The sequence below is a fragment of the Schistocerca cancellata genome, chromosome 4, assembly GCF_023864275.1.
Source record: "Schistocerca cancellata isolate TAMUIC-IGC-003103 chromosome 4, iqSchCanc2.1, whole genome shotgun sequence".
Lineage (NCBI taxonomy): Eukaryota > Metazoa > Arthropoda > Insecta > Orthoptera > Acrididae > Schistocerca > Schistocerca cancellata.
In genome coordinates, this window is record NC_064629.1 from 142,479,818 (window position 1) to 142,551,906 (window position 72,089).

General features: G+C 39.6%; 1 long non-coding RNA gene across 1 annotated transcript; it reads left to right on the forward strand.

The window, feature by feature from the left end:
- Nucleotides 1-33,830: 33,830 nt before the first annotated feature.
- On the forward strand, nucleotides 33,831-57,650 carry LOC126183214 (uncharacterized). Its single transcript, XR_007536706.1, has 3 exons — nucleotides 33,831-34,036; nucleotides 42,358-42,393; nucleotides 57,550-57,650. It is a non-coding gene; the product is annotated as an uncharacterized LOC126183214 (long non-coding RNA).
- Nucleotides 57,651-72,089: the final 14,439 nt, after the last annotated feature.

The window sequence follows — 72,089 nt, forward strand, 5'->3', positions numbered from 1 at the left end:
ATAATGACTTGCATAAGTGCCAGAGGTGGACCAACATGTTATTGACTTACTCAATTCATGAAGAAGCTCTGTTTTCTGATTAAATCATCTAATCTTCCTGAAACTGAAATCTATGTTTGTGTGTACATCTACATCACATCTACTTATTTCTGTCCCATACAGATCATTCCTGTGTGGTGCATCATCTTTTTGTGTATTAGAGCATATTATGTAAATGATTTAGAAGTAAAGGTAACCCCTCATGAAATAGTACAAGCAAAGAATTATTGATAGGCGCATAAACAAGGCTGAGAACCTTACTAGCTTTTGGACAAATCATTTTTAAGCCAGAGTTCTCTCTCTCTCTCTCTCTCTCTCTCTCTCTCTCTCTCTCTCTCTCTCTCTCTCTCTCTCTCTCTCTCTCTCTCTCCCTTCCTCTCCATGATGTGAAATTAGAGGATTATTTACAGTTAACAATCTTATAGGTGAAATAAACAATTCTGGAATCAATTTTTGTGAATTGCGATTTATTAGTCTTTTAGTGTACATAATACCCTTTGCTCAAATGATCATTTCATTCTCTATGAATTCTTCTATTGAATAGTAGCATTTCTCCCACACAATCTGCTGTAGCATTGTTTTTAAAATCTCTAGCTTCATGTTAAATATGACCATTAACTTGTTATATATTGCCATCCCCATATGTTGTGGTCTTTTTGCACATAATTTCAATTGCTGTATGGGTAGCATGAAATTATTTTTATTTCTCATAATATATGTTTGGTAAAGACAAGTCTCCTCAAATAATTTTTGTCTGCTATATAGAAAGATTGTAATTTCATAAATGTCTATGAAGGGAACAGATAGGAATTGTACTTTCCACAATAATGGGCAAGAAGACTCTGTCTCCAACACAATACATGTTTATCTGACAATTTTCTTTTGTACTCCAATTCCATTCCAAGTGTCCTTCATACTTTCATTTAAGTGCATCCCTGTAACCAACAAAGGGCTTCCCTTTTCCTGATTTCCAAGTCCAGTGGTCATATTTCTAGAATATGGGACTGCTGTTAACCCCACAACAAATATGTCTGTGTTTGCAGTGCTGATATCATGGAAGCATAGATTACTGATTAATAGCATCATATCATACTCAGTGATGAATCTTTGTTCTGTGCTACCCTGGAAGACTATTGAGTATGATGACAACCTGGGGATGGGTCCCATTCTTCAAGCATTTCTTTAGAGAGACACATGATATCACTCCCAGCTTCATGCTATCATGAGCACTCAGGTATGACCTCAGGTCATGTTGTTAGAGATTGAGGGACTCAGATGGTGCAAGGGAATGCCACGCATATACCACATCCGTTCCATCCTCTCATGGAAAAAAAAAGTGGTGCCCTTTTTCAACTGGACAGTGCTAAACCACACGCAGCACGCATGTCTATGAACTGTCTGCATGATGTCCTTGATAGAATATGCGTGAGACCACCTTCTTAATTAATTAGGTTAGTCACATGTTCTGTGGATCATTTGCATGGTAAATTGTAATGATGTGGAACAAATCACTTTACATTCACATCACAATTTAATTTGTAAATATGGATATATGCTGAACACATATAACTTTTTCTAAATATACACTGAAGATCCAAAACCTTATGACCACTGCCCATTGTGAGGTCACAGGCTTCCTGGTGGTGTTGAAGGTACATGGTGTGGTAAGAGAAGTATGCGAGCAGAGCAGAGATGAATGGAGAATCATTCTAGTGCTGATAGGTGGCACAAATGCCGAAATCCTCTGACTTAAGTGACTTTGACAAAAGCCAGATTGTTGTGGCTCAGTGGCTGAGAGAGAACATCTCAGAATGGCAAAGCTGGATGGCTGTTAATGTGCTACTGTCATCAGTATCTATGGAAAGTGGTTGAAGAATGCTGAAACCATGAGTAGGCGACAAGAAGTTGGACATCCATACCTCATGACAGAACATTGGGATTGGAGGCTTGCCTGATCTCTAAAGCAGGATAGGCAGTGACCTGAGGCATATCTGGTGACAGAGTACAGTGCTGGTGCAGGCATAAGTGTTTTGGAGCATACTGTTCAGTGCACAGTGTTAAACACACTGGCCCAACAACATTTTCAATTATGATTATAGTGGGCATATGATCATCAAGATTGGACCACAGATCAGTGGAACATGTTGTATAGTTGCATGAATACTGTTTATTTTTAAACCAATTTGATGCTCGTGTCCAGATACTCTGTCATCCAGGCGAATGGAAGCTCAAAACACAGTGCACCACAGGCGCAGGCCAGTAGAAACAGTATTATGTTATGGGGGATAGTAATCTGGGCTTCTATGAGACCTTTGGTAGTAATTAAAGGCACCATGGTAGCTATGGTTCACATGAACATTATTGGGGACCACCTGTAACCCCTTATGCTTGATGCCTTCTCCAACAGCGATGGTATTACAACAGCATAACTGTCCAAGTCAAAAGGCCAGAATCGTGCTACAATAGTTTGAATGGCATGATTGTGAACTCAAATTGCTCTCTTGGTCATCAAATGTGACTTATCTGAATCCAATGAAACCCAACTGGGACACTATAGCTCACCAGCTCCACACCCACAAAACAACCGCCTGTAAATTACGGCAAGTGTGTGAGCTGTACATAGGCATCTGGTGCCACAAACCACTGGAAACCTATTAAGCACTTGCTGAATCCATGGCACACACAGTCACTGCTACACTGCATTCCAGAGGTGGGCTAACATGCTTTTATGTAGACGGTAATAATGTTTTGGTTCATCAGCATACAGATGTGAATTAGTAATTCATGCTCACCAACTTTTACATGTTATAACAATAGAAATTTTTCCATAGAAGAGTAGGAGTGGTCATGGAGAAAATTTTCCAGTTCATTTTCAAATTTTACTTTGCTGTCTGCTGGACGTTTTATATTAGTGAGTAAGTGCTCAAAAATTATAGTTACATTACTGGGCCCCCACTTTTTGTGCTGAAGACAGCTTTAATGTAGAGTAATGAATGTTATTTTTCTGCTGGTGTTGTAATTATATATATCATTGTACTTTTGACCTGCAGTGGATTATTTACAACAAACTGTGAAGCAGTAGTCAAAGTGCTCAACTCCGTCTGTTGCTGTGTTTATGCCTGGATTGATTAAGAACTAATTCTGTTACTTACTTAGTTACATGTTCCATAGATCATTTGAATAATTCTGTTATCAATGTGATGTGGAACAAGTCAGTTTACAGGCTATGTATAGAGAATTAGTGTTAACATTAATGAAAAGTTCTTCATTTTATTCCTACTCATGCAACTATACTTACAAACAAGTTGTAAAAAAAATTATTTATTGGTTACCAGTTTTTAAGTAGAAATTCCTCAGTGGAATAGAAAGAGTTGTCCAGGAGAAATGATTTGAAATTAGATTTAAAACATGCTTCACCAGCTGTCAGATGTCTCATATTATTGGGAAAATTATCATAAATTTTTATTGCTCCATATTGAACTGCTCTCTGAGCCACTGATAGCTTTAACAGTAGGTAGTAAAGGTCATTTTCCCTCTAGTGTTGTAGGTATGTCAGAGTTCTCAAATTGTGAAGGATTATGTATGATGAATTTCATTAGCAAAAATATGTACTGCGATAGTGCTATTAAAATGCATAGCTCCTTGAAGAGGTGCCTATATGATTTCCATGGGTGTACAACATTATTCCATATGACATCACTGAGTGGAAGTGAAAAAAAAAAAATGTCAGGAGACTGATACAATTGTTTCCAAGATTAGAAACTCTACAAAGTGCAAAAGTAGCTGAACTTGATGGTTTGAGAATCTCAATGACATGCTTCTTCCATTTAAAGTTTTGTCAACACCTAAACTAAAACTTTAGGAGCATTCTACCCTACTTACTGACTACTGCTCATGTTCTACATCAGTTGTTGGCGTGATTATTTTTGTTGTATAGAACTGAATGCAGTGTGTTTGTTAAAGTGCCTCATCCACGATAAGGTGTTAATTTAGGGTGAGTCAGTTATTAGAGAACCACTTAATAATTCTTTAGAAAACATTGATTATTAACTCCTCTGTTGCTTTCCCTCTAACACAAATTATTATAACACTAGTATCATTGACAAAAACCACCAATTGTGCTTATTGAATTTTGCTTGTTGAATGTTAAATGGAAGATCTTTTTCACAGATAAGTAATAGGAGTGGACACAAAACTGACCTCTGTGGGAATCCCTTTGTGATTTTTACACCAGTCATTAAAATTTTCTACCCTTCCAAGAGTGTCTGAATTATTCAGTACGACCTTCTGCATTCTGTCTGTCAAGTATGATTCAAACGATTTCTATATAAAGCCATCAGTTCCATAAAACTTGAGTTTTTCTGTGAGAGTATCATATCCAACCACCCTCCCCATTAACCATGGACCTTGCCATTGGTGGGAAGGCTTGCGTGCCTCAACGATACAGATAGCTGTACCGTAGATGCAACCACAACAGAGGGGTAACTTTTGAGAGGCCAGACAAACATGTGGTTCCTGAAGAGGGACACCAGCCTTTTCAATAGTTGCAGGGGCAACAGTTTGGATGATTGACTGATCTGGCCTTGTAACAATAACCAAAACGGCCTTGCTGTGCTGGTACTGTGTGCGGCTGAAAGCAAGGGAAACTACAGCCATAATTTTTCCCGAGGGCATGCAGCTTTACTGTATGGTTAAATGATGATGGCGTCCTCTTGGGTAAAATATTCTGGAGGTAAAATAGTCCCCCATTCGGATCTCCGGGCAGGGACTACTCAAGAGGATGTCGTTATCAGGAGAAAGAAAACTGGTATTCTACGGATTGGAGCGTGGAATGTCAGATCCCTTAATCGGGCAGGTAGGTTAGAAAATTTAAAATGGGAAATGGATAGGTTAAAGTTAGATATAGTAGGAATTAGTGAAGTTCGGTGGCAGGAGGAACAAGACTTCTGGTCAGTTGAATACAGGATTATAAATACAAAATCAATTAGGGGTAATGCAGGAGTAGGTTTAATAATGAATAAAAAAATAGGAGTGCGGGTAAGCTACTACAAACAGCATTGTGAACGTATTATAGTGGCCAAGATAGACATGAAGCCCATGCCTACTACACTAGACAAAGTTTATATGCCAACTAGATCTGCAGATTACGAAGAAATTGAAGAAATTTATGATGAGATAAAAGAAATTATTCAGGTAGTGAAGGGTGACGAAAATTTAATAGTCATGGGTGACTGGAATTCATGTGTAGGAAAAGGGAGATAAGGAAACATAGTAGGTGAATACGGATTGGGGGTAAGAAATGAAAGAGGAAGCCGCCTGGTAGAATTTTGCACAGAGCATAACTTAATCATAGCTAACACTTGGTTCGAGAATTATAAAAGAAGGTTGTATACATGGAAGAATCCTGGAGATACTAAAAGGTATCAGACAGATTAAATAATAGTAAGACAGAGATTTAGGAACCAGGTTTTAAATTGTAAGACATTTCCAGGGGCAGATGTGCACTCTGACGACAATCTATTGGTTATGAAATGTAGATTAAAACTGAAGAAATTGCATAAAGGTGGGAATTTAAGGAGATTGGACCAGGATAAACTGACTAAACCAGAGGTTGTAGAGAGTTTCAGAGAGAGCATAAGGGAACAATTGACAAGAATGTGGGAAAGAAATACAGTAGAAGAAAAATGGGTAGCTCTGAGGGATGAAGTAGTGAAGGCAGCAGAGGATCATCCAGGTAAAAAGATGAGGACTAGTAGAAATCCTTGGGTAACAGAAGAAATGTTGAATTTAATTGATGAAAGGAGAAAATATAAAAGTGCAGTGTATGAAGCAGGCAAAAAGGAATACAAACGTCTCAAAAATGAGATCGACAGGAAGTGCAAAATGGCCAAGCAGGCATGGCTACAGGACAAATGTAAGGAAGTAAAGGCTTATCTCACTAGGGGTAAGATAGATACAGCCTACAGGAAAATTAAAGAAACCTTTGGAGAAAAGAGAACCACTTGTATGAATATCAAGAGGCTCAGATGGAAACCGAGTTCTTTGCAAAGAAGGGAAAGCATTAAGATGGAAGGAGTATATAGAGGGTCTATACAAGGGCTATGTACTTGAGGACAATATTATGGAAATGGAAGAGGATGTAGATGACGATGAAATGGGAGATACGATACTGCGTGAAGAGTTTGATAGAGCACTGAAAGACCTGAGTCGAAACAAGGCCCCAGGAGTAGACAACATTCCATTAGAACTACTGACGGCATTGGGAGAGCCAGTCTTGACAAAACCCTACCATTTGGTGAGCAAGATGTATGAGACAAGCGAAATACCCTCAGACTTCAAGAAGAATATAATAATTCGAATCCCAAAGAAAGCAGGTGTTGACAGATGTGAAAATTACCAAACTATCAGTTTAATAAGTCACAGCTGCAAAATACTAACACGAATTCTTTACAGACAAATGGAAAAACTGGTAGAAGCCGACCTCGGGGAAGATCAGTTTGGATTCTGTAGTAATGTTGGAACACGTGAGGCAATACTGACCTTACAACTTATCTTAGAAGAAAGATTAAGGAAAGGCAAACCTACGTTTCTAGCATTTGTAGACTTAGAGAAAGCATTTGACAATGTTGATTGGAATACTCTCTTTCAAATTCTGAAGGTGGCAGGGGTAAAATACAGGGAGCGAAAAGCTATTTACAATTTGTACAGAAACCAGATGGCAGTTATAAGAGTCAAGGGACATCAAAGGGAAGCAGTGGTTGGGAATGGAGTGAGGCAGTGTTGTAGCCTCTCCCCGATGTTATTCAGTCTGTATATTGAGCAAGCAGTAAAGGAAACAAAAGAAAAATTTGGAGTAGGTATTAAAATCCATGGAGAAGAAATAAAAACTTTGAGGTTCGCCAATGACATTGTAATTCTGTCAGAGACAGCAAATTACTTGGAAGAGCAGTTGAATGGAATGGATTGTGTCTTGAAAGGATGGTATAAGATGAACATCAACAAAAGCAAAACGTGGATAATGGAATGTAGTCGAATTAAGTCGGGTGATGCTGAGGGAATTAGATTCCGTGCACTAAGTATCGACTGCCGGAAACAGAACCTTGGAAGACACCAGATGTACACTGTCGTCGATGGCGAAGCCAAAGGCATCCAACCAAAAGAGGTCTGTGGTGGCTGCATTGTTAACCATAAGGAAGGTAATTTCCTGGCAAACCGATTAATACAGGACGGAAGCCGTGAACTGACCAAAGACAGCGATTGCTTGCTTATTATAAGTAAGGAGGCGCCGAGGTGTGGGCGGCAGGTTGGGCGCCCCAGTCTTCGCATAAGAGGAATAGTTGATCAGTGAGACCACTGCTCCAGTATCCACCTTCATCTGGAGTGGCCGACTGTTGACCTGAACGTTAATCATCAGCTTGGAAGAGCCCGAAGACTGCACGTGATTGACGTCCATGGGTAGCGGCCCCCGACAGTCATTGCCCAGAGGAGGAGGATGCTGCCGAGAGTGGCAGACCATACCGACTTGTCTGTTACGGGTACACATTGTACAATACGCCCACCTGTCAGGGCAGTCTTCCCGTGCATGTTCCTGAAAGCATCCTGGGCAGGACAGCAGCCGGAGGAGCTGGTGGTTCTGGCAAAGGCGCGGGGGCCTCTGTGTACCAATGGTCCACACCAGATCCGCGGAGCCAGCCGAGGGTGCGCAGTCCTGGATGGATGGCTGCCCTGCCAACACTGTGCTGAACCTGGAGGCCGGTGCCTGTCATCCGAACGGACGGCGGCAACGTCTTCGACCTCCGCCAGCGGTGCGACGAGCTCCGAGGCGTCATGGTCTAAGAGGGACACCACTTCCACCCGGGATTGTTCGCTGCTGTAGAGACTTCGTACTTGAATGCCAAATCAATGATCTGGTCCAGAGTAGGATCGTCGAGTCTGAGGGCGTCGCGACAGGGGCGGCCTGGATGAGGTGGTCGCGGACCATCTCGTCTGCATGGGACTCTTTGGAGACCCGTGTGGTGAACTGACACTTCTGGCTGAGACCTTGCAGTTCCGCTGCCCACTGGCGATAAGATTGTCCTGCTTTCTTGCGACACTGGTAGAATTCGACGTGGGCAGCCAACATGTGGAACCCTCGTCGGTAGAAAGCCGAGAGAACCACACAAATCTGTGAGAAAGTCAAAGAATCCGGAGGTCGAGGTTGTAGTTTCGTCAAGAGAACATACACTTTGGACTGGTTCCAGGACAAACAGTAGGAACTACGAGCAGCCTCTTGTACAACCTGGTGGATGTGAAAATGCTGCAGGAACCGCTTCTCGTATGTTTCCCAGTCTTCAGTATCCTCGTTGAAAGCGGGAAACAGAGGGGGAGGTGCAACTGGTTGGTTTTTCAAGAGATCCTTAAAGGAACGTTCCTGTGTATCCTGAGATTTCTGGCAAAACTGTTGAAAACCTTGTAGTAAGTCGTGCACACTTTGGATCAGCTGCTGAAGCAGTATTTCCTCCATGATGAAGACACATACACGCACGAACTCGTCGCCACTTGTGTTGTAACTGACAATTTGAAAATTCTTACAACACAACTTTTATTTACGTGAGTCTACATGGAAATGACTGAATAAAAACGAAAAGTCACTATCAGAAATCCAGTAAGAATTTCCTACTAGAGGTAACAAAAGATAACTTCTAAGTTTCCCACAAGAGTCCTATTCCGATGGCGAGACGTCCTTGAGGTCGGTACCGGTGTGAACTGACGTCCGGCGCTTGATCTACCCTTTAAATAGTATTGGCCATCCAATCAGATTTTGGTGTAGTAATACTTCCTTCAGGCCATCTAGAACTCCCTCTGCAGGATGTAGGACGCGGAATGTCTGTTTCCAAAACAGCTGAGGTTTACCATTGCCCACACCTTGGGCATAGACAACCTAGGTCCTGTGTGGTGTTAGATGTGTTTCCGGCGACGGCGACGGCGTAACACAGACCTTATAGTCGTAACTTCCCATTGAAGTAGCTCCTAATAATAATATTGGCGAGTGACGAGGGCCTCCCGTCGGTAGACCGCTCGCCTGGTGCAAGTCTTTCGATTTGACGCCACTTCGGCGACTCGCGCACTGATGGGGATGAAATGATGATGATTAGGACAACACAACACCCAGTCCATTAGCTAAGAAAATCTCCCACCTAGCCGGGAATCGAACCTGGGCCCTTAGGATTGACAGCCTGTCACACTCCCCACTCAGCTACCGGGGGCGGGCGAAGTAGCTCCTGAATTGGTATTACATCAGTGTGTACCCCATACCAGTTCCCCTACCGAGGAACTGAACCCGGGTCCACAACATGGCAGACACATAAGCTCATTGATGTGGTTACTTTCCTCCGTACTTGTCGAGCAGAGCCGGAAAAGGAGTTCCTGAAATCATCAGTGCCAAGGGTTATCCTGCCATCAGGTACACAGCAGTTCTGTGCTGTGAGATGACACCCCTCCACCAGCCCCCCCCACCCCCCCCCCCCCACCCCATGTCCCCCAAAAAAGTACTACAAAGAAAAGGATTAACGAAAACTGGGGGAAAACATTTAATACACATTTGTGAACGTGTCTCAGTAGATATCTTTAGGAATTTATGGTCGATTTTGGTTCTTTCAACACAGATTTTGAAAACACACCAAGTTTCAGGTAAATTCGACGAAAAAGATCTAAAAATTCATCAAAAAACATGATTTTGTCAAATGTCAGATTTTAGTAACAAAAAAAGTTAAATCGACATGAATGAATAACAATCGTTGTTGTAAAGCATTTTTAAAGTTTTTTTGAACATTATCACTGTTTTCTAATGCATTTTCATTTCTTTTTCGAGTATTTATTGTATGTGTATGTGAAAAAATATTTCTGAATATTATTATAAGAATACTTTAAAACGAAATTAAAGTAATGAAAATTCGAAGATATTGGTAGTTCATATACTGAAGTTGAAGAAATGACATCATTAACATTTGAAGAAGAATCAAGACATAAAAAATAAGTTCATTATGTATAAGTCATTATTCACAATAAAACAAAAAGTTCATCCTCACCATCATTTAACTGGAAAGTATATATATATGTATTATCTAATAATTGTGATTAACAACTGAAACATCTATGTGCACCAGCTCAGCTTATTTACATAACCTCTCGAGGTATGATACTCATTTGTTCATAAAAGAACTCAGTTATGCGGAAAAAGAAATAGATTTGATATGTAACAATGAAGGTAGATACATTAGTTTTGATAAAAAGAGAGTAAATTTGAAAATGAGGTTATGATATATATAAATTTAAGGCTTCTTCAAATGATAAATTATCATCAAATTTGAGAAAGGTCATACAAAAAAAGTTACAAAACTTTTACAAAAGACCTACTAAAGTTCGTAATTAAAATTGTGTTTATGCTCATAACTGTATGGATAGTTAAAAAATTTAAAGAAAGACTTCTTCCATGAAAACAAACATTCTATTATAAGTTAAATGAATGTGCTATTAGTGATGAAGATTACATGTGTGCAGAATTAGTTTGGGAAAAATTTAATACAAAGAATCCTGCTGAAAATATATATATATATTAAAAGTAGTGTTTTGTTTTTGTCTGACATTTTTCAAAAATTTTATGAAAATTTGTATAAAGCTTATGATTTGAATCCATCCTTATGTTTTACAGCGTTAGGTTTAAATTGGAATTCGATTTTAATATGGTATGACAAAAATTAATTACAATTCTTAGCTGATTATGACATGATACTAATGGTTTGAAAAAGGTATTAGAGGCGGTATACCTCACAACAGAAGTGAGAAATAAAGCAACTAATGATACTAAAAACGATAACGATTTTTTCGACCTCATGAATAACTCAGTATTTGGAAAATCGATTGAAAATATTAGAAACAGGATACATATAAAATTAATTTCTAACAAAACCGAGTTTCACAGGATGAACAATATTTTGCTATGTCCTGAGAGGGAGTAAGAGCGACATTCGCTGTGTGAGACAGAGGAACTTAACCTCAGTCGGCGATTCCGATGAGACATTCGTTGTGATACGCCTACTGTAGCCGCAACCTTCGCTGGAAAATAGACTATTAACTAGGGTAGAGTGTGGAACTGGGTAAGAATCTGGTCAGTTAGCGGTTGCAAGTCGTCTACTCGTAGACAAGTAGTTATTTCCCAGGAAGTACCTCCCTGGCACATTCTGTAACTATACACAAGTTAGTATGTACAGGTATCATAAGTATGAGTCGTTAACATCCCGACTGCTGCACAGAGGCGAAAGGAGTTTTACTAAGTACGAGGGTTGAATGAAAAGTAATGCCATCCACTTTGTTAATTAGGTTTGGATGGGAATAGTATAGTAATCCAAACGCAGAAATAATCCTTAGAATGTGATCTTTAATTACCAATGGTCCACTTTTCCACATAATCACCAGCCAATTGGATACATTTCTGACAACAATGAACAAGTCTGTTGAAGCATTCATGGAAGAAGTCGACACTCTGTTTCTGGAACCACTGTCTCACAGTTCTCTCAAGGTCTTCATCAGAAGCATCTCCTGTCACAATTGTATGGAGAAAGGTATCACCTTCATTCTTGTAATGCAAGAGGAGTTCCTGGCAATTTTCAACTCTGGGCGCTTTCATTTCAGGAGTGAGCAGGTACCCGTTGTACACAGATCTTCCGACAGACAAGAAAAGCAATAATGTGACCCACACGTTCTTACAGTTTCACTCTGAGTGGTACAACGATCGTCCTGAATCAATCTGTCAACATTTTGCTTGTGAAACTCGGTGGTTTCTGTGACAGTACGTCCAACACTTTGTTTGTCATGCAGGTCAGATGTTCCCACCTCAACATCTTTAAACTTACTCGCCGAACGACTCACATTACACAATCACCCTATTCTGCTTTCATTCTCTGACGAATTTCCTTTGGGGTGACACCTTCTGCTGTCAAGAATTCAATGACTGCACGCTGCTTAAATAGCATTGACCGACCGTCTGCGCAGGGTTCCGCACTTGACACTGTAACAATACAACCGTTCAATCCTAAGGCTTCTCGCCATCTGACGCTGTAGAGAAGAGGCTAAGGAGCAAGCCAGTACTTGCCGCGTACCAATGCTGCCAACTGTCGAAGAGTTACGAAGGTGGAGGCATTACTTTTCAGTCAACTCTCTACTTTCTACTACGGATTATGACAACCTGCTCCTGATCTCGAGTGACACAAAGGTAGCGTCCCTAAAGTGTACTCATCTATGTTCCCCCTCCAGTCGACGGGTCGCCTATTTATAAGGGGTGGCTGCAATCGATACCACCCTTCTGTAACGTTCCATGAAGGCTGTTTCATTCGTGACCATCATGAGGCTAACGCATCACTTCTTGCTGCTAGCACTTAATATTGCTCAAAGTCTCCTGTAATTGTTCCCCTTGTGCCGTCCAAGTGTCAGGCGGCTGTGTTTGCTACAAACCTCGTGATGCTCCAGGGTCCGGTCTTGCTAGCAGAACTAGCTTTGCATAGAGGCTTCCTGCGTGTCAGACAAATATTTCACAGGCCTCTCGCTCCGAATCGGTTTCTAAACTTTCATTGTGGCTAAATCTGAATACTTATCACTTAATTATTTTACTATTCTTACGACTGAATATTTTACCATACACGACACCTCCCATCTCCCAGGGGAAATTTTGTAAGCTCGGACCTCAGAGGTTGCAAAATTTTCGTCAACTGATACCGTGTGCCAGTGAACATTGTCAGCTTTTATTGTCAACTTTGTCTTCGCACATCATAAATGTTAAAGATTCTTTATTGCATGACATATCCTGTGAGAGTACTTGGTTCATTAACAGAATTTGCGTTTTCAGTTGTCACATAAGTTACGATTTCATAAAAATCCGTTATTCGAGGTCACATACCTCCAGTCTTTCTGTCTTTTTGGAATGGTTACAACACTCGCATTTTGATGCCATTGTGTCAAAAATTTAATATACTTTCCACCGCATTAGTTTCCAAGACTTGGACAAGTTAACATATATTTTCCCAACATTGTTTATATCAAAGGGTTTGAGGTTGCTTATCTTTTGTAAGCACACCCAGTTGGCGACTCCCAAATAGGCGTGTTTACGTCCATCTTTCTGCTGTGTTGCGGCGTCTCACCACGTTCTCCATAATACTCTGGCAGTATGAGGGGTACGTTTTACAGCCCTCATTCATACTCTGCTATCTCTTCCTCCTCACCGCACTGTACAGTCTGGTGGGAGGGAGTGTAACTTACCATACTTCTAGGATTGCTATCAGTTGTAACCGTATTTGTTACTTCAACATTTTCCTCTTACTTCACAAAGCCGTCTTCCACACCTTCTACAACATTTAAATAAATACACATACAAAAAATATAAAGCAGCACTTAACACTCGTATACCCAAGGGAATACATACTTTTGATCAACCTTTAAATGGTGTTCTCTGCTGGTACTATATTTCATCTTGTAAGTCATCCATTTTGCGAATTGCTCTCTTTAAATCGTCCAGTTGTCTAACTATATGCTCTAATGGTAGTAGTATGAGGATTTGCGTCATGTTTTGCATTTTCTCATCTATTATGAAAAATGGTTCAAATGGCTCAGAACACTATGGGACTTAACATCTGAGGTCATCGGTCCCCTAGAACGTAGAACTACTTAAACCTAACTAACCTAAGGACATCACACTCATCTATGCCCGAGGTAAGATTCGAACGTGCTACCGTAGTGGTGTCGCGGTTCCAGACTGAAGCGCCTAGAACAGCTCGGCCACTCGCCCGGCCATCTATTATACAATGACATGGTCAGTTTGCAACCTTATATGTGCACCATAACCCTTACACTTACATAAGAGATTAAATCTACAAGTCCCTCGCACAATGATGTCGCTGAGTGGTGTATCATTACATAGTCTGGATACTTTCGTTTAATATAATGTGTTTAAGATTGCATTCTTGAACTGGTTGTAACGTAAGAGCTTCACATCGCTCGTGATCGTTAAGTGGTCAATAGGAGGAAATATTGTTTACAGATCTGTTTTCTCATCGTGACTGTTCTACAAAGTAACTAATCACTAGACAGTTGCGCATACTGTCGCTTCATTTCACCTATTATGAGGAATTCCTTCTCCTGGCCGTGGTGGCCGAGCGGTTCTAGGAGCTTCAGTCCGAAACCGATCGACTGCTACTGTCGTAGGTTCGAATCCTGCCTCGGGCATGGATGCGTGTGATGTCCTTAGGTAAGTTAGGTTTAAGTAGTTCTAGGTTCTGAGGGACTGATGACCTCAGATGTTAAGTCCCATAGTGTTCAGAGCCATTTGAATTTCTTCTCTGGTGCTATATAAGAGAATAATGTCTTCACCATGTCGTACTCAGTCGGTAATGGCCGTACCTTATACAGTGTATATACATAACTATCAACAGAAAGTGCATTTAATACATAACTTAAGGTGTCACCTGCTAAAAATACGCCTAAATCTGTTATTCGCAACAACAGGTATCCTTGACCTTCGTGAGTTCCACAGGACACCTTTTGTGTTTTAGTTCTCCTTTGATTAGTTCCAAATACTTAGCTACCTGCACAGAATTTATCAACTGTGGTTCTAGGAGACCCTTCTGCCCATTCACTATGGCGGAAATCAAGTAGTCATACTCTCGCTCTAATATATTAAACGTGGCCCTATGTTGCACTACCTCTTCCCTGATGGTTATCACAATCAAGGCCTGTTGTATCTTTCTGTTCGTTTCGATATTCTATCTGCAATAATTTGAGCTTTCTTAATTACCCTGTTTAGTGTCTGATTAATCCCTGTCAATGACGCCCTGACTATCGTCAATTACTCCTTGGACAATCGCAACAGCTCTCTCTGTTAATCCTCTAATACATCTATTTTTGCCTTGAAAATGCCGCATCACCTTCGTCTAGTGTGCCAAATAGTATCTTTCTAGTCTCCACATTAAAGTATAATATAACCCATTTAGTTCTGGGTATGTCATGCCGGGCTAACTTCTCAAATAAACCCTTGTCTCTGCAATTTTTCCAACATGCCATGCTGTTGTTTTTTGAACGTTCTCACACTCCTCAACGTTCACCTTTGCCTGGTGCAACCTATGGAGGCAATGCGCTACTTCTCTATCAGCTAATGCTTGCGTCTGCCCGAAATTTTCGTGTTGTTCCTTCAATTGAAAACAACTTACAATTCTTGCCACTGACTGTCCAGCTTCTTACTGCGTCCTCTTCGCACGCTTTTATCATACAACAACATCCAGTCATGCCTTCTACATTCTTTTGGGTTCTGCGTCCGGTCATAGTTAACCTTATTCTTCTCCTTACTTTCGTGGGTCGCCTCGCGGGCAGCTTGATGCAGCGGTTGCATCCGTTGCCGAACCTCAGTCACGTAATCCTCGTCGTTATAAACTACGTTAGCTGATTTCCTCAGTAACCACCCCAAAAAAATTCCAAATGTGTGTACGCAGACGTACAGTGCGGGGTTGTGTGTTACACGAATGTCTCAAAAGCAATCCAGTGCTCCCAATCGTCCTGAACTCGGCTGATGTAGTGCCATAACATTTCAGTTAGCGCACGATGTGAACACTCCAGTGAACCATTTGTTTGTAGATGGTACGCTGTCGTCTGTATTTTATATATTCTCAATAGTTTACATAAACGCTTCATAGTATAGTCTATAAAATTACTTCCCATGTCACTAAGTAAACTGCAGGGATCCGAAACTTCAGAATTATGTTATCTACCAACTTACGCGCGACAGTGTCAGTGGCTTGGCGGTCAATTGGCTCGGCTGTAATAAACTTTGTTATTACCGAACTGGATTAATGGCGAGGGACCTATGATGTCAATAACGCATCTTCAAAAAATAAACTCTGGGACTGGTGTTAATTCCATTGGCTGCTTCGTCTTTATCTGCGGTATTTTGTTTTTATGGCAATTCTCGCACTTCTTTATGAAATTCTCTATGTCTAACTTCATCCCAGGTCAAGTACAGTATTGTTTTACTGCTCATATGTCCTCCCCATCCCCTGATTTCCGCCGAAAGTGGATATGTGCATTTGCCTTAGCACTGCCAGCTTATCTTCGGTACTCGCTTGTTTCCAGTGCTTCTTCTCCTACGTCACTGGTTTGTTCTTCAGCGCTCTGTGTCGGAGCCGTTATCTCTGCTCCAGCTAGCTCGGCTTGTGTCTCCACGGACGTGGCCTCGGACGGCTTATCTTTGCTCTTGTCGCTGTTCCTGGCTGGCTCCTCAGTACTCTCTGTTGTGCGTCCCCACCTAACACGCTACGGATACAGGAAAGCGCATTGGCTACTCGATTCTGTTTACATTCTTTGTACAGTATCTGGTGGTCATACTCCTCTAGCTTTAGGCGGAGTTTTAACAACCTAGACGACGGATCAGATATACTGCCCAACAACACCAGTGGTTTATGCCCCATGATTATCTTAAATTTTCGTCCGAATAAGTATGGCCGAAAATATGTGACAGCCCATACTACTGTCAGAAACTCACGCTCTACTGTACTGAACTGTATTCTAATAATCGAGAGGTCGGTTTGTAGGGAAGCAGCCTACTCACGCTGTAGTAAATTCACATCAGTTTCCATTGTGTGCTAGCCAGTCTGCTGTAACAAGCTCTGACGTCATAAATGTTGCGCAATACCTTAAAAATCAAGCAAATGACCTAAAACTTTTCTAGCATGTCAGGAATAATACTAAATTAATGTGTGTTAAATATCAGTTCGATAACTTCAGCCATTTTCAAAATTTGGACGTTTTTCTAAAAAAAATCATTGGCGCAACAGAAAAGAGCTAGAGATTTCAAAATTTATATTTAGATTCATCTTTCATAATGATTTAATAAAAACAGTACTTTGGATTTCACAAATTAAGTCTTTAGTGGAAATTCATGATTTTCTGGTTTTCATCTCAAAACTGAAGGAAGCAAGATAGATTAAGTAGGCTAATAAATAAGGCTAGGATGTTTAGATTTAAATAGGTTGGAGGTCCGCTATGACTGTGGAGATGTGAAAAGTTTCTTTTGAATACCTATAAAATTATAGCGATAGCGGATCTCAAAAGGGCCAGTTCAGAGCTCATCTACTGCGTGCAGTGTAATTTAATTAATTCTCTCGCCCAAAATATTTAACTTAGCCACGTCAAAATTTTATTATCAATACTTATCTGCGTGCTGAATGCACGTTTAAATTAAGAGCTTCATCGGCCATCAGCAAAAGAAGCTATAAATTATTATGTAACTTGAAGTGGTGCGTTACTAGCCCAGCGGCTAGTCGGGAGAGCCGATTTGATCAGGCGTTCCCTTAGCCGTCCGCACCGCGGCTATATATATAAGAGCGCTGCGCGAGGAAGGAAGGCCCCAGTTCTCTCCAGACGCTGAATAACACGCCATCTGTGTCGGGAGTCGTGTCGCATCGGTATCACTGCTACAAACAGCCTCGGGTGCCGTATTAAGTTACTAGAGATACGCGGAACCATGAAATCATTTCAAGTGAAGGGTTAATTCTGGGATGATTTTCATTATCTAGCTTCAGTTTGCGTATTGTCGTATTTTCACGTGCCGTCGCGGGACAGACATTCTACCAATTATTTAGCGTGGCGTTTGATGAAATATTCTCATCAAATTTTGGCGAGCATTCTTTTTAACGTTTAATTCGGACATTTATAGTTGCATCAGCGCATTAGACTCTGAACTGCTCTGTTAGTTAGGTTGTAGGGATACTTGTGTTTGTTATCAGTGAATTTCAGAATATACTCAACTATTTTGGAAAATCGTTTTTTGATTAGAAATCCCGGACAATCTCCTAATTCCTCAGAGCTATAAGCTGCAGCTATAATGGTATTCTCAGATGAAGTGGGCACTAGGAACTCTAATTACAGGCTCCACGTTTTGTTAAATCACTTTCTGGGTGCTGAAAAGTAAATAGAGAGCCAGTGTTGAGAACGGCGAAAGACAGCATTAACAACATTCTAAAAGCCTGAAACTGATTCAACATGCAAGCATTTATACAGCAATTAAATTTAATTATCACAAGTTACTCGCCGCCCCACATATGGTGCATCGGCCGGGAAATCAAATAAGTGAAAGTGATTTTTTTTAACTATTCGGATTCGCGAGTGAAATGCGACACGCAACTGAGTATAGAACAGTGAATGTGTTACGTGTGCATGTGGACGACGCAATTGGATTAACAGCGCATCTGGATTGACGGAGCTAGCACTGAGTCTAGCGGTGCTGCCGGCATCGCGAGAAGCCAGTTTTGCCGTACCGCAGTCGTCCGCTGGAGCAGCCGGCGCAGCGCCTGCAATTGCGGGCCACGCAAACACTAAACAGCCGTCGGAGAGCCGTCTGCAGTTCAACGTGCCACGTCGCATCAGGAATCCTGGTACGCCGCGCCGGCAACGCTATACGTCGTGAAGAAGGAACTAAGTTAAGTGAAAAGCTGTTAAAAATTTTACTAACCTGCACTAAAAGACTGTCGGCGATGGAACCGCCAAAAGAAACTGAGTTTAAACTTAAATTAGAACCTATGTCTGTTGAGGGAACTGTAAATTCAGACAACGTTTCAAGTATAAACATGCATGAAAGTAGTAATGTTAAAGTGAAATATGAAGTATTGTCTCCTGACAGTAGTGTGGGAAGGGGCAATGATTCAATAATAGAGACCCCTGTAGTAAAGCAGAAAGTAGAAATTGTAAATTTATTGGATGATAGTTTCTCTGATGAATTAAAAATGAAACAGTCATCATAGATGGTAGAGTTTAAGAAGGAGAAGTTAGATATGACTAATCAATCAGAAGTTTCATTTAATTTTGATGATTCTGGTGTTGGAGCTAGTTTTTCGTCACCTGAGTGTGATAAAAAGCCAGCTAGTGAGCAACCCAAAGATGCTGGGGCTGTTGATTTAAATGTTATATTACAAGCAATAGCTGCCAGTAATGCAAAAATGACAGCTGAATTAAAATCTGAAATAAGTGAGGTCAAAAGCAGTAATGCTGAATTAAAATATGAGATTATGGCCAGCCAAACTAATTTTAATAAACGATTGGAGGTAATGGACGATACCTTCAAGGCTGGTTGCAATAAGTTGAAAGAGGATCTAGACAGTTTGAATTGTAAAATTGATTACAATCATGAGGATATTAAGAAAAAGGATGCTCAACAGTTTTCTGAAATGTATAAAACAGTTAAATCCGAAGTTGCTGAGGTTCGCAAAGACTTCCAAATGGAAGATGCGAAGCTGGAGCACATGTTAACAGAAAAGATCGAGGCGGAATCTGAACTGTGCTCAGATAGATTTGAAGATGTTAATATTAAAGTAAACATATGTCAAGCAAACGTAGATGCAATTTAAACTGATACTACTCATATTGTACAAAGAGTAGATAATGTTGAATTGAGAGTAGAAAATATCAATACTAACATTGCTGACATTGAGAGTAAAGTAGCTTCAGTAACTTCTGGTAATGGTAATATACAACAAGTTGTAGCTGCAAACGCCGCTTTTATCGGGTGTCGACAGTTCTTGCGGTTTGATCCAGATAAAAATATCCACCCGCTAGATTTCTGGAACGATTTTGAAGATGTGATTCCACCAACTTGGTCTGAACGAGAGAAAATCTCATTTATTAAAAGCCATTTAGCAGGTGACGCCATGCGTTGGTCAACTGATGTTATGTTGAAGTGTAAAACATTAGCGGAGTTTAAAACAGCTTTCATTAATGAGTATTGGTCTAGTAACAAGCAAAATGAAGTGTTGAGAGAATTTTGGAGTGGAAAACGCTTCAATGTAGGCAAGGAATCAATTAAAGAGTTTGCTAGGTCATGGATTTCACGTTTGTCACATTTGGCGGAAAAGCTAAAGCCAGAAATGATTATCCTAGGTCTTGAAGCCAAACTGCCATGGTATTGGCAAACTAGAATTATATCTGCCCCTAGAGACAATCTGGATCGTTTCATTGAGTATCTGGAACGTGTTGAACGTGTTGCTGCCAATGAGGAGCAAGCACGTAATAACAGAAATGCCAATAACAATAATAGTAATTTTAGGTACGAGCAAAATGGCAATGTAAACATCAGAACAGTAGGTATTCGCCATCCTAAGAGAGGTAGGAATTGGGGAAATTATTATAAAGAACCAACAATGGCGTCCAAGGGATAATAATTTTGTTCCAAACAGAATTATGCAGGTAAACAACCGCGCGGAAAGCAATGCTATGCCAGCTAACTGTAATGAAACTAAAGGAAACAGTAGTAGGCCGAGGCAGGAAAACTAGTTCCCGTCTATGAGGACACTGGCGCTCACCTGGCGGTTACTTTTCCTAAGCCAATAGTTAAGGGAATTGGTAAGACAGATCAGAATACTCAGACTGAACATGTGGATGAAGAGTCGGTAGCATCTAAGGATACAACAGAAATATTAGATCACTCACAGTATTTGATAGATACCGTGTTAGAAACGCTTTCTAAGTGGGAAGAGAAAGAGAAGGCGCAGCAGTGTAACGATAGGGAGGAGCTACAAAATACTGAATTGACAGGTGAAGAAGCAGAAGAAATTCATGCTTATATTTACGATGAGGATGACATGCTCTTATCTAAAGTGCCTGTGCAGGATGTTGATACTGTACTAATAAATTTAGGACAGGAGATAAGTGAGAATGTAGAGGGTAGGCTGTTGAGGGTCGATGAACCCAGTAGCTGTGACCAGTTGTCACTTGAGAAGGAAACCGACGATAATGGTGAAAGTGGTTTAGCTGTAACTAGCGTTATGCCCGGTCTGGAGACGCAGAATCGCTCAGACTACAGTAATTTGGGTTATGTTCAGCAAACTAAATGTAATGAAGTCGTGCGGTGTTTCGATTTAAAATTAATAGACCGACTGGAAAAGGCAGCTGAAAATGTAATTCAGGAAACCCCTACACACTGTGACCTAAATGTAATGAAGACAGATGTCGATCACTTTAGTTGGAGACAAATCCAAAAGGAACTACTAGATGAATTTGAGGAACCACCTGTACAACCTAGAATAAGCCACCCTATAATAATAGTGAATATGTTGGGTATCAATGTACGTTGTCTCTTAGACAGTGGAAGTGAGGTGAGTGCAATATCTCAGTCCTTCTTTGATGCATTACCTGGTAAAGACAAGCTTACAGTAATGAGGGTATCAGGACTAAGAATAATTGGTGCTACTGGCAAGGTGTCAAAAACGATAAAGCAAGAAGCTTTGCTGCCCTTTAACATTAATGGTAATTTAATTGATCATCCATGCTTAATTGTAAACAATCTCAGTATTGAGGTTTTAATTGGCATAGATTTCTTGTCAAAATATCAGAGTGTTGTTGACTTTGAAAGAAGCCAGTTAAAAATGGTCTTGCCAATAACCGGAGTAATTATAGTACCTTTTAGTGATAAACATGTAGTAACTGATCATGAAACTTGGGAGCTGCCTATACGAGTTCTGAAAAATAGGAGGTATTGGGACGAAGGTGTTAATCTTAGTAACAGTAAGCTGAACACAGAAGAAGAAGAAGAAGCAATTATTTTAGACAAAATAGAAGCTAAATTGCGGGAAATCGATAAAATTTCCGCCAATCAGAAGGAAGAACTGAGACAGGTTCTAAAAAGGCATCATAAGGTATTTTCAGATCGACGTGGCGTGGTCAAAGGTTATGAATGTATGCTGTAGGGAGGAGGTTGTTCTGTAACCTCTACACAGTGTGGCAGCTGTGCAGTCCCAGCTGTGTGAGATCTTCTTTCCCTTTCAGGTCTCACTCATTCTTCCTCTTTCCTGTCCTCAAAAATTTCGACCTTTTCTTTCCAAATACTAAAATTTTCCGTTATGACTATCGAAACAGCATTAAGCCAATGAATGCAGTAGGGAGGAGGTTGTTCTGTAACCTCTACACAGTGTGGCAGCTGTGCAGTCCCAGCTGTGTGAGATCTTCTTTCCATTTCAGGTCTCACTCATTCTTCATCTTTCCTATCCACAAAAATTTCGACCTCTTCTTTCCAGACATGAAATTTTTCTGTCATGTCTATCAAGCCATGAGTTCTGTAACCATTCTATCCACCGATTAGTGAAGAAAAATACCTAATGTGACAAACAATAGAGAAGTATGATGTAATTAAGATACAACGTATTTGAGTAACAAGTATGTATAGAACCCTGGTAATATGGTAAGTACAAAGTGTTGTTTTATTGGAAATGGTCCACCAACAGTAATTTAAAAAGATATATGAATTCATATACAAGCAGGATCTGAAGTGGTAGTGAAACCTAGTGTATGCATTAGAGCTAACTAATAAATAGTAAGAAAGAGATTGCTTAGTGTTATGAAAAATATGCAGATAAGTTGTAATAATGAACTCACCTTCTGTAGCAAGGAAAGGCAGTGTAATAGAATTGAGCAGTGTTTGTGGTTGAGACGTGAAGGACACGTCCCTGAAGTATTTATAAGGTTGGAGCTGGCCATTATTTTAGTGTAGTGTGTGACAGGATACACCTACACGTATTGAGGTTATGAGTTGGAGGCGTGAATGCGACCATAGGTACCCTTATGTTAGATGAGACAGAGCAGCTCATGGTGTCCTATAGGTTTAAGGAATTTAGCATTACGCTCGTCCATAATTACTTGATGCACTTTAGTGGTAGGTCCGAGAGAGACTACCCGAGGTTTCAGCGTCCGATCAAGTGGAAATGGATTGCCACGTGAGCAAACTAATCAGCTGCAATACACTATGAATATGAAATAAATGTGCTATCCTATGCTTTAAATATTAATAGAGTGAGTGTTAAATAAGTATACACACTAGCAAAATAAATAAGTAACATAATGGCAGACGTGAAACATTAATTTTAGCTCAGCATAAATACACTTCAAAGTAAGTAAGTACCAAATTGCAGATGTGGAACTAACACAACAGCAGAGGACCAATAAGTGGATTTTGTAGTCAACTAAACGTAGTGTGTTTTGAACACTCAGAACTGTACTATTACCAAAAGTTACTCACATGTACAAAGAAGCTGAGAAAACAACCACTAATCAAATATACTCATACTATCTCTAAGAATAAGGTAATCAAAGATGAGTCAGTTAAGTAAATAAAATGCAGATTTGTCAGGAATGTACCGAGCATTGGTTCAGTGTTCCGGCCCAGAAATAATAAATTGATGTTAAATAGGATTCATGATTGTATGCCTTGAGCATAGATTTTCTCTAGTACGTGACTAACGGCGTTTTGAGCCATTTGTTTACCGATTTTATGACAATTAAGTAATCACGAGAGTAGAATTGAAAAAGTTCTGTTAACTTTGTTCCAGAAAAATATTGAAGGATAAAATGTATATAACCCCATTTCATTGTGACCCACCCTTAGATGTTAAGTGAACAGAGTCCGAGGCACTCTTTTTGTTTGTTCTACAGGACAAACCAGATAATGGCAGCCTGGTAGCTGCGTGAAAGCGTGGAGTGACTTGGACACAACTCACAGTGACCCCTCCCCTTTCCCCCATGTAATTTAGAGAGAACGTGAAGGACGCACACCATAGCAACTTCCCCTCCTCTACCCTTGTGAATGGAAGTGTAGGACGCCAGCTAAAGCGGCTACAACCACGTGTGTAAAAATTATTTGTGAACTTTTCTTTCAGGTTTAGAAAAGACTGCTAAGAGATAATCATCTGTTTATGTATCATGTTATTTTCTTTGAATTTGTGTATGTAAAAATGTATTTAATGGATCTAAGATTTTCATAATTTTTCAATTCGTATGTGTTTGTTTGTCTAAGGCAATATGTATGCCAAAATATTTCATTGACTTTGCTTAAAATTTTGAGTAATGACATTGTTTAAAAGGCAGTGAACATGCCCACAATTTAAATAATTAATGTAGGTAATCAGTTTTCTTTAATGTTTCTACATGTTTATATTTCAATTTGATTTTTTTATAAGGAGTTAAACTGTACTCTTGCTTCCCTTTTTGTAATTAAATTTTTTTTCATTCATTAACATTCATAAACAAAAAATTTAAGTAGAGGGTGATGTAGGGAAGCAGCCTACTCACGCTGTAGTAAATTCACATCAGTTTCCATTGTGTGCTAGCCAGACTGCTGTAACTAGCTCTGACGTCATAAATGTTGCGCAATACCTTAAAAATCAAGCAAATGACCTAAAACTTTTCTAGCATGTCAGGAATAATACTAAATTAATGTGTGTTAAATATCAGTTCGATAACTTCAGCCATTTTCGAAATTTGGACGTTTTTCTAAAAAAATCATTGGCGCAACAGAAAAGAGCTAGAGATTTCAAAATTTATATTTAGATTCATCTTTCATAATGATTTAATAAAAACAGTACTTTGGATTTCACAAATTAAGACTTTAGTGGAAATTCATGATTTTCTGGTTTTCATCTCAAAACTGAAGGAAGCAAGATAGATTAAGTAGGCTAATAAATAAGGCTAGGATGTTTAGATTTAAATAGGTTGGAGGCCCGCTATGACTGTGAAGATGTGAAAAGTTTCTTTTGAATACCTATAAAATTATAGCGATAGCGGATCTCAAAAGGGCCAGTTCAGAGCTCATCTACTGCGTGCAGTGTAATTTAATTAATTCTCTCGCCCAAAATATTTAACTTAGCCACGTCAAAATTTTATTATCAATACTTATCTGTGTGCTGAATGCACGTTTAAATTAAAAGCTTCATCGGCCATCAGCAAAAGAAGCTATAAATTATTATGTAACTTGAAGTGGTGCGTTACTAGCCCAGCGGCTAGTCGGGAGAGCCGATTTGATCAGGCGTTCCCTTAGCCGTCCGCACCGCGGCTATATATATAAGAGCGCTGCGCGAGGAAGGAAGGCCCCAGTTCTCTCCAGACGCTGAATAACACGCCATCTGTGTCGGGAGTCGTGTCGCATCGGTATCACTACTACAAACAGCCTCGGGTGCCGTAATAAGTTACTAGAGATACGCGAACCATGAAATCATTTCAAGTGAAGGGTTAATTCTGGGATGATTTTCATTATCTAGCTTCAGTTTGCGTATTGTCGTATTTTCACGTGCCGTCGCGGGACAGACATTCTACCAATTATTTAGCGTGGCGTTTGATGAAATATTCTCATCAAATTTTGGCGAGCATTCTTTTTAACGTTTAATTCGGACATTTATAGTTGCATCAGCGCATTAGACTCTGAACTGCTCTGTTAGTTAGGTTGTAGGGATACTTGTGTTTGTTATCAGTGAATTTCAGAATATACTCAACTATTTTGGAAAAACGTTTTTTGATTAGAAATCCCGGACAATCTCCTAATTCCTCAGAGCTATAAGCTGCACCTATAATGGTATTCTCAGATGAAGTGGGCACTAAGAACTCTAATTACAGGCTCCACGTTTTGTTAAATCACTTTCTGGGTGCTAAAAAGTAAATAGAGAGCCAGTGTTGAGAACGGCGAAAGACAGCATTAACAACATTCTAAAAGCCTGAAACTGATTCAACATGCAAGCATTTATACAGCAATTAAATTTAATTATCACAAGTTACTCGCCGCCCCACAGGTTCGTGCACAAAATCCTGCACAGGTATCACTTCCGCGTTTATGGACAGCTATAATGGCAACGTGGATCAATATTTCTGCAGGGGGCTTCCAACGACTTGTTGAGTTCACGTTATGTGGAGTGGCTGCTCTACGGTGGACAAAAGGATATCTCACACAATATCTGGAAATATCCCACGGCCTTTGCCACTCAGTGTAGCCAGTGCAGCTAGGAAATAAACATCAGTGTACAGGGGATAGGCAAAATAATGTGAACACCTGTACCTACTTGGGAATGGTTTATTAACGAGGGATTGTACCCCATTAGCCTGTAATACAGCTGTGATCCTTCTTGTAATACTGGGATGTAATGATTAATCTCCAGTGGAATGTTATGCCACTCTTTGATCAGAACCTCTTCTAACTCTCTGCGCTCCAATACCGCTCAAAAGGGTTCCATAATGTTCAAGTTCGGGAACTGTGCTGACCAGGGAAGACTCTGCAGTTCAGCTGCATGCTCCTCATACTACGATTGTACTGTCCTGGCTGTGTGAATGGGTGCATTATAGTCCTGAAAAATGGCATCATTGTTGGGGAACAACATCTGAATCATGGTGTGCACCTAATCTCCCAAAATGTTCATGTAATCGTTGGCTGTAACAGGGTCTTTGAGAATAATGACAGGACCAGTAGAACACCATGATATGGCTGCCCACACTATCACACTTCCATCTCCATGCTTAACCACTGGAATCAAGCAATCAGGATTGTAGGCGTTCTGTAGACATAAACCCATTCCGATGTTGGAAATAACGAAAATGCTGACTCGTCAGACCATACGATGTGTTTCTACTGATCAGCCGTCCAGTGTTTATGCTCCTGACGCCATACATCACGCTTGTTTGCGTTGGTTGTCGTCACTAATCGTTTCGGTATAATAGCTCGTCTATGAATATTCACTTGATGAAGTTCTCGGCAGAAAGTGTCGATAGTATGGGGTATCGAGGAAGGCTATTGAGATCTGCAGTAACTTTAGCCACCGTAGTAATGTGTTGTTTTGACACAATTCGTGTTAGAGTACAATGATCTCTGTCGTTTAGTTTTGATTTGCGCCCACTATTACGTTTACACGATGATGTCTTTCCATATTTCGTGTAGGCTGTTATGACTGTTGACACAGTTACCCTTGAAACATTCAAGAAGTTCGCTGTCTTGGCTGCTGATGCCCCAGATAATCAGGCCCCCACAATCTACCCTCCTTTGAAATCTGTTAGGTCTTTCACTGCACGTCGACTCGGCCTCGGAATGCAAATACGAAATTGTATTATTAGTAAACAACCTGCACTGATGCCTAGCCCGTACTGAACGCGCACAGTCCAATGTGACACGTGCCTTACCTTTGTTGTTGACCGTCAAACAAAACCATCTAATTACTACCACTGTTCACATTATTTTGCCTATACACTGTAGCCCCCTCGCGCACTTTCACCGGCAAAGACGACTACCAGTATTGTGATTAGCCAGCAGCTACGAGGAAAACTGTCCATATTCGGGAACTTCTTTCTCATCGCCAGCGGAGCCTCTTAAAGTGCGTTTCCTGACCATGACGCTCCGTGGGCTGGCCAGCCTAGTCAAAGAAATCTCTGAGCAAAAATAGGTGAGCGAAATAATTATTGATATGCGCACTGGCATGGATCACTATTCGTCGTCTTATAATGTTGCTAATATTACATACTGATAGTATTAATATCGCATTAGAGTGATTTGGAACCTTTGAATCAATGAGCATGAAAAATTTCGCTTTAAAAATCATTTTATCTGCAATGGGAAAGAAACCGACGCTATCCGTCGTCGCTTGGCATCACATGGAAGATGTGAGGAGCAGAATTTTTTTGTGCTGATTACAGCTACACATTGCCAAAATGAAATAGCAAATATCTCCCATAGCACCGTAGAAAATGTGTCTGACAACTATTAGGAGGGACACATAGTACCCATAAATGCCAATAAAGATGTTTAGGTAGCTGTCTGCTATAGACATTATTATTAACGAACTCAACTATTTCACAAAACAGGGAAACATAGCACCACAGAGAAATGTAACTTGGCAACACCTACACTTTCATATAAATAGCCCTACTCTAAATACGACCTTATCCTTACTATGTAATTAGCTTCTTCAGCAAATTCTATGAGCTCTAAAATATTAAGGTACCCAAAAACTTGAGAAGTTCATTGATATGTCATAGATATTATGTAAATTGAAGGTGGATGGGGAAGAAAGGAAAGAAAAGGAGAGGAGCCACTGATGTCTCCTGCATCAGGACTTCATGCGGAATCAGTAGCAACGAGTGAAGACATGTGCCAGATCAGGATTTGAACCTGTGCTCTCTTGCTTATGAGGTAGTTGCATTAACCACTGCACCAACCAAACACACTGTTTGCCACAATTGCACGGACTGTCTCGCCATGCCTCCCAGCAGACCAAAACCCCCGCCCATGTCAGAAAGAACAGACACTATGCGGAATATGGCGCTATGATACGTATTATGTAAACTGAAGGCAGAGGGAGAGGAAAGGAAAGGAAAGGGAAGGAACTATTGATGTCAGCTGCATCGGGAGTTCATGCAGAATCAGCAGTGACAAGTGAAAATGTGTGCCACACCGAGATTCGATCAGGGATGCACTGTTTACTAGGAAGTTGCATTAACCACTGAACCACCTGTACGAAGTGTTTCTGGCAACTGGGCGAACTATCTTGCCCCCCTCCCCCTCCACCGCGGCTGACCCACACTCCCACCAGAACCAGCCTATCAGCAGTCATTGTTCGTGTCCTCCACACTCTCTATCTCTACTTTCAGATTTCTGCAGGACAAATGTACTTGTGCATCCACACTGAAGACGTGGATTCATTGTCCATTGAGGTAAATAAGGTAAATGAATGTAAGGTGTCTGTTCTTTTGACATCTGTAGAATTGATTCACCTTGATGGGCAACCAGTTAACCACAGTCAGAGCATACATAATTATGTTCAAGCTTCTGCAGGAATCTCAAGGTAATGAGCATGGAGGATATGATGGGGACTGTGGATAGGTGGCAATAGATGGGTGTGCGGGTTGTCTGGGAGATATTGTGAGATAGTCATGCAACTGCAATAAACTCTGTGCTAAACACTTTGTCCAGGTGTTCAGTGGCAACTAACAGTAGATGTCTCCTCCAAATGATCAGGTCTAGCCTTGTGGACCACTGGTTTAGATCCCTCGACATTGTACAGCATGGGCAGTACGTAAATGTTGACCACACCTCATGCATCCCCCATGTGGCACAAGTGTTTCTGGTCCCGGTTACCCTCATACGTCATAAGTTGAAGAAATCCGGGGCCGTCAGAACCGTTGAACGTGCGGGCCGTGGTATGGTGCTTCGACGACCAATTCACCTGTCATGAAGTATGCTATTCAATACCGCTTCAACCGCACGCAAGCTATGTGCCGGACATCCATCGTGTTGGAAGTACATCGTCATTCTGTCATGCAGTGAAACATCTTGTAGTAACTTCGGTAGAACATTATGTAGGAAATCAGCATACATTGCACCATTTAGATTGCCATCGATAAAATAGGGGCCAATTATCTTTCCTCCCATAATGCTGCACCATACATAAACCCGCCAAGGTCACTGATGTTCCACTTGTCGCAGCCATCGTGGATTTTCCGTTTCCCAATAGTGTATATTATGCCGATTTACGTTATCGCTGTTGGTGAATGACGCTTCGTTGCTAAATAGAACGCGTGCAAAAAATCTGTCATCGTCCCACAATTTCTCTTGTGCCCAGTGGCAGAACTGTACACGACGTTCAAAGTCGTCACCATGAAATTCCTGGTGCATAGAAATATGATACGGATGCAATCGATGTTGATGTAGCATTCTCAACACCGACGTTTTTGAGATTCCCGAGTCTCGCGCAACTTGTCTGCTACTGATGTGCGGATTAGCAAAATGGCTCTGAGCACTATAGGACTTAACTTCTGAGGGCATCAGTCCCCTAGAACTTAGAACTACTTAAACCTAACTAACCTAAGGACACCACTCACATCCATGCCTGAAGCAGGATTCGAACCTGCGACCGTAGCGGTTGCGCGGCTCCAGACTGTAGCGCCTAGAACCGCTCGGCCACTCCGGCCGGCGCGGATTAGCCACAACAGCAGCTAAAACACCTACTTGGGCATCATCATTTATTGCAGGTTGACGTTTCGCATCTGGCTGAACACTTCCTGTTTCCTTAAATAATGTAACTATCCGGGGAACGGTCCGGACACTTGGATGAAGTCGTCCAGGATACTGAGCGCTATACATAGCACACGCCCGTTAGGCATTTTGTTCACAATAGCCATACATCAACAAGATATCGACCTTTTCCGCAACTGGTAAACGGTTCATTTCAACGCGGGTAATGTATCACGAAGCAAATACCGTCCACACTGGCGGAATGTTATGTGATACCACGTACTTATACGTTTGTGACTGTTACAGCGCCATCTATCTCAATGCGAAAAAAGTGGTCCAACTAAAACATTCATATTTCTTTATGTACTACACGAATATGTAATAAAATGGGGGTTCCTATTTAAAAACGCAGTTGATATCCGTTTGACCTAGGACAGCGCCATCTACCGGGCCAACCATAGCGCCATCTGGTTTTCCCCATTCAAGTTTGACGAGTTACGTTCTTTGTAGTTTTATTCGTTTGACGCTTCTTTCGTGAGATATTTGGCCCACTCACTATCAATGGACCACTCTGTATATAAACGCAAGAAAAACAAAAAATAAACTAAACAAAAACAAGCCCATACACAACTACTTTCATTTTCATCGCCACTCTCTATGCTCTTCCCCCTTACTTTCTTCTTTTCCTACACCCTTTTGGTAATGGGTTAGTTTTTTTGTAGAGATGGGCAAACTAAAACACGCAACTGTTTCGAAACAAATGAAACAGTACAATGTAATGTTTCGATACGCTGTTTCGAAACAGTGAAACAGTTTGTGTTTTGTAATCTAATAAACTTACACATTTTATCAACTTGAATGTCTACTGTATAAGTATGTCCGTATAAACACAAATGAAGTGCGAGAGCGCTAATCATGTCGCAGAAAGTATGAAACTATCACTTAGGCGTCTTGGCAGTTTCGTGTTTCCTGCAGCAAATGCGCTTCTTTCGTGTCGGTCGTGTGACTTTCATACTTTTCAATTGGCTGAGGACAGCCATAGCTGAAGACAGAAGAATCACCACGAACGGAACTGGAGGTGGGAGCAAACTGCAGAAACAACGGATATGCTACTGGGATTCCCACATTCCGTTAGCATGGGTAATATACCCATCTTGCTAATTTCCATGCACACAAAGGGAATCATTGTGGATAATAGGCACAGTGACTATAGACTCACAAATAATGCCAAATAATTCGAATAAATAACAAAATATAACAGAAAAAAATTTTGTCTTTCAAGGTGTTTCGAACCGTTACTATAAATTCACCATGTTTCACCATTACACTATCAGTGATATGTCAAACAGATTGCTTGCAATGATACCTACATCAAATTTATGTATATATCTAATAACTGTCACTCTACGCCTTTTTTTTATTCAAAATGTTGTAGGCTTACTTGCGTTTCTTAATATGATTACTGTACATGAACAGAGAAGCATATGTTATTAAAAAAAAGTGTAATTTAACTGAATGATTTTCACATATTTATTATTTTGAATGTGAATAGTATGCGTTGTTTTATTGTTTGGTTAGTGTTTCTAAAGCAGATGTTACGCCATTTCGGAATAGGACAGTCAGCTAGAAACGAAGCTTTATTTTCGGATATCTTAAGCTTCATGCTATTGCTTGTCAAAAAGATTTCACCACTCTTGAAAGTGTTTCACGAAGTGGTATGTTGTGTTTCAGTACCTGTGCAAAGCCCGAATCTCGTCGGACACAGAGCGGAATGAAACATCACTGTTTCGATACAATTAGTCCGTTCCAAGCACAGGTGGACTGAAACAGCCTTATTTTGTAACAACGATACAGTTTCTGTCTCTGGCCCGAGATCGAATCTGGTGCGGTTATCCGAGACAGGGGCGGAATGAAACACCACTGTTTCGAAACAGTGAATCACAGCCGTTCCTAAACACTGAAACAGTTCCACGTATCGATACACTGTATCGAAACATGGAAACAGTGGCCAAGTCTCCTGTTTTGGGATAGGCCTAGATAGGCGCCAACACCTGAAGAGGTGCATTTTTTTTTTTTTGTTAGGACACAAGTGGCGATGGCAAGTAGATTTTTTTTGTAGTTTTCCCTTTCTTGTCCAGGGGCAAAAAAGAAGGTGGCCCAGTTGTTACCGCAACTGCCTAGTAAGCAGGAGATCCCTTGTCGAATACCAGTCTGTCACACACTTTCGCTCATTGCCACTGATTCCACATAAAGTCCCAATTCAGCTGACACCAATAGTTCCTTTTCTTTTCTTTCTTTCTACCCCCTCCACCTTCAGTTTACATAATATTGGTTACAGCTGCGGATTTCACTTAGTGTCTGTCATTTCGGTCATTTCTGAAAGAACAGTCACCATGCGTTCATATAACTGATTCGTATCCATCTCCTTCAGTGCCAATGCACAATTACGCTCAACCTTCTGCAGGAATCTCAAAATAGCGAGCATGGAGGACATGGACGGGGACTGCATATAGGTGGCACTAGGTGTGAGTGTGGGTTGGCTGAAGGTGGGCCAAGATAGTCTGTGCAGCTGTGATAAACACTGTGTGCGTGGGGAGCAGTTGTCAATGCAACTGCCTAGTAAGCAGCACATTCCATGATGAATTTTTCAGCGCGTATTTTCGCTCATCGTCTCTGATTCTACATAAATTCCCAATGCAGCTGACATCAATATTTCCTCCTTTTCCTTTTTGTTCTCCTCCCTTGACCTTCAATTTACATAATGTGTCTTACAGCTGCAGATCCCCGCGTGGTGTCTGTCGTTTTCGATGTGTCCGAAAGAATGGACACTACGCATTCATATAACTGATTCACTTGATGGATAATGAGTCTTCTACCTTCAGTGTGGATGCACAATTAGTTCAACGTTCTGCGGAAATCTGAGAGTAGCGAACATGGATGACACGGAGGGGGACTGCAGTTAGGTGGCACTCCATGGCAGTGTGGGTCAGCCGGTATGTGTGCTGAGACAGCCACGCAATCGCGATGAACAATGTGTCTGGGTGGCGCAATTTCTAAAGCAAGTGCCTAGTAAGCAATAGATCCTGTGTTTGAGTCTTGGTTTGGCACAAATTTTCTTTCATCACTGCTGATTCCGCGTAAAGCCCTAATGCAACTGACATCAATAGTTCCTTTCCTTTCTCTTTTGCATAATGTGTATCACAGCTGCGAATTGTATGTGGTGTCTGTTTTTTCAGACATGTCCAAAGGAACAGACACCACTCATTCATATTAACGTCGTACGTATCGGTAACGAAAAACGTGACACTATATGACAGATTGTGTACCGATAATTCTAATTTTCTGTTGCGGGATAAAATTTGCGCCGTATCATTACTGGATGGTGAATTGTGTCTTGTTTCCTGAATTACGGCTACAGTGCTATATGTGACATTTGATTCATATTCATGTGGGACAATTGTGCATGAACTCAAGCTGAATGGCCATGTAAGCAAGCTGTATAGACAAAACAGCTGCTTCAGAAAGATGGCTACAATTACTATGTTACCGGTACATCAAAAGAGAGATGGGTCTGCACTAATAAAACAATTAGTTGCTCCATGTTCGGAAGATGTGATGAATCCGCAACCCTCTTCCTTTTTTAATGAAGATCGCTCAAGTTGGCATTGAGAACTTTATTGCGTCCACTACCGGTTTCGTATTTCACATCAGGCCGTTTTAAGTTCTTTGGAAAAATTTTGTGCAGTGCTGCAACGTGGACGCAATAGTTTCCAACAGCAACTGGAGAGGTTGTCATTAAATGAATAAGAAAACTGTATTTTCTTTCGAGTCCAACGATCGCGCAAAATGTTTTTACTTCTCTGACCCTTTACTATCGCAGGCTGCTGTCAACTGTTTCAAAATTCCATCCGACATTCACCACTCCAGCGGTAGGCCTTAGGTACTCGTGCTGAGACGGATGCTACACACGTAACGTAGAATCATGTTTATGGAAATAACTATGTACGCAATGGCTTTGTTTGTCACTGCTTGGGGAGTTTTCTTTTCGTGCAGAAGGTTTAAAATGATTCTCCAATATTTCTTGGGTCAGCCAAGGGACCAAAAGCCTCAAGAAGACACGCATCCAAATGAAGAAGAAAAATGGGAATGAGTTTTTCTTTTACTACTGCGTTATGCAAGGTACGTAGGTCTATAAAATACCCCACACTTCACACAGTCCTGTCAGTAAAGCATTCTCTGCTGTACTTCTCACCCACATTCAAGTACTCTTCCTATTTGAAATAGGGCCAGGTAAATTCATGTAGTTGCAGAAGCGTCAAGGAAATGTATTTATGGGATTTCTGTTTACTGCAGATGTTTATGTGTAGTTTCATCATGATCTTGGAAGCAGTTTATGACACTAACATCTATGAGTCACAGTTGGAATCAGTCAATTCATACAAATACTTGGGTGTAACTCTTTGTAGGGACATGAAATTAAACGATCACGTAAGCTCAGTCATGGGTAAAGTAGGTGGCAGACTTTTGATTATTGGTAGAATACTAGGGAAATGCAGTCAGTTTATTAAAGACACTCTAATAGCTTATAAATTACTCATGTAACCTACCATAGAATATTACTCATGTGTATGGAACCTGTATACCAAATAGGACTAACAGGCGGTAATGAACGTATACAGATGATGGCAGCAGGAATGGTCACAGATTTGCTTTATCTCTAAATGAATGTCACAGAGATGTTGAAAAAACTGAACTGGCAGATCCTTGAGGACAGACATCAAGTAGCCCACAGAAGTCTGCTTACAAAGTTTTGAGAAGAGGCTTTAAATGATGGCCTGAAGAATATACTACAATCCCTTCCTTATTGCTCCAATAGTGATCGTGAGGACAAACTTATCGATTAAGTACGGCACACACAGTGGCATTTCAAAAATGGTTCAAATGGCTCTGAGCACTATGGGACTTAACATCTGAGGTCATCAGTCCCCTAGAACTTAGAACTACTTAAACCTAACTAATCTAACGACATCACACACATCCATGCCCGAGGCAGGATTCTAACCTGCGACCGTAGCAGTCGCACGGTTCCGGACTGCGCGCCTAGAACCGCTAGACCACCGCGGCCGGCCACAGTGGCATTTCAAGAGTCATTCTTCCCACATTACATGTGTGAATGGAACAGTCAAAAGCTGTAGTAACTGGTGTTGGTATGATGGGACATACCCTCTGCCATGCAGTTAGCAGTGGTTTACAGAGTATGGATGTAGATTTTAGTACCATACAATTCCGCTTCCCATATATAGGTCCAAATTTTAATCTAACTACAGGTATTAAATACTATGCCACACCAGGCTCACAGCCAGTTAGATGCAGTGCATCAAAAGCAGAAGAGACTATCATGCAGATGTTTTTACACTTATTTGTTTAATTGTTCAGTAATGTAAAAAATTATTTTCATTACTGTCTCTGACACGGAACTTAATACTATTGGATCATGTCAATAGCCACTGCTTGTCTTAACAGTACTGCTTCCAACGCACTAGGATCCTGCTGCCATTATTATTTAAAGTTATTATTTTCTTCAACTGCCTTGAAAAGTTTTAATTTATTATTGGTATCCAATATCTGTTACGATATTTCGTCTCTTATGTACTCTCCAAGCATTTTGTGAGCTTTACAGAGGTAGCCAATGGAGTTAGAGCAAATATGGATCATCCAGATCAATATATGAGGTATTTTAAGATCAGGAGAATCTACCTTCAGTGAGGGGATAAATGGCATATAAAGTTTTCTCTCACCACATACTACCACCACTCATCCTGTCCCAGCTGGTCGTTGCGGCCGAGCGGTTCTAAGCGCTTCAGTCTGGAACCTCACTGCTGCCAAGGTCACAGGTTTCTAATCCTGCCTCGGGCATGTATATGTGTGATGCCCTTAGGTTAGTTAGGTTAAAGTAGCTCTACGTTTAGGGGAATGATGGCCTCATATGTTAAGTCCCATAGTGCTCAGAACCATTTGAACTATTTTTGAACCATTCAGTCCCACACACTTACAAACAAACACACATATTCATTTCTGTTTAAGAAATACACTTTTACGTGATAACTCCCTGGCTGACACCATCTCTAATATGCACCACCATACCATGCAGAATTGTAACTCTCCATTTTAGGAATCTGATATGTGTCATTTACTTCAAAACTTTGCTAAAATCATCTTCATGAGCGTTTCAGCTACAACTGAGAAGCTAATTTAGCACCCCACTGTCATTGAGTTCATTAGAAAAGGAGTCAGCTTAGTTGTAGAAGCGTGGAGAAAGGGAACAACTATAGCTTAGATGAAGCATTTCTCAGTGTGAGATACTGACATAGATGTTTCCCCCTAAGTTTAGCAACAGTTACGTGTTCTGCCACGTTTTAACCACTGCTTGTGGGGAAATGAATGCTAGAAATGCGATTTTATGTCACTCAAAGCTGATGGAAAACCAGATGCTGTCTAATCTGTGTCTTCATAATTGATTTTATAGGTCCAATGGTAATGATAAAGGCTACTTTCAACACTAATAGTAGTGGGAATGAGAGAATTCTAACCAATTTTAGCTATAAGTTGCCTGTAATAAAACCCCATTCTTATCTACTATTGAACAACTGCACTTCTGACCTAGTGGAGGTGCTGCTCAAGCAAGTAATGCAATGTGTTGATGACACTGCCCAAGGAAATGTTCAGAATCTCTGTCAGTTTATTTAATGATCAACAGTTTTAACTTATTTATTTTTGATGAGACAGATTAATTAAACCCTGTAAATGGAGTTTTCACTGCAGTTGTGTTACATTCGTGCTGCTACTTGTTCCTTAAGTAGTCCTTCCTAAATAAACTATTGCTGTGACACAGTTATGTGCCTTTTACATATGGGTGTGACATTGTACTTTAATTGGTGTAGACTTCAACACTTCACTCTACGAATTATGATGTCTGAATATCTTCCTAACGATAAATGTCCTTCTTTATCCAGCCAAGGGCAGATTATGAAAGAAATTAATGAACATATGCATGAGTTCAAAGTTTAATTGAAATAATTTTATGTTCACATACCCACTGATGTGTAATGTGAGGAACTTTAGCATGTTCTTGGCATATTCAGTGAAAATTAGTTTTAGAATTTACTGAAACAGATTTATTATAGACAGATAATTGGTCACATTTTCATGCATCTACTACTTGACATGATTATTTTTTTTCTGCAGGGAAACAAAAGGATCACCACTAAAACAACCTTTTTTCCCATTTCATCTATCCATTGTGAGCCTCATCTGGATACATTGTACACTGTGCATTAATCTGGTAGAGGCTTCATTATAATTTTCTTAGCAATTTTTCTAATGAAGGCTGTTAAAGTAAATAAAAACTGCTTTACATCTTTTAATACAAACATGACTAATTTGAGAGTGTAGAAATTGCTGCAGATTCTTCAATACTTTCACAAGTACATAGGTTTTCATCATTTCTTTTAGCTGTGACTGACCTTAGAAAACCAACTTTATGTGTCAAGTTACAGTAAGTTATTTCGTTTTTATTGGTACTCCAAATTGAGAGTCACTTTTATGAAGTATTCAGTTGAAGCGCGTCCTATGACGGAAGTTACTTTTACGGTAGCGGATTTTGTTAGGCACCCATTTTGGAAGTAAATTGACATTGACATATACTGATGAGTCAGAACATTATGACCACCTAACTACAAGCCGGTATGTCCACCTTTGGCGTTGATAACAACAATGATGCGTTGTGGTATGGAATCAACAAGGCCTTGCTAGATCGATGGAGGGAGCTGGCACCACGTCAGCACACGCAAGTCACCTAATTCCCGTAAATTACTGGGATGGGGTGCTGCGATGTCCTCCGACGCCACATTCAATCACATCCTGGATGTGTTTGATCGGGCTCAGATCTGGCAAGTTGGGGGGGGGGGGGGGGCAGCATGCTAACTGGAAATCACAACTGCATTCCTCAGACAACCCTGTCACACTCCTGGCATTGTGACATGGCACATTATCTTGCTGGAAAATGCCACTGCTGTCAGGAAACATGATCCTCATCAAGCAGCGTGCATGGTCTGCAACCAGTGTACATTAATCCTTGGCTATCATGGTGCCTTGCACCAGCTCAACTTGACCCGTGGATGCCCACGTGAATGTACCCAGAGCATAATGGAGCCATCACCACCCAGACTTGATCCTGCAGTACAGCTGTCAAGAAGCTGTTCCTCCGGAAGATGAGTGATTTGTGCTCTCCCATTAGCATGATGAAGATGGTATCAGGATTCATCAAAATCAGACCTCTGCCACTGCCCCACCGTCCAGTACCAATGAGCACGTATCTGTTTCAGTTTCAGTTGTCGACATCATGATGTTAACATTGGCACATGTATGTGTCATCGGCTGCAGACTCCCATCATTGGGAGTGTCCAGTGCACTGTGTGTTCAGACACACTTGTATTCTGCCCAGTATTAAAGTCTGATGTTAGTTCCGCCACAGTCCACCATGTGTCCTATTTTACCAGTATGCCCAGACTATGACACCTGACACCTGTAATGAGGAGTGGTCGCATAACCGCACAGTGTCTGGATGTGGTTTTACCTTGGTTTTGCCACATGTTGAAGACACTCACCACAGCACTTCTCAAACACCTGGCAAGTTATGCAGTTTCTGAATTGCTCATGCTGTGAGCTTCCAGGCTATCACAATCTGCCCTTGGTCAAACTCAGACAGGTGGTGTGCCTTAGTCATTCTGCACATGGATAGCACACTCACTAATACTACGTGCACTGTGTGTGTGTCTGACTAGTAGTCATTCCTTGCACATCACTCTGCTGTCACCTGGAAGGGTTTATATCAATAGTGCGTTATTGCTCATAATGTTCCGGCTAATCAGTGTGGCCTTGACCATATACACATTTTACACATATATTGCATACATTTCCTCCACCCCCCTTCCCATCTCTAACTCTTCATCCTCCTGTCTTTGTGTCCACCTCCTTCTCCCTTCCTGCTCCCTCTGTCCTTACCTATTCTCTCCTTCTATCTTTCTCTGTCCATATCCTGCTGTATTCATTTCGACATTCCCCCATGTGTGCCCATCCGCATGCATGTCTCCTGTATAACACTTCAAAAAAGCAGGTCGATACTACTCCCACAACACACGTATCATGTGTGAGTGAGACATCCTACATATCTTGGTCTTGGGAAACCTTTTCTTGCCTCTGACTTATAGCCTGCCATGAAAATTATGTTGATAACACAGGCCAAAATTACCCCTAGACAACATACCTGTTTTGCAGGGCAGCCTGTAAGGCACAGTCTAAAAAATAGTAGTTTAGACTGAAGAACATTCCTGGAGAATCGCTGTTATTCATCTTCTGGTCTGGTTGGACCAGATCTGTAGCATTATCAGTCTCTTCAGCGAGCTGACAAGAATAGTCGAAGGTGTTACATAAGGAGCAAGCATGAGGGAGAACCACAGTAGAAGTATCACTTATCTCCTAGCTCATATGAAATTCTTCAAATTTACCCTTATTTTCATGGAACTGGAAATCAAATTATTTGATGGTAGTAATAGTAGCTTATGCACCACTCCCTCTTCTCCACTAAAAGAAAAAAGATATAAACATTTTCTTCTCTTACAGCATTGTATTACATTCTTGAGTAACACTTAATTTAACAACATCTGAGAACTCTATGTTCCGTTAGATTATAAATCTTGTCAGGCCAAATTTCCGAAACATACCCACCGTGCATTATGGCATAGATCTACACACAAAACCTGTGATTTCCAGTGCCTACCAGGCTACTCTGGACACTGCAATATTTCTCATGATGGCACATCTGGAGCTCTGTTGTGGTTCTGGGATGAATCTTGGATACCCCTCAAACAAGTAGATCAAGAACTGAGAGAAAAATTTAGGAATGCCATTAATGTACAAAAGTTTATATGTGAAATTTTCATGTTGTGTGAATACTGTAAATCGAATTCAAAACTGGAAAGGGAAGTAGTATATTCATGAGCAAGCAAACTGAACGGATATTTGTAAGAGATATTACTTTTTGCTGCTTGAATTTAACACAAAGAAAAAGTGAGACTAACTTTTAATTAATGCTTCAGGTTTGAAATCTTTCTACTACTCACGCTGAAACATTCTGCAGCTGCAAATTCACAGAATCATACTTATTTCATCTTATTAACTGACAGGGAGTTTCTCTTCGACATTGCTGTAATAACAATAAAATTAATGAAAAATGAGCAGTAAGCACATCATGTAAAAATGTGATGTAGCTGTACATTCATATCACAACATCCGAGCATATCGTGGGTAGTAGATAACAGTATGTGTTATATCAGTGAATACTGTGTTGTACATTCAGGCGACTAAAGTGATGAGATAGTGATATGGAAATGTAAAGATGGCAGAAGAATCGTGTACACAAGTTATAAAAGGGCAGTGTATTGGTAGAACTGTTATGTGTACTCAGGTAATTCAAATGAAAAGTTTTACAACATGATTATGGCTTAATGACTGGATTTAAGAGACTGAACATAGAACAGTAGTTGGAGCTGGACTCATAGGATATCCCATTTCAGAAGTCATTATGGACTTCAATATTCCAAGATCCACAGTGTCAAGCATTTGCTGGCAATGCCATATTTCAGGCATCACCTTTCACAACAGACAATGCAATTTCCAATGGCCTTCACTTAATGACGGCGAGCAGTGGCATTTGGGTTGAGTGTCAGTGCTAATCAGACAAGCAACACTGCATTAAAAAAACTGCAGAAATCAATGTGGAATATATGACAAACATATCTGTTAGGACAGTGTGGTGAAATTTGCTATTATTGGGCTATGGGAGAGATGACCAATGCGAATACCATTGCTGACAGCACTAAATCACCTGCAGTGCCTCTTTTGAGCTCGTAATCATATTGTTTGGACACTAAATGGCTGGAAAACCAAGGCTTGGTCATTTGAGTACCAATTTTATTTTGTAAGAGCTGATGGTAGGGATCGAGTGTGTCACAGACCCCTCGAAGCCATGGACCATGTTGTCAACAAGGCACTGTGCAATCTGTTGGCAGCTCCATAATGGTGTGGGCTGGGTGTACATTGAACGCACTGGGTCCTCTGGTACATCTGAACAAATTCTTGAATGTGAATGGTTTTGTTTGGCTATTTGGAGACAATTTGCAGCCATTCATGGAGTTCACGTTCCCAAACAATGATAAAATTTTTATGGATGAAAATGCACCACGTCACTGGGCCACAGTTGTTTGTATTTGAAGAACATTCTGGATGATATGACCAAATAGTTTGGCCACCCAGGCTGCCTGACATGAATCCTGTCAAACATTTATGGGACGTAATTGAGAGGTCAGTTCATGTACAAAAATCCTGCATCAGCAACTCTTTCAGAATTAAGAATGAGTATAGAGGCAGGATGGCACAGTATTTCTACATGTGACTTCCAATGACTTGTTGAATTCATATCCTCAGTGCTGGCAATTTTCTGGAGGTAAGTTTATGTTCTTGTCATGAAACACCTATTGAAAAAAATTAGAGAATAAGCTCCTGTGACAGACGACAGAACAACTTTACTGCCGCAGTAAAGATCATGAAAAGAAGAAAAAAGAAATTAGTGCTCATATTTAAGCAAACAGACAGTCATTTCTCCCTTGTTAGATTTGTGAGTGGGGTAGGAAAGGGAATTATTAGTTGTGGTACAAGGTACCTCCTACCGTAGTGGATTGTGAAATAAAAGTAGATGTAGAAGCTTAGAAAGTAAAGGCAGGTCACTATGACCTGATGAGGATCTCCTACAGGTGAATTAATCTGATGTTGGGGCCTGGGTGAACTGCCTTCCTTTTTTTTTACCTCCAGCACTCAAATCTGTCTTTCTCCCTGAAGTTTGCTATAACATATGGTTTTATTTTGGTTTTGAATGCCAGAAGACAAAATAATGTATTTCTGACAACTTATACACTAGAGTAAAATGTTAGAGAAGAATGAGACAAAATATATTTGGAAATTGTGTTTGTGTTTAATTTCATGATTCATAAAACTGTGTTATTTCAGAAACTAATTTCTTTATTAACTCTATATTTTGTTGAAGATTAATGCAGGAGGGATCCCCTCGTATACCCACCAGTGTGAGAACTCATTTGCATGACATGGTGTCAAACTTCAACTGTGCAAGAATGATATCTGTAGTACAGTAACACAGAATTTTCACTAGTCAAATGTTCACTACCAAATCCTAATTCTTGCCAAAATTTATAAAGGAAAGCTACTTGATTACTTTTTCTCTTTGAACTCTCTTAAAATTTCACAAATTATTAGAAATATAGGTTTTCTGTTGTGTAGCCCTTACTGTCTGATACTAGAAATGCCCATTCCCTTTCCTAGAATGTGGTTAATCTGTTATTGAACACATAAACAAATCTCATTTACAGTTGCCATCCATACCGTCAGTGTGGCTGTTTCATTCGGTGAGTGTTTTCTCTTTGTATTAATCATATGTTTCTGATCCATTGTGTATTGCATACATAATTCAGGTTTGTGGGTGCAGTTATTTGATTAGCTCAGAGTGAACTTTCTAAGACAGGTTAATGTACACCATTGTTGGGTATATTTTATAAGAGAACTGACTTCACAGATGTTACTAAATATTGGCAACTCTCACCTCTTATGTAACTCTCTTAATTGTTGTCATCCACCTGAATAGTAATGGCATACTTACAAAATCACAATTGGGATCTCAAAAGAATCACTCGACTGATAAAGCTGATAATATCTTCACTTAACAGATAGTAAAATTTTTAAATGGTAAAGGATCATCAGTTGGAATTGTCTCTGACTTTTGAAGACATTTTATTGTTCAATCACAATGTACCATAAGAGAAATTAAGTTTTTATGGGACAGCTTGTTCAGCACATGCCAGATTTAGTTCCTATTTATGAATCAGGAAGAAAAATGTTACACTAGGCTTGTGGGTAATACAAAGAGGGACACAGGTTTCCAGCATGCTGGGTTGTTGAAGGGCCAGCAACTTGTGATACCATTTCAATATGACAAACAGCTAAAGTTGTAAAATGCTCTTTTTAATACTTGATGATTGCCAGTTTTAGGTTTTTATTCATAACTCATTCTCAGATCATCCATCCGAGCAGAACGAATACTACTCCACACAGCAAAAGAATCATGACAATTACTAGCAAAATGGAGTATAGTGCAATGGATCATGAAACATTTATCCAGTTTTGTGATCACTTTCATTGTACTCCTGTGCAAAGTGACTGTAATGAATTTTTGGTGTCTGGAGTAACATTTATTGTGATTGGATGGATGATTTGAGGATGGGTTATGCACAAAAACCCAAAACTAGACATGATCAAGTAATAGAGATATTTTGCAAGTTTGGTTATGTGTTGTATTGAAATTGCAAAGAGGGACACCATATCACCTTCATGGGGAGAAATTACACTGATTAATCCAAGGAGTTCTATTATGAGCCCATTGCTGTTCATGTCCAGTGTTAGTGATTAATCAGTTTATCCCATGATAACTCTCCACTTAGGCAAAAAGTATTCTCTACACAAAAGGAACTAATTAGAGTTAATGTGATGCCAACACATATAAATTTTTGAGAAATCTGTTAAGCAATAGGGAATTTTAAACACATTCTTCCAGCACATTTATTCACTCATTATATTCATTCTCAACTCACTGTAGTGTGAAAGTAACAGAGATATTTGCCAATACAATGCTAGAATAAAAAGTGATCTGCACTTCCCTTTGGTGAAACTAACTGTGACACGGGAAGGAGTGCAATTCTCAGCCATAAAACTCGTTGATATTCTATCCAAAGATATGAAATGTCTAACAGATAGCATAAGTGTTCTTAGATATATATTAAAGTTGTTTATCTATAAAAATCCATTGTATACCACAGAGGAATTCCCACTACATTGATTTTCTCCTAAATGTGTAGGAATTTTTTTGTACATCATATGATGTCTTGGCACCAGACGTGTTCTGATTAGGAAAGGCTCCACTTTAAGATTAATATCATAATAATATGTTAAAATAGAAAAAAAACTCGTTTTTTTCAAGTTCTTCTGATACAGAATAATAAAGTGCATGTGGCAAGTGTTTTGTATCGTATTCATGATAAAATTCTACAGCATTTTGACACTACTGTTTGCAATGTTTTCAAATGCAGTTTTCTTCTGTCTTGTGTAAAGTTTCTTCTGTTACTGATTAATGGACAGTCTATGTATGAATAAGTATGCAACAGAGAACAAGCAAACAAATTATTAAATGTAATGAGAAGAAAATTTTTAGTTGAGTTCAGCTGCATAGTGTATAAAGTGTCACAACCTGCTATGTTGTATATATTTTTCCAACTGTTCCCAATGAACAAATCACTACTCTACTCTTTAAGTGCTGAGACTCAGGATCCATTAGTGCTTTACATGGAGTGATATGTAAAATGTCTGAGTCTCTTCTTGTTAGCACTACAGCACCACAAACTATACAGCTGCTAGATCTGTTGAGCAAGGAAGCCATTGGGAAAGGAAACATTGATAAAGAAAAGTATGTACATAGAGGAGTCACTTAGTGACACACAAGCACAATGGAAAAGACTGCTAAAATATTAAGCTTTCAGACTGAGTCCTTCTTCTGAAATAAAAAACAGGCACATTACCACAATTCACGAACCCATGGCCACTGTCTCCAGGTGCAGGGACATGACTGCAACTGTGTCTGATGTGTGTGGATGGCGAGGATTAGGGGAAGGCACAGACTGGGGAGGAGGAGGGATTGCAAGGAAAGGTTGGGAAAAGACACTTTGCTACCTGTAGGAGAGTGCAGGAATGTGGTGGGGACAGGATAGGGCTGCTAGGTGTAGTGTTTTGTGGCTGTGCTTCGTCAGGGGTGGGGGAGAGTGAGAGGGAAGGGTATGGAGAGAAATAGGAAAGGGGAAAAGACTGGAAGCTGCATTGGTGGATTATGAAGCATGTGCAGTATTGGAGTGGAAGTGGAGAAGTTAATGGCTAGGTTTAGGACAGGGACTACTGGAGACTGAGGCCAGGGAGGTTACGGGGAAAAGGGGTATGTTTTATGGGGAGGTTATGCTGCACAGTTCCAAAAAGCAGGAGTAGGTGGAAATAACTGAGATGGTTCCAGCTGTGAAGTAGTCATTAAAGTGAAGCACATCATACTGAGCAGAATACTCAGCAACTAAGTGATCCAGCTGCACCTTAGCCACAGACTGGCGGTGGCCCTTCATGCAGACAATTTGGTAGTTTCACGCCCATGCAAATAGCTGCAGAGTGGTTGCAGCATAGTTTGTAGATGACATGGCTGCTTTTACAAGTAGTCTTGACTTTTATGATGCAGAAGATGCCTGTGACAGGACTGGAGTAGGTGGTTGTGGTAGGATTTATGGGATAGATCTTGCAATTAGGTCTATTGCAGGGATATGATCCTTGATGCAAGGGTTTGGGACAAGGGATGGAGTAGGGATGGGCAGAGATATTGCGTATAGTTGGCAGGCAGCAGGATACCACTGTGGAAGGGGTGGTGAGTATAGTAGGTAGGATATTCCTCCTTTCCATTCATGACTAGAAGTATTCAGAACACTGGCGGAGAATGTGATTGACTTGCTCCAGCTCTTAGTGGTATTGAGCCTCGAGAACTGCTCTCCATTATGGCCAGACGGATTTTTTTCCTTCATAATTTCGGTCTATTACCTGAAAAACTAAAATAGGGCACACAAATCACGTTTCCTTCAATAATAATACATTTAATAACTATGTGTTTCTAGTACTTAATTCTTTTAGTACCACAACTACGTCTGCAAATAAAGAACTACAAAATAATCTCTTAATGAGTTACCCAACTACTAATACTACTTTAAACCCTACAGAATCTGTTTTCTGTTAGTTAATTTATTTTGATGTGTTTAAGTTGTAGATGCTTATTTCCACAATGGGATCCATCCTCATATACAGTGGATATGTGAGAGATGTTAGGTAGGTGGGAGACGGCGTATGGGAGATCTGTTTCTGGGTGAGGTCGAGAGACTAATTTCGATCTGTGAAGGCCTCAGTGCGATTCTTGGCATATTTGGAGAGTGACTGTATGACACTAAAGATGTGATGACCAGTGATATTGAAGCTGAATGGAAGGGACTTCTTGGTATGAAATAGATGTCAGCTGTCAGAATGGAGGTATTGTTTGTAGTTGACACATCTGATGGAGACGGAGGTACTGATGTATCCTTGAGGTGAAGGTCAACATCAAGGAAAATGGCATGTTGCATTGAGGAGGACCAGGTGAATGGACTGGAGAAGTGGTGTTGAGATTCTGGAACCATGTGAACAGGGTTTTTTCACCCTTGGTCCAGATCACAAAAATGTCATCAGTTAATCTGAGCCAGGAGATTGTTTTTAGATTCTGGGTGGTTAGGAAGCACTCCCCTTCATAGCCTGTGAGTAGGTTGGCATAGGATGCTTCCTTATGGTTCCCCATTGCTGTACAATAGGTTCATTTGTAGTTGATCCCTTCAAAGGAATAATAAATGTGGATGAGAATAAAATTGATCACAGTGACCGGAAAGGAGATTGTAGGTTTGTAGTTGGTTTGGCATTGGTAAAGTTAATGTTCAATGGTAGCAGGGCCATTGTCATTGAGGATGTTAGTGTAGAGGGAGGTGGCATTGGTGGAGATGAGCAGGGCTCTGAGTGGTGAAGGAAAAGGAACTGTGGAGAGTCGGCAGTGGATGTGGTTGGTGTCTTTTATATTAGAGGGTAGGTTACAGGTTATAGGCTGCATCTAGTGCTGCACAAGAGGAGAGGTGCCCTCTGTGTGGCAATAGGGCAGCCTGAGTGGTTATGTTTATGGACTTCAGAAAGCATGCAGAAGGTAGCAGTGTGGGGAGTGGTGGTGTTGAGGAGAGATACAGACTCCAGGAACAGCCTCTGGGATGGACTTAAGGACATGAGGAGCGACTAGTGATCATGCTGGCTTTCTGGAATAGACTCTTTGTGACAGGGTTTTTAGGTGGGTATATCAGACAGCTGGTGAAACCCCTCTGCTAGCTAATCCCTGCAGTTCGTAACCGGAGTTGTGGAGCTTTTGTTGGCTGGTAGGATCATAAGCTTGGAATCAGATTTTAAGTGATGTTGTGAGGTTCTTGCTGTAGATATAATGTTGGTTTCCTTGATGAGGGATATGGCGAATGTTGCCTCACCATGCTCGTACTGAAAAAGACTTGATGTACTACACTACTGGCCATTAAAATTGCTACACCATGAAGATGACGTGCTACAGACATGAAATTTATTTGACAGGAAGAAGATGCTGTGATATGCAAATGATAAGCTTTTCAGAGCATTCACACAAGGTTGGCACCGGTGGCAACACCTACAATGTGTTGACATGAGGAAAATTCCAACCGATTTCTTAAACACAAACACCAGTTGACCAACATCGCCTGGTGAAACGTTGTTGTAATGCCTCGAGTAAGGAGGAGAAATGCATACCACCACATTTCCGACTTTGATAAAGGTCGTATTGTAGCCTATCGCAGTTGCGGTTTATCATATCATGACATTGCTGCTCACATTGTTCGAGATCCAATGACTGTTAGCAGAATTTGGAATCGGTGGGTTCAGGAGGGTAATATGTAATGCCGTGCTGCATCCCAAAGGTGTTGCATCACTAGCAGTCGAGATGACAGGCATGTTATCTGCATGGCTATAATGGATCGTGCAGCCATGTCTCGATCCCAGAGTCAATAGAAGGGGACGTTAGTAAGACAACAACCATCTGCACGAACAGTTTGACAACGTTTGCAGCAGCATGGACTATCAGCTCAGAGACTGTGGCTGCGGTTACCCTTGTCACTGCATCACAGACAGGAGTGCCTGGAATGGTGTACTCAATGACGAACCTGGGTGCACGAATGGCAAAACGTCATTTTTTCGGATGAATCCAGGTTCTGGTTACAGCATCATGATGGTCGCATCCATGTTTGGCGACATCACAGTGAACGTAGATCGGAAGCGTGTATTTGTCATCGCCATACTGGCGTATCACCCGTCGTGATGGTATGGGGTGCCATTGGTTACAAGTCTCAGTCACCTCTTGTTCGCATTGACGGCACTTCGAACAGTGGATGTTACATTTCAGATGTGTTACGACCTGTGCCCCCCCATGAGCCATGGACCTTGCCATTGGTGGGGAGGTTTGCATGCCTCAGCGATACAGATGGCTGTACTGTAGGTGCAACCGCAACGGAGGGGTATCTGTTGAGAGGCCAGACAAACGTGTGGTTCCTGAAGAGGGGCAGCAGCCTTTTCAGTAGTTGCACGGGCAACAGTCTGGATGATTGACTGATCTGGCCCTTTAACAATAACCAAAACGGCCTCGTTGTGCTGGTACTGCAAATGGCTGAAAACAAAGGAAAACTGCAGCCGTAACTTTTCACGTGGGCATGCAGATTTACTGTATGATTAAATGATGATGGTGTCCTCTTGGGTAAAATATTCCGGAGGTAAAATAGTCCCCCATTCAGATCTCTGGGTGGGGACTACTCAGGAGGATGTCGTTATCAGGAGAAAGAAAACTGGCGTCCTACGGATCGGAGCGTGGAATGTCAGATCCCTTAATCCAACAGATAGGTTAGAAAATTTAAAAAGGGAAATGGTTAGGTTAAAGTTAGATATAGTGGGAATTAGTGAAGTTCGGTGGCAGGAGGTACAAGACTTTTGGTCAGGTGAAAACAGGGTTATAAATACAAAATGAAATAGGGGTAATGCAGGAGTAGGTTTAATAATGAATAAAAAAATAGGAGTGTGGGTAAGCTACTACAAACAGCATAGTGAACACATTATTGTGGCCAAGATAGACATGAAGCCCACGCCTACTACAGTAGTACAAGTTTATATGCCAACTAGCTCTGCAGGTGATGAAGAAATTGATGAAATGTGTGATGAGATAAAAGAAATTATTCAGGGAGTAAAGGGAGGCGAAAATTTAATAGTCATGGGTGACTGGAATTCGAGAGTAGGAAAAGGGAGAGAAGGAAACATAGTAGGTGAATATGGATTGGGGGAAAGAAATGAAAGAGGAAGCCGTCTAGAAGAATTTTGCACAGAGCATAACATAATCATAGCTAACACTTGGTTCAAGAATCATAATAGAAGGTTGTATACATGGAGGAATCCTGGAGATACTAGAAGGTATCAGATAGATTATATAATGGTAAGACAGAGATTTAGGAACCAGGTTTTAAATTGTAAGACATTTCCAGGGGCAGATGTGGACTCTGACCACAATCTATTGGTTATGAACTGTAGATTAAAACTGAAGAAACTGCAAAAAGGTGGGAATTTAAGGAGATGGGACCTGGATAAACTGAAAGAACCAGAGGTTGTAGAGAGTTTCAGGGAGAGTATAAGGGAACAATTGACAGGAATGGGGGAAAGAAATACAGTAGAAGAAGAATGGGTAGCTTTGAGGAATGAAACAGTGAAGGCAGCAGAGGATCAAGTAGGTAAAAACATGAGGGCTAGCAGAAATCCTTGGGTAACAGAAGAGATATTGAATTTAATTGATGAAAGGAGAAAATACAAAAATACAGTAAGTAAAGCAGGCAAAAAGGAATACAAACATCTCAAAAATGAGATCGACAGGAAGTGCAAAATGACTAAGCGGGGATGGCTAGAAGACAAATGTAAGGATGTAGAGGCTTATCTCATTAGGGGTAAGATAGATACTGCCTACAGGAAAATTAAAGAGACCTTTGGAGAAAAGAGAACCACTTGTATGAATATCAAGAGCTCAGATGGAAACCCAGTTCTAAGCAAAGAAGGGAAAGCAGAAAGGTGGAAAGAGTATATAGAGGGACTATACAAGGGTGATGTACTTGCGGACAGTGTTATGGAAATGGAAGAGGATGTAGATGAAGATTAAATAGGAGATACAATACTGCGTGAAGAGTTTGACAGAGCACTGAAAGACCTGATTCGAAACAAGGCCCCGGGAGTAGACAACATTGCATTGGAACTACTGACAGCCTTGGGAGAGCCAGTCCTGGCAAAACTCTTCCATCTGGTGAGCAAAACATATGAGACATGCGAAATACCCTCAGACTTCAAGAAGAATATAATAATTCCAATCCCAAAGAAAGCAGGTGTTGACAGATGTGAAAATTACCGAATTACCAGTTTAATAAGTCACAGCTGCAAAATACTAACGCAAATTCTTTACAGATGAATGGAAAAACTGGTAGAAGCCAACCTCGGGGAAGATCAGTTTGGATTCCGTAGAAATATTGGAACATGTGAGGCAATACTGACCCTACGACTTATCTTAGCAGCTAGATTAAAAAAAGGCAAACCTATAATTCTAGCATTTGTAGACTTAGAGAAAGCTTTTGACAATGTTGACTGGAATACTCTCTTTCAAATTCCGAAGGTGGCAGGGGTAAAACACAGGGAGCAAAAGGCTGTTTACAATTTGTACAGAAACCAGATGGCAGTTATAATAGTCAAGGGGCATTAAAGGGAAGCAGTAGTTGGGAAGGGAGTGAGACAGGGTTGTAGCCTCTCCCCAATGTTATTCAGTCTGTATATTGAGCAAGCAGTAAAGGAAACAAAAGAAAAATTTGGAGTAGGAATTAAAATCCATTGGGAAGAAATAAAAATTTGAGGTTTGCCAATGACATTGTAATTCTGTCAGAGACAGCAAAGGACTTGGAAGAGCGGAATGGAGAGTGTCTTGAAAGGAGGGTATAAGATGAACATCAACAAAAGCAAAACGAGTATCATGGAATGTAGTCTAATTAATGTGGGTGATGCTGAGGGAATTAGATTAGGAAATGAGACACTTAAAGTAGTAAAGGAGTTTTGCTGTTTGGGGAACAAAATAACTGCTGATGGTCGAAGTAGAGAGGATATAAAACATAGACTGGCAATGGCGTGGAAAGCGTTTCTGAAGAAGAGAAATTTGTTAACATCGAGTATTGATTTAAATGTCAAGAATTGGGAAAAGTGGAGTTTGTCGCACAACTTGACTAGAAGAAGGGATCGGTTGGTAGGACATGTTCTGAGGCATCAAGGGATCACCAATTTAGTACTGGAGGGCAGCGTGGAGGGTAAAAATCATAGAGCGAGACCAAGAGACGATTACACTAAGCAGATTCAGAAGGATGTAGGCTGCAGTAGGTACTGGGAGATGAAGACGCTTGCACAGGATAGAGTAGCATGGAGAGCTGCATCAAACCAATCTCAGGACTTAAGACCACAACAACAACAACTTAGTGTTGGCGGAATTGCTCTTTCATGTTGCTCCACATCTTGAAGCCTCGTTTGAAGTGTTTGTGCCTTTAGAAGCATAAAAGTTTTCCAGCTTTTTCTTACAGGAAGAACTAGTCAACACCATATTCTCAGGACCCTTCAGTTTTGAGACACTGGTTGAAATTTTGGCACATCTTTTACATCCTTGGGCAAGTTTATAGGATATATAGATGGCATCAGATGTGTAATGTGACATGATTTGAGGTTGATCTTCACCAATAGACTGAACCTGGCTGTCACTGCAATGTGATACAGGCCTAAGTGCTAGATCAACTGTGACTGTATTTGCAAGTAGTTAAGGCCCACCATGATATTCAAAAATAGGCTTTGGTTGGTTATCATTCAGTTCATGAATACAGTCAACTTCAGTAAATTCTGAGTCATTATAAGGACAGATACCAGTGCCATGAGAACCATTCAGTGCATTTCTCACAATTGCTGCTCTAACGTATGCTTTGTCCATGAGTTCAGATACTCCACACTGTGTCACAACTCTACACTAGTTACTGTAAATCCACCTCTAAATTTCTTGAATATAAGGTTTTAAATGGCTTCATGAAAGCAAATCTAGAGGCTGCATCCTATGCATGCTATGAGGGGTAATACAGACATGGACAAAATCGTGGAATAGCTCCAGGAGGAACTCCCTTTGTTAGCTTCAAGTCCTGCTTTTCTACGGGGAAAGCTATGTTGGAGTGACATACTAGCTGGCACTTGACATAATGGTGTTCAGATACCCCCTCTCTGCCACTGACACTGTAAATTGCCAATTTTCCTTTCACACAAATCAGTTTCACATTTTTGCTTTGGACAGTTGTGATTCCAGTTTTGTGTATGTTAAATGTTCTGGTAGGGTTGCACTTGATTTTAGCTGCTCTGCTTTTAGAATACAGAAAAATGGCTTCACATTGTCTTCAATAAAGCCTAAGTTTCCAGCTCTTGTCAATGATTGTGGTGTTCCTGTTGTTAACTGGGAACAATTTATTTTCAAAAATAAGTTAATTCACTTTTAATCTGCCATATTTTCTGGTTTAGAAGAGGAGTGAGGCAGATTGTTCTTTAAGGCAAGCTCAAACACCATCTTCTTTAACTCCTTATGTGTCAAACCAAAATAAACTTTTCCCCTTCTGTATAATACTAGATCAGTTCTTTCTCTACTTCACATGTCATCACATGTTTCCATCCAAGTGTCCACCCCCGTTAGCTGAGTGGTCATTGCAGTGGAATGCCATGCCAAGGGGCCCGGGTTTGATTCCCGGCTGGGGCAGGAGGTTTTTCTCCGCTCAGCGACTGGGTGTTGTGTTGTCTTCATCATCATTTCACCCCCATCTCTGACACACAGGTTGCCGAATGTGGCATCAAATGCAATAAGTACTTGCCCTCTGCTGCTGAACTTCCCCGAATGGGGGACTCCTGGCCCTCAATGCTTTATGCTCATTTCCATTTTTCCTTCCAAGTTTCTGTCTTACAACTGTAGTTTCCCTTTCAGTTTGTCCTTTTGCACATCTTTCAATGTACTCTCAAATTGTTGATCTGGGTACTTCATACATCTTCCATGCTCTCATCATTCCCATTTCTTTTTTTCTGGACAGCCAGACAGAAGTAACTATGAAATTTATTGGTTAACAAATTAAAACAATTGATCATAATATTGCCTGTCGGTAATATCAGTATCCATTTGATGGGCGATATTGGGAACTAAATTCATTCAACACCAATATACACATGACAGTTCTTCAAACACCATTCCTGATTTTTAATAATATGACTGGAATCCTTATTTAATATACTTTCCAATGGTTTAAATGAAATGTAAATATTTATGTAGTATTTTCCTTGATTTATTACAGTCAGTAAAAGTGCTGGACACAGCCTCAAACACTATAGATGCCATACTGTTTCCTCCATTACTCTTAGGAAGCTTGCAACTAACACTGGCCATTGCAAAATTGCAGAAATTCAAGGTTATCACAGAAACTCACAGATGACATGAGTAGGAGCTTCAAAATACAAGTAGGTGATAGTGGTGTAGAGGCAATATCATTTAACACCAGACTATTACAGGTATCTTATTCATAACATCAATTAAACACTACTGTCAGTATTTCATGAAATGATAATATACATTGTATGAGATAATTGTTTATCCAATATATGTGCGTGTTGCAGACTAACTGAGTACTTCTAAATAGTGACAGGCTACACATTGTACAGTAACTTCATCCTATACTTGAAACTCCATACCTACCCTTAACACATAACATAACTTCTCATTTGACAAACATAGAAATAAAACTGCAAGAAATTTTCAAAATGGCTACAGTATATTCACATATCATTGTTACTTATAGCGATATGTATCACTGACTGTTATATAAAAATTTGTGAAAATTGCATCATCATAAAGGATGGAAAGGCTGAAATGGACATTACACTACAGATTATCAAACCACCATAAATCAACAGTTTATGGCTACATGATTATACATTCTGTTTCACTTATAGAATTCATATACTGTGAAGCCATCACTTATTGCAGTCAAGAACTTTAAGTATTGTAGTAGAAATGAAAGAGGACTTTGATGTTGTCCTAGTGTAGAGAATCTCCCTCCAGAGTTTGGTACATAATCGAATTCAAAACAATATTCATTCAAAGATAATAGCAGATGTTTCACTTTCTTTACATAGCTTAATAATTCTATGAGTAACAGAGCTTATTGATATTGTGAACTGTTGACACAAATAGTTGTTGATCTTTAAACAGTGAAACATCCAGGATGGAATGTGACAAATATTATGAAAAGGATAGTTGGTACTCACCTTATAGTGGAGATGCTGAGTCACAGATAGGCACAGCAAAGAGACTGTCTGAAAGTGAGCTTTCAGCCGATTAGACCTTCAGTGGAAACAGACAGCATGCACACACAGACCGTAACCTCTGCCAGAGTCTGACTTCAGTAGCCAGAGACTGTGGTCATGTATGTGTGAGTTGCAATTGCATAAGTCTGTGTGTGTATGTTTTCTATTTCCAGCAGAGGGCTAGTTGGCCGAAAGCTCACTTCCTGACAGTCTTCTTCTTGTGCCTATCTGTGACTTGGCATCTCAGCTATATGGGGTGTAGCAACTAACTTTTTCAGTTACTAATCTTTCTTACGCAGTCAGTAAAAATGAAGTGTTTACAGAAATGCATTGCCTTGATTAGGAGCAGTTGTTATGTGTAGTAAGAGAAGTAACAGTTTTGATCTAATGAAAGTATGTGGTTCCAGATACCATTTCAATTCTCAAACATCTATCAAACAATGAAACTCCAGGTTGGAATATCAATAATTTTAGGAAAAGTAGAGATTGCTACTTGCTGTTATAATGACCCATTGAGTTGCAGACAGATACAACAACACACTACTGCTTTTGGCCAAAGCCTTCTTCAACAAAGTAAACACACACAACCACAGTCATACAAGCAAGCACACCACATAGACACTTGACCACTACCACCACCAGCAGCTCACACCAGAATCACATCTATGATGTACATATACATAGTGAAGTGAAAAATGAAAATTTGAACTGAGACCAGGATTCGAACCTGGGTCTGCTCCTCACTATGCAGATTTACTTACCACTATGCCACATTGGTACAGTGCCTTTGCACAACTGCTCACCCCACCCTGGCATGCCTCCCTTCTCAGTCCCATTTCCGTATCATGCCTCAGCCCACTTAGTATTCCCCCTAAACTAGGAACACCAAGTTAGATGAGGAGTGAACGGGAATTTGGATTGAGGATGGAGGCTTGCAGGGTTGTCCACACAGTTGGGTAAACTCACTGTGCCAAGGTGGTGAAGTGGTAACATGTCTACCTAGTGAGCAGGTAATATGGGTTCCAATCCCAGCCTTGGTATAAATGAATTAATATACTTTTAGAGTAAGAAAGAAAATTATAATTAGGTGACTTATTTTTCAAATGAACCAGTAAATTTGTCATTTTCTTCTGTGCAGTCTGCTTACCCTGAGACAGCAGATTTCTTGAGTGGACAGGGGGGAAGGGGGGGGGAGAGAAAGAGAGATAAGAAATCCAAAAGCATAGTATCCTATAACAACAAATTCAATGAGTAACAACTGAAATCACTCACATATATGAGGGAATGCAGACTGTATACAGAGAAGGACAGCATGAATTGGGACAGGTATTTTTGACTTACAAGAGGGAATCATAAAAGGTTCTTAAAATAAAACTTAAATCATTTTTGATCCAAATAGAATGTTTATGAAAAGACTGCAACTTATTTCAGCCAAAAAATGACAATCTTCAGATCATATACACTGATAGGTACGTACAATTCCAATATAGAAGGAAATATACCTTGTACTTATCTTATTGTATCTGAAGGTGATTGCTATTTGACTGAAACTGGTTGAAATTTGTTAGAAAATGTCCGGTTATGATCAAAACTGTTTTAATTTTAATTTTAAAGTGCTCCATGAAGGTCAATGTTCTATTCTCCATTAAAATGCTTTCTAAAATTACATAGTAGAAATGCTGTAAAACCTGACCTGACAGATACCTGATGATAGACATCAGCTATCCTATAAAAGCCTACTTATCATGTTTCAGGCAACAGTATTGAATGAAAAATGTAGAGATATAGTTCAGGGCCTGTGTATTGTTCCCATGGGCCTCTATAGCCCAAATGAGACTTATTACAAACAATATTACAAACAACCTGTTCATTGGAATTGTTCATGCCATCATCTAATGCTCTGTACTGTAGGAGGATCCACACCATACCAGTACAAAAGTCATGCTGAACCGTTATTATTGAACTGCATTGCATAAAACATAGAACAGGAAACCCTTTCTGTTGTTCTGGCACCATTTCTGCAAGAAATAGACAGGGTGCACCCTGCTGGTACCTAGCAGGAATCATGTAAAACTTGAGAATTTTCTCCATTCAACAGTACGTTGTTCATGCATACATCTCAAATAACATAAATCAGATGATTCTTTTCGACACATCCTGTATAATTTAAAACATAGGTAGACCAAAGTTTTCTTGTAGATCTGATAAGGAAACTTGCATTACATTGCTTCCTGGAGATGGTATATCTCTTTCAAATGACAGTAGCAAAGCAGTGTGAATTATAGTACGATATGCTTATGATATTACATTTCAAGTCAACAGAGTACTAATAGTCAAGTATTTTATGTCAGAAGTTGGTGCTTTAATTATTGAAACTAGTCATATGTACCTTTTTAATTAATATCAATATTGTGGTCACTACATGCCAGTGATGATACAATTTCAAAATTTCACACCTTTGACATTGTGATAGCTTATGTAATATGGAACTATAACCTGTACCCACGATTAACATTATGTCACTTTGCACTTTGACTGTGAACAAAACTCTGGAGACTATAGCTATACAGGCATGTAATGAATTGGTATGCTGCTTCTTTCATTTGTTTCCAGTGTTCTCTCTCTCCCCCCACTCTCACCCCCCCCCCCATCCCCCACCTTCCCCTCCCTCTCATCTATCACTCAGAAGAGCAGACTTCCCTTTCTGTCTTGCCTTCCTTACTTTCCTGCAGTATGCTGGCTCTGCTTGTGTGCTAAAGAACCATGTCAGGTTTGATGTTGGCACCAGGTATAGTCAGTTAGTGAACGAGCCTCTTTATCCAGCTGGAATGTTTTCTGAATCCCATTCTATAGGCTAGCAACAAAAGAGCAGCCTGTGTTAAATGTAGCTTGTCATTCCCTAGGCTTATTTGTCATTTTCATGGTGCTTGGTTGTCATTCTACTGTCATCTCTGAAAGTTCACTGAGAAATTTAGAAATCAGTGTATGTAAAAATATAAATGTGTTTACCAAACAATTTTTTGTTGAGGGGTGGGGGATTTCATGATCTTATGATATTGTCTCAATTGGATCTGCAGCTACTATACAATAGGAGGATGTTTGCCAAAGGTGTGCTACACAGACTACAAATCCATTGTTTATGTACTCTTGATTACGGAGAAGGAAAATTTCTAAAGGTATAAAGCAGCAAATTTTCAAAACTCATTCTTGTGGATAGATAAAATCTGCATGGTACAGTGACACTAGATACCAATAGTGGTTTAAATTTAATGTGTGGATTGGAATTTTAAGTGCCTCTTTGATACATCCAAATTTCTAACTGGGGCGTATTACAGATACTGTGTATAGAATGTGTTTTTAAAAATAAAATATAGAACCACTGCTTTGTGTATGAGAAAGCTCTAATATTGTTTCAGGTACACAGGAACCTATCTGCAATTACTGGTGGATTAGTACAGACAAATCAGTTCCATGGAAAAGAGATTCCCCTTGGCATCATTTCTTTGCAATATACGTTGAAAGCCAGTTTAAAGTTATGTAATGAAAATGTATCAATTAAATAAAGGAGTTTTTCATAAGGACAATGTCAATTCATTGAATAATGATTATAGTATCACTGGGTGGAGTATTGGTGTTTGTTATAATCAGAACACTCAACATTTCAAATTGTAATTATGTGATATATAGTTGTTCAGCGTGTGCTTATGAAATTTCTCTTCGGCTTCTTTGTCAGGAGGCTGATTAAGGTTTACATTGCAATCAAAATAACATTCCTTCAGCTATTCATATCTTCTTCTCTTGTTGTTACTCGCCATTCCCTTGTAAAATTTAAAAGCGAACTATGTATAATATACATTTTCTTCACAGGGTCTCATAAGCAATAGTAAAAGAAAGGTGAGTTCATGATACTGTTAAGATTGCTAATTCTTTTCTATGGGAGGATACCATAATATACAATGGACAGCCCACTCTCCCCTTACACACACACACACACACACACACACACACACACACACACACACACACAATATCTGTAATGTATAAGAAATGCTACACAGAATTTACCAACATTACTGAATCCATGTAAAGCTACAAGGAACAACTGCTAAATCTGTGTATAATTAACACACATGAGTTCCAGAAGAGAACTGGAATCATACTGTGTACCATATCCCACATTCGATATTGTACCTTGCAGAGTGCTGAGTAGAAAACCATGTTACCATAAACTGTGAAGGCTAGTCTTAGATTTTGTCCCCTCTGCTGAATATGAGTTCAGTATTGTGTTATAATCAATGAATAATATGTCAGCTATTTTCAAATGACCATTTTTTCAGAGATAGTGATGAATGCAGCTTTCATTGCTAGAAATTCTGATGCTGTCAGACTTTCCTCATCATGCTTTGCTGTGGGTACCTGAGAGCCCCACAAAGTCACTTCAGTTTATAGTATTTCAGACATTAGTAATCCTGAAAAGTGATTAATAAGATAATACAGAGCAATTTTGAGCATCTCTCTTAGTGATTGTTAATTTGATCATTATGCAAGTGATTAGTTATATTACATTAATATGTCTGTGTCACTATATGCTTTCCCAGTCTAATAGAAGCAACAGTTTGTATTTGTGCTGTAATGTCTTGTATATTTCTGTGGAGGAAGAGGAACTGTTTACAATTCCATACTACTCAATTAGTCACAGAATTTTCACCCGTAACGTATCCATCTCTGTTGTACATCTCAGTGCAGAATTGCTACAATTCATTATCTGCATGGCACTGTGATTCACTGTTATATGTGCACTAGATGAGATGAAAATAAGTCATTCTACATTTAGAGAAGATGCTCATTGTTATGGCATAAAGACAGTGACAGCATGCCAGTCGGTAACGACAGAGAAGAGAAGGCTGTGAGAAGAGGTCAGCCAATCGCATACTGACTGACCTCCCTCCAGGATGACAATGTGACATGTTAGGTGAAGACAACATAAGCGCTGCACCCGACTGATGGCAACTACTTTGATAGTAGCTTCAACATTAGCCACTTTGTTAGCCATCACATTGTAGCCTCTTCATCAGCAAACTCTATGTAGCACAGTTAGAGATCAGCAGTCACTACAAGAATTCTCAGATCAAAGTTCAGTATTTGTACTTGTCTTGTTGTAAATAAAACTCATTAATATGAGTTATTTGATTGTTTGTCTACCAAACCGAGAATGCAGGATTCCTAGACACAACACTCGTAACATGTAACTCTGTCCCTGTGCATGCCAGAGTAAGATTTAAATGAAGTACTCTTGCTGCCCATCTTATTAAAGGAACACTTGGATGAACTATACTTTTGCCAAAACCCTACTTAATCAAACTTAGTTCCCTCTTTATTATTCTGTCTGAACATATGGGCACAGTACGAGAAGAACAGTATTTTCCTTTGGGATTCCAACTGAATTTAATGAATGAAAACTTACAGTATGTTCTGTTATATGCCCTTGCTGTTACTCTCAAAACATCTAAGAGAACAGTAATGTGATAACTAATACTTTTTTCCAACTATTCAGATCTCAGATTAGTCATTTGGAATAAGTACGACTTCATCTAAATGCTTGGTATATTAACTCTTTTTAATTTGAAATTTTATGTAAACACACTTTTATGTGGTTTGGGCGTTTCTTAGAATTCTTCTAATGAATAGAATGGGGTTCCTAATAAGAAACTGTGCAGCAATTTCTTTAACAGTTTTATTGGCATACTTTGTATTAAGAAAAAGTGTTTTATGCACTATGTCAGTTGTCATATGAACTGTGCTGTGGTTAGGTCTTGCTAATATTTTCTGCAGGAAGAGTAGAGATGTACATGATCTGCCACTGTACTCATGTATTTGAATTATTACAATTACGTTAGGTAATTCAGGACATACGTAATTAACACTGCCAAAATGTATAAACTGATTACTATTAAGATTTCATATTAATGAACAAAATCATTCACTTTATAATATTATCAGCCCTTGTTTTTACTCTGACTGTCTTATTCCGAATTACAAGACTATAAATTACTTTTTTGCTGTATGCCAAGAGCATGATAAAAAAACAGCTCACCATCCAAGCCCTGGGAGCCAATGGAAATTGGCCAGCTTCTGTAACAGTCTCTGTAATGCAGTGTCATGTGGATGCAGTACAGACCAACATGCAATCAGCAGTACTGCTCTCCCTGCTGGTTTCTGACTTTCCAGACTTTATAGTCATAAATTCCCATTGAGGAATTGGCATCACAAGGCAGAGTATACCCCATACTAGTTCCCCTACTGAGGGAGAATTATTGCTAGTACAAGAAATTGAACCTGGGTCCACAACATGGCAGCTATTTATGCACATTGATGTGGCTACTTTCCTTCATACTTGTCGAGCAGTGCTGGAAAAGGAGCTTCCTGAAATCATCACTGCCAAGGGGTATCCTGCCACCAGGTGCACAGCAGTTCTGTGCTGTGAGATGACACCCTTGTCCCATCCTCCCCCCCCCCCCACCCCCTCCGTGCCAGAAAGAATACAGTATCAATACAGAGAAAAGAATTAACGAAATCTGGGGGAAAGATGCTGTAGTAGAAAGCTATGTATAGAAGAAAAACGATGTCCAAAACATTTAATAAACATTTGTGAATGTGTATCAGTAGATATCTTTGGGGTTTCTGGTCTATTTCGGCTCTTTCAGCACAAATTTTGAAAACCCACCAAATTTCAGGTAAATTTCACAAAAAAGATCTAAAAGTTCATGAAAAAACACAAATTTGTCTAATATCAGATTTTGGTAACAAAAAATGTGAAATCGACATGAACGAATAACAATCGCCATTGTTTTAGTGCATTTTAACCATTTTTCTGAATATTTTAACCGTTTTATAGCTCATTTTCATCTCTTTTTCAAGTATTTATTGTTTGTGAAAAAAAAAACATTTCTGCATATTTTTATAAGAATAATTTAAAATGAAATTAAAGTGATGAATATTTGAAGATATATTTGAAAATATTACTGTTGTTGACATATAATGAGAATGATGAAAACAAACTGGATGTAAACATGTATTAATTGTAAAATAATTTAAAATTGCACTTGTTTTTATCAAAATGCCATGTGAAGATAAACATTGAGGTAAATGTAAAAAATGTACAGAATAATTTGTCGGAAATAAAAATTCTGTCGATAAAAAAATGTGCTTCAACCCAACTAAAAATCTGTCTTTATCTTGAATGTAGTTTATTTTCTTAACTTTGAATAAACTGCATTCATCTTGAACACAGTTAAATTTATCTTCAATTTGAACTCCCTACATTTATCATATATTCATTTAAGTTTTAATAATTTCTTAATTCTTTTTATTTTGTAGTTTTTAAATTTTGCTAACTTTGCGCTAATTTGTACATTTTACCTGAATTTTCTGTAGTAATTAATTTTCATTTTCTTTATTAAACTTATTTTTCTTATAAATGGAGACAAAATTGTGGCAGTTGAATGTCATTAATCTTCATGATTATTGTAAAATTGTAAATTTACTAGGTACAAGGACACAGTAATTTTAGCAAAGAATTTTTAATTGCGTTTATTATTAAACATCTTAATATGAAGTTAATTATGTCAAGACATTTGCCTGATTTTGAACCTGAAATGATGATAATTTGTTAAGAATGATGAAAATAAACATTTGAAAGAAATATTTCCATTTTGTACTAATTTATTAGAGAAATGAAAAATAAAGAAACAGTTAATTAACATCTAGTTAGTAAAGCATTTGGAAACAGGTTATATATTATAAATTTAGAAAACAATCCAAACTTGCTTGGTCCCATTTTTTTTACATATCAAAATGAGAAATTATGGAAACAGTGAAGGAAAATTTAAAATTACATAATGGTTTGAAAGTCAATTTTGTAATTTTTGTGATTATATGATGAAATAATCAGATTTTGAAGAGACAATGGATATTAAATTGCAACACATAATTATATAACAACGAATGAAATAGATTTGACTAAATGTTATGAAATTGGAAAAAAGAATTTACATGATGAATGTCTGAATTTCAAACCCAAGGATCTGCTTGGAGTCTGGATCATGTTATTGTATTACAGTTAGCGAATAATAAATATATTGAATTAAGAGGTTCATCTTACATCAAATTACCCGAAAATATAAAAAAGCTTCTGCTAATGTTCAAAATTATGATCAAAAATATTTTCTTTTGCCAATAAAACCAGTATTATATCCTGTAGATAAAAATGTAGAGGCAGTTACAAAGTACGAAAATGTTGAACTCATTATTGATCAGATCTAAAAACATAAAGAAATGAAATTTATTTGTGGTATGTGTTCATTACCTTTTAACAATAAAGAAAAATTAGATAGCCATATTCCAAACTGTTTAGTAAATATGCCTCAAAAAGTTGAATTACCAGAGAAATATTCATATATAACTTTTAAAAATTATCAATATACAATGAAAGTTTCTTTTGTTCTTATGCTGATTTTGGAAGTTTACTTTTTAAAAATGGATAACAGTGAGTCTGATCCAGAAAAGTCATATACAGCCAAATATCAAAAACGTGAACCAAGAGGTTTCTGTTATTACATTAAACATATGAATTGATATAATATAAATGCATAGAGAGGACCAAATTGTCATAAAAATTTATTGAATGTAAGTAAAAAGAAGTTGAAGAAATTGGAAGTTCATATTCTGAAATTGAAGAAATGAAATCATTAACATTCCAAGAACAATCAATACATAAAAAATTACAAAAATATGTTCATTATGTAGAAGTCATTATTCACAAGAAAACAAAAAGTACATCCTCATCATCATTTAATTGGAAGTATATAAATCTGTTATCTAATAAGTGTAATTTACAGCTGAAACATCCATGTTTTTCACTAGCTTATATACATAAACTCTTGGGATATGATACTGATTTGTCCATAGGGGAACTCAGTTGTGAGGAAAAAGAAATTGATTTGATACATAACAATGAAGATAGATACATTAGTTTTGATAAAAAGAGAGCAAATTTGAAACTGAAGTTGTTTATATATTTAAATTTAAAGCTTTTTCAACTGACAAAATTATCATCAAATTTAAGAAAGGATCATACGTCATAAGTTAGAAAATTAAGACTAAAAGGGAGAACCAAGTACTGACAGCACCTGCCCCCATAAAAAAATACAGCGTATTTTCTAAAGTTTTGTTCAAGAGGAGTTTAATGAAATCCAGAAGTGAGATCCGAACTGGTCATGAATTTAATATGTTCAGATTTATGCAGTTACTCATCTATACAGAAGATATTTGCAGTTTCATTCTTGCATTGCGTAGCTGGAGTCAGTCCAAACAAATACTGCTCACCACATCTTTCATGCAATGGAAAGCATCAGTTTGTCTCCCATTACAATGAAAATTATTTTTGAATTGGAATTTTATGTGCCCGTTTGTTAGAGAGGTCAAGATTAATCTAGTACCAGATTTGTTTTATTGATATGAATTAACAGGCACAGTACAATTCCTAGAATAACCAGTACTCCAACAGCAACAGCACTGCTGTGGCTTGCTCTGATCACTACCTCCAAGAATGCAGTGCTACTGAGTTGCTGCTGGATTGCTTTTTGTTCTTCACATTTTAGTGTCCCTGTCAATACATATTGATAAAACAAATATCAGACTAGGCTAATTTATGAGTGCTCTATTGAATGGGAATGCAAAATATTGATTTAAAAATTATTTTCACTGAAATGGGAAACAAACTGCCACTTTCTTTTGACACTGGGTGCGGCATGAAAGGCGTGAGAAGCAGTAATTGTTTGGGTTGACTCTAGCTACACAGTGCAAAAATGAAATTGCAAATATGCCTGATGGCTCTTAGGAGAGAAACCTTGTATATTCAGGATGGTTCCTTTCCCTTCCTAAAAAATTGTTTAAACATGTCAGTTCCAGAACTAGATTTACCCACCACACCCACCCCCCTTCCCACCACACCATCATACACTCCTGGAAATTGAAATAAGAACACCGTGAATTCATTGTCCCAGGAAGGGGAAACTTTATTGACACATTCCTGGGGTCAGATACATCACATGTTCACACTGACAGAACCACAGGCACATAGACACAGGCAACAGAGCATGCACAATGTCGGCACTAGTACAGTGTATATCCACCTTTCGCAGCAATGCAGGCTGCTATTCTCCCATGGAGACGATCGTAGAGATGCTGGATGTAGTCCTGTGGAACGGCTTGCCATGCCATTTCCACCTGGCGCCTCGGTTGGACCAACGTTCGTACTGGACGTGCAGACCGCGTGAGACGACGCTTCATCCAGTACCAAACATGCTCAATGGGGGACAGATCCGGAGATCTTGCTGGCCAGGGTAGTTGACTTACACCTTCTAGAGCACATTGGGTGGCACGGGATACATGTGGACGTGCATTGTCCTGTTGGAACAGCAAGTTCCCTTGCCGGTCTAGGAATGGTAGAACGATGGGTTCGATGATGGTTTGGATGTACCGTGCACTATTCAGTGTCCCCTCGACGATCACCAGTGGTGTACGGCCAGTGTAGGAGATCGCTCCCCACACCATGATGCTGGGTGTTGGCCCTGTGTGCCTCAGTCGTATGCAGTCCTGATTGTGGCGCTCACCTGCACGGCACTAAACACGCATACGACCATCATTGGCACCAAGGCAGAAGCGACTCTCATCGCTGAAGACGACACGTCTCCATTCGTCCCTCCATTCACGCCTGTCGCGACACCACTGGAGGCGGGCTGAACGATGTTGGGGCGTGAGCGGAAGACGGCCTAACGGTGTGCGGGACCGTAGCCCAGCTTCATGGAGACGGTTGCGAATGGTCCTCGCCGATACCCCAGGAGCAACAGTGTCCCTAATTTGCTGGGAAGTGGTGGTGCGGTCCCCTATGGCACTGCGTAGGATCCTACGGTCTTGGCGTGCATCCGTGCGTCGCTCCGGTCCGGTCCCAGGTCGACGGGCACGTGCACCTTCCGCCGACCACTGGCGACAACATCGATGTACTGTGGAGACCTCACGCCCCACATGTTGAGCAATTCGGTGGTACGTCCACCCGGCCTCCCGCATGCCCACTATATGCCCTCGCTCAAAGTCCGTCAACTGCACATACGGTTCACGTCCACGCTGTCGCGGCATGCTACCAGTGTTAAAGACTGCGATGGAGCTCCGTATGCCACAGCAAACTGGCTGACACTGACGGCGGCGGTGCACAAATGCTGCGCAGCTAGCGCCATTCGACGGCCAACACCGCGGTTCCTGGTGTGTCCGCTGTGCCGTGCGTGTGATCATTGCTTGTACAGCCCTCTCGCAGTGTCCGGAGCAAGTATGGTGGGTCTGACACATCGGTGTCAATGTGTTCTTTTTTCCATTTCCAGGAGTGTATCTTGAAACAACAACAGGTAGGCTGTTATATTCACTATAACTTCTCTCAATTATTCACAAAATTCCATTTTATGTATTTCCTTTTCTGCAGCTTCCCTTTTAAATGATGACCCAGCATATGGTTTAATACAAAATGGCCTATATGGTTGTAGTCATAATACTCCAGCAAATATTCTCTCAGAATTTCTTTCTGTCTGTGATTTAACTTTCTTGCTTACTCTAATTTTGCTCTACCAAACTACGACACTGTTCATCAGCTGGTCTCTCCTCAACATGCTGTAATTATCATTTTTTTTTTTCAAATATCTCCATTCATTTTCATAGCTTACTCTCCTCAATTTGATTATTACTGTTTGCACAATTTATCACAGTTAATTTGGTTTGAGATGGAATATCACTTATGGCATCAGTACAAAAAAAAATCTCCAAAAAATCCTACTCTTACTTTTACGATCCATTCATACATAAAATCCCATTATAACTACAATCTCAACTACAGACCATCACTTAGTGAATTTTGTGTTCCCAAAAAATTGAAGTAACACCTATATTCCAGTAATTACCCTTATTTTAACCCTATTATAGGTATCTCAGTGAAGTGTGGACTGGGTTTAATTTTGTCTCTTAATTTATCTGAAATCTCTCAAAATGGACTGCTAGTGTCACTCAAAGAGATACTGTCCCAGTTGTCAGTTTGTATAAAAATGTAAGGACATCCTATATCTTCTTCATTAATTGACCTCCTTGAATTTCATTGAAACCTATTTTTTTCATTTCATCCTTCACCATGAGTGCTTCTTTTTCAGTTTACATATTACTCACAGGCATAACAAATCCCCCTTCTCTAAGTTAACTTTATTTTCCTCCCACCTGCCTAGATCCACCTTGTCACAAACTTCTTTTAAATAACCTTTAACTTTGTTGTCATTACCATTACAATATTATTTGAAACTATGTACTCTTAAAAGCTCATGTGTTAGTGTTTCTTCATATCCTTGCATATCCCACCAGAGCATACATACATACATACATACATACATTAATCCTTGTTCAGTAGATCATGAATACGACATTTCATAATGATGTGGAACATGTCACTTTAACATTAGTTTTCTTTACACAAAATAATTAATTGATTAATTAATTTTTTACAGTTACTATTTCATATCTAAGAACTCATCTATTGAGTAGAAGGAGTTGTCATTCAGAAATTCTTTTAATTTGCTTTTAAATGTTGGTTGGCTATCTGTCAGACTTTTAATACTATTTGGCAAATGGCCGAAGATTTTTATGGCAACATAATTCACCCCTTTCTGTGCCAAAGTGAGATTTAATCCAGAATAGTGAATATCATCCTTTCTTCTAGTGTTGTAGCTATGCACTTTGCTGTTATTTTTGAACTGGGATGGCTTATTAATGACAAATTTCATAAGTGAATATATGAATTGCGAAGGTACTGTGAATATCCCAAGTTCCTTAAATAAATGCCTGCGAGGTGATCTTAGGTGGGCTCCAGCTATTATTCTGACTACACGCTTTTGTGCAATGATTACTTTCTCCCCAAAATATGATGCTATATGAAAGCAGTGAATGAAAATAGGCATGTAGGCTAATTTACTGATGTGAGCTAGCCAACATTTTGATACTGACAGGCCAAATGTGATTCTCATGTACCTCTCTATTAGTATCCTGGCTTGTTGGCTGTTGATCTGAATCAACCATACTTTTCACTCATCATCATGATTATCAGCTTCATTATTACTTCCATTGCACTAATTAAAATGATTTAGTCACCCTCAGTACATGATTGTTATACCTATCAGCATCAACACAAGAAGCAAAAGGTTTACTTTTAAATTCTAATTTCTCTTTGCTCAAAAAATTATATATTCCATACTCATTAAAAGTATTATCAGAAATTTCTTCTGCTTTCAAAGCTTCATTCTGTGATTGATTATAACTGTGAGGCTTTCTGTACCTGACTCTATCCTTGCATTAGAATTATCTTTTTTTTTAATTTTATCATCACGCACATCAGTTTTCAGTGGTTTCCAGATTTTCCAATCAAAATAGATTTTCCTCATCTAGTGTGTTCCCCTGTAGTTCTATCTAAAGGAGCCTTTGATGGGTAGCCTTAGTTATAATGGGTCTGTTGTTCAATTCTGACGGTCTAATCCTATTTTAAAATTCTGTATTCCCATTTCTATTCCTATCATTGGACTCTAAAAGTCTACTGTTTCAACCCCCTGATATTTATTTCTACAATTTTCTGCATTCCTTCTCCAATGATTTCCAACATTTTAATTTTGGATTAATCCCCTATGTTGACAACCATCATAATCACTCAGGTTAAATTCTGCCTCTTACTTTTCTCTAATGCTCTGTCTAATTTATCAACATATTTTAGAAACTATTCCATTGAATCCTCAGACTGATGAACTAATACCCAATGGACTTTTCCCAATGTCTTCTTGTAAGTGCTTTTGTTTGTGTAAATTTATCAAAAGACTTGTCTACATTAAGTTGTATTTGAACTTTTTTTCACAAAATTCTTTCATGTACTCAGTACTCTCTTTGGAGTTGGGCTCATTCAAAAATTCACATATAATTCTACCTTCTCCTGATGAACAAAATTTGTTTGGAAAGATTTATTCAAAATCACTATATTATACATCTGAATTAGTATTCTGGTTCACATGTGACAGTTCTGCATTAGAATACATCTTACAATTTTTATTTTAAACATAGTTGTCATTCCAGAAACGAAACTGTCACAACAAAGTTAGAAAAAATCAACAGGGTGGGAGATTATTATCTCCAGGAAAACTTTTAGTAGGTTCATTGGCTCACATGCCACTACAATTACTAGCAAAATTTTTGCAGCTAAATTTTCTTGTAATGCAAGAAGTTTTCTACTACTGCCCCACACTCTCTCTGTTTTGCACACAGTGTACACTGGACTTCTTCCTCACATTGGCAGTCATGTCCCATTAGACATCTAACACTGGAGCACCAGTAATGCCACCCTCTGAGAATGCCCAGATCTTGAAGACTGAGAGCCTTCCTCTGAAACGGGACAAGCAACTGAATCTGACTCAGTGTTTTTAAAAGCAACAGACAGTTTCTGAAACCTGTTATCACACAAACTGAGAAGGCCTTTCAATAGGCCTCACAGAAAATCTTTTGCAGTCTACCAGACCATGGAACAATCTGCTACTCAACCACAGCTGAGGGGTCAACCTCAGCGTGGGTAATAATCATGGCAGCCACAGTAGTGAATCAATTGAGGGACACGTGTGATGCACTGGACATCCCTTGTATCCCCATTTCCAGCTTCCCACATCCCACTGGCCACAGCCTCAAGCTACATGACTGAAGGGTGGACTGACTGGAGCTATGAGTAAAGGGTCACCAACTCAGACTGCATCCAAACACGGTGATCACAGTCTCTATCCATACTAAAGATTGTGGAACTATAGACCAGACAGTTATTAAAATGTGAAATTGTGCTTAGTAAATACACAAACACACAATAAACTTAAAATATAGACTTCTAAGCACACAGATTAATTAAAATAAGTCACTTCATAGTTGGAAGTTCATAACGTAATTCAAAAATGCACAATGCATTCTCCTGTGGTGCTAGAGGAACAGAAGCTGCTAGCTAACTATGGTGTCTTGCAACCGAACTGCCTGCTCAAACAAAAACAAACAATCATTTCTGGCATAACCAGTAGAAGCAGCAGAACTATGTACAACACAATTATTAAAATGCAGATCTGTGCCTAGCAAATAGGCAAACATGCAATAAATGTAACAGTTAAACTACTAAGCACACCCATGAATCAAAATAAGTTGCTTGTAGTTATAAGCTCATAAAATAGTTCACAAATGACCAATGTGCTGTCCTGTGGTGCCACAGGAGTGGAAGTTACCAGCTAACTAAGGTATCTTCTAACTGAAGTGCATGATATTTGAAATAACATCAGATATAATTCTTATAACACACTTCTACATTCTGAAAGTAAATGTCTGTCCCGTATGTTAAGTATCTCCAGAAACTGATTCCACAGTTAACAGTGAATGAAAAGATGCAGAATAAATTAGTTTCTTAAATTTTTAATTACATTATCTGTAAACATGTATACTACAAAAAAAAAAGCAGAACTAAGATGAGTCATTAAATCTAGACAGTGGATTTTCCAATACCAGAAACTTAACATCTTGAATTTCTTGTATTTCATTGTTTGAGAAACCTATTTGATAGTTTTTGGACTTTTGTAAGAAGTACTATATTGTATGTACTCTGTCTTGCTAAATTAAATGGTAATCCATCCGCCTTGAACAATCTTCTGATATTCTGAAATATTTCATTAGCTGCCTTTTCAGTAAGAAAAATGGTACAATTTTTTTTCCTTATACTCATATCATCAGAAAGATGGACAAAATTTGCATCTTCTGAAGCTACGGGTGCAAGATGTTGTACATGCACTGCCTGAAAAAAAAAAATTAGTACACTATGAAACGTGACACTGATTTTGTTCCGATGATGGCATATGCCACCTGCTGGATAGTAAATGAATTGATAATGGTTGCAACAGTGTCTGCCAACAGATAATATAGTGGTATAGCTACCAGAATGCTGTGTGTGTCTACCTTGTAATATGGAACACTCACAGCCAGAAAACTCATTGTAATGAGAATGAGTGAAGCAAGCAAGCATCCGTGCAACAGGGATGCACTCGTCCTTCCTAAAGCCAACAGAGTGAGTTTTAGAAGGGTCCAATTCTGTCCTTTCAAGTGGAAAATGGTCCTTTCAATGAACTGTCATAAAATTTGGATATGCTGCATCAGTTGTGCAATGACGCTAGTATCAGTTGTCACGTGAACATTCTCACACCTGTAGACGAGATTATGGACATCCACATAGCATAGACATCCTCCAGGATCATCATATTGTAAGAGCAGCGGTGGCTGATTGTACAGCTACCACAACACAGATAAGAGGGCTTGTGAGCCAAGAGGGTCATTATGAACTGTTGTGAACCAGCGTTATGAGCAGTGGGACTGTGCGAATGCACACCTCTAGGCTGTCTTCCAATCGTGGCACAGCATTGACATGCAGAACAGGACTGGTGCCATCAGAGGATGGAATGGTGTGCCATGGTCTTCAGTGATGAAAAAAGATTGTGCCTACATGTGAGTGATGGTTGTCTGTGAGTAGAATGTAGACTTGGTGAGTGCTTCCTCGTAAAGCGCATTCGTCGGAGACACATTGGCCCCACCACAGACCTTATGGTCTGGTGTGTGATAAGCTAAAAGTCAGTTTCATCTTTGGTGTTTCTGGAAGGGATGCTAAGCAGTGCTCAGTATGGGCAGAATGTTGTTAGACCTGTTGTTGTGCCATTCTTGCAGTGGGAAGGTGATGGTGATGTGTTGTTTCAATAGGATAATGCTCACCCACACACTGCCCATGAAACTCAACTTCTTCTGCAAGATGTGCTGCAATTTCCCAGGCCAGCACAATCTCTGGCGTTGTTTTCAGTCAAGTGCATGTGGGATATGATGGAATTAGAATGATTTGTGTGACTTGTCAACCCACAGCTCTTACAGAACTACATGCATAGGTTAACCAGGCATGGAATAATGAATCCAAGGAAAGTATTCACCATCTTTATGATTGAGAGGATTCTACAGTCAGCACCTGCATTGCCACACATGGAGTCTACACCATGTACTAATATCAGCAAGGGTTGACATCTCATTCCTCACAACCACTTGTGCTATTGATCTGTAAATGTAGTCATTTCATGTGTTCAATATGCACTGTTGCTGCAATAAACCTTGAGTGAATTGGAAACCTATAAAAGGGTGTACTAATTTTTTTTCCAGCAGTGTATATCAAAAGCAACTGAGGACCCAAAAGTAAACCTAGTGGTACACCATGTCTTATTGCTTTAAATTCTAAGTGTCTGTTATTACATGGTGACATGGAACTGATATACATTATTTTATGCCAATCAGATAAGATAAAAACCATGGACCTGCTGTGTCATCTAATGTATAATATTTTAATTTTTGTGGTAGGATGTGCTTCAGGTGGTCAAAAACATCAGCTAACTCACACAATGTTTCCTACAGTAGTTTTTTTCTGGTTTATTGATGGTAGTATATCGTATGTCAAATAGTTTGCTCAAAGAATGGAATACAAGAGGTTTAAAATGTTAAGACACAAAGGAACTACGGATGTTGGCTGTGTCTTAATTCATAATGGCTGCTAGACCACAAATGGTGTCTGTTCTTTTGGTTATTCGTACTATATAGAAATCAGAACTACAATTGGAAAACCCACTGCTTAGATATAATGACCAATCTTAGTTCTGTGTGTTCAGCTTAGAGTCCTTTTTGGAATCCGAACTGTTTACTACTGAGTATATAAAGTCTAGTAGACTTCTAAATATTTGTGAAAATATTGGTGGTAATGAGATGGTTTGGTAATTACTTATAATGTTTT